At 32.1% G+C, this 70596-nt stretch overlaps 9 protein-coding genes across 11 annotated transcripts; 3 read left to right on the top strand and 6 right to left on the bottom strand.

The window, feature by feature from the left end:
- The first annotated feature begins 1290 nt into the window (after positions 1 to 1290).
- On the top strand, positions 1291 to 5268 carry LOC112493221 (zinc finger BED domain-containing protein DAYSLEEPER-like). The gene is made up of 3 exons (XM_025078516.3): positions 1291 to 1422; positions 3066 to 3378; positions 5198 to 5268. The coding sequence occupies exons 1-3, from the start codon at positions 1291 to 1293 to the stop codon at positions 5266 to 5268; spliced, it is 516 nt and encodes a 171-aa protein (XP_024934284.3).
- Positions 5269 to 9547: 4279 nt separating this feature from the next.
- LOC107428394 (stemmadenine O-acetyltransferase) lies at positions 9548 to 10900 on the bottom strand. The gene has a single exon (XM_016038928.4). It carries the CDS (start codon positions 10898 to 10900, stop codon positions 9548 to 9550), a length of 1353 nt encoding a protein of 450 aa, XP_015894414.3.
- Positions 10901 to 18262: 7362 nt separating this feature from the next.
- Positions 18263 to 21024, bottom strand: LOC107428393 (acyltransferase Pun1). The gene has a single exon (XM_016038926.3). The coding sequence runs from the start codon at positions 19815 to 19817 to the stop codon at positions 18471 to 18473; it is 1347 nt and encodes a 448-aa protein (XP_015894412.3). The 5' UTR covers positions 19818 to 21024; the 3' UTR covers positions 18263 to 18470.
- A 629-nt stretch (positions 21025 to 21653) lies between these two features.
- On the bottom strand, positions 21654 to 25950 carry LOC107428402 (serine/threonine protein phosphatase 2A 57 kDa regulatory subunit B' theta isoform). 2 transcript variants are annotated; one of them, XM_016038935.4, is made up of 3 exons: positions 25679 to 25950; positions 23718 to 25487; positions 21711 to 22524 (listed from the first exon to the last, which is right to left on the bottom strand). In XM_016038935.4, exons 2-3 carry the CDS (start codon positions 24927 to 24929, stop codon positions 22165 to 22167), a joined length of 1572 nt encoding a protein of 523 aa, XP_015894421.1. In that variant the 5' UTR covers positions 24930 to 25487; positions 25679 to 25950; the 3' UTR covers positions 21711 to 22164. The 2 variants fall into 2 exon arrangements, with proteins under 2 accessions (XP_048318392.1, XP_015894421.1); XM_048462435.2 differs by lacking the exon at positions 25679 to 25950 and having other exon boundaries at positions 21654 to 22524; positions 23718 to 25645.
- Positions 25951 to 28663: 2713 nt separating this feature from the next.
- Positions 28664 to 32736, bottom strand: LOC107428404 (serine/threonine protein phosphatase 2A 57 kDa regulatory subunit B' theta isoform). Its single transcript, XM_048462548.2, has 3 exons — positions 32563 to 32736; positions 30542 to 32220; positions 28664 to 29175 (listed from the first exon to the last, which is right to left on the bottom strand). Exons 2-3 carry the CDS (start codon positions 31754 to 31756, stop codon positions 28816 to 28818), a joined length of 1575 nt encoding a protein of 524 aa, XP_048318505.1. The 5' UTR covers positions 31757 to 32220; positions 32563 to 32736; the 3' UTR covers positions 28664 to 28815.
- A 2676-nt stretch (positions 32737 to 35412) lies between these two features.
- Positions 35413 to 43107, bottom strand: LOC107428397 (probable thimet oligopeptidase). Its single transcript, XM_016038931.4, has 20 exons — positions 42860 to 43107; positions 42600 to 42721; positions 41747 to 41910; positions 41316 to 41406; positions 40897 to 41076; positions 40221 to 40301; positions 39808 to 39888; positions 39560 to 39652; positions 38856 to 38936; positions 38618 to 38780; positions 38355 to 38475; positions 38199 to 38271; positions 37996 to 38103; positions 37527 to 37624; positions 37402 to 37447; positions 37058 to 37154; positions 36749 to 36822; positions 36546 to 36650; positions 36197 to 36277; positions 35413 to 35956 (listed from the first exon to the last, which is right to left on the bottom strand). Exons 1-20 carry the CDS (start codon positions 43014 to 43016, stop codon positions 35846 to 35848), a joined length of 2127 nt encoding a protein of 708 aa, XP_015894417.2. The 5' UTR covers positions 43017 to 43107; the 3' UTR covers positions 35413 to 35845.
- A 308-nt stretch (positions 43108 to 43415) lies between these two features.
- On the top strand, positions 43416 to 47446 carry LOC107428395 (uncharacterized). The gene is made up of 6 exons (XM_016038929.4): positions 43416 to 43596; positions 43709 to 43845; positions 44680 to 45032; positions 45498 to 45594; positions 45792 to 46073; positions 46203 to 47446. The coding sequence occupies exons 1-6, from the start codon at positions 43461 to 43463 to the stop codon at positions 47211 to 47213; spliced, it is 2016 nt and encodes a 671-aa protein (XP_015894415.3). The 5' UTR covers positions 43416 to 43460; the 3' UTR covers positions 47214 to 47446.
- Positions 47447 to 49241: 1795 nt separating this feature from the next.
- On the top strand, positions 49242 to 53608 carry LOC107428403 (F-box protein SKIP14). Of its 2 annotated transcripts, XM_016038937.4 has the most exons (3): positions 49242 to 49519; positions 49658 to 51035; positions 51834 to 53608. In XM_016038937.4, exons 2-3 carry the CDS (start codon positions 50103 to 50105, stop codon positions 52386 to 52388), a joined length of 1488 nt encoding a protein of 495 aa, XP_015894423.2. In that variant the 5' UTR covers positions 49242 to 49519; positions 49658 to 50102; the 3' UTR covers positions 52389 to 53608. The 2 variants fall into 2 exon arrangements, with proteins under 2 accessions (XP_015894423.2, XP_048318291.2); XM_048462334.2 differs by having other exon boundaries at positions 49242 to 51035.
- A 1244-nt stretch (positions 53609 to 54852) lies between these two features.
- Positions 54853 to 55464, bottom strand: LOC107428400 (uncharacterized). Its single transcript, XM_016038934.4, has one exon. The coding sequence runs from the start codon at positions 55371 to 55373 to the stop codon at positions 55194 to 55196; it is 180 nt and encodes a 59-aa protein (XP_015894420.1). The 5' UTR covers positions 55374 to 55464; the 3' UTR covers positions 54853 to 55193.
- Between the last annotated feature and the right edge of the window lie 15132 nt (positions 55465 to 70596).

Here is a 70596-nt window from a genome sequence, read left to right as displayed (position 1 = left end):
GATCTTTGTAATATTTGAATGTTAGTTGAATGTATGTTTCACACTATCTACCGATCTTACATTGCAACCCCCACTTTTTGTGACTATTCCAAATTTATAGAAGAAAGATGACTATCCAATTCATGTTAAAATAAAGGTGATTCAATTATTATGCCATCCAACGATTTAAAAAAAAAAAATCAATACATGCTGAATTTTTTATTAGCAAAAAAAAATGAAAAAATGAAAAAAAAAAGAAAACGTAGTTTATGTTTTCTTTAAGAACATTAGCCAAATATCAAATATGCATGTTTGAATTCATTTTCTGGATAGAAGTAGTTGATGTTTTTGGCCCAACTAGTAAATTTTCTGTGGGATTATAAAGCCAATAGTATATTGATACTCATTTTACATCAATAGATGTTTGCAAAATTCTCATTCCTTTCTTGGGTACTAATTGGAGTCTATGATTTTGTCAAAAAGTTTATTAAGTATGTATTTTTTTATTTGATTAAGTTTATTAAGTTTATAATCGATATTTATTGGTTAAACCAAATAGGGAATATACTTTCAAATTAAAGGTTCAAATTTTGACCCAAATAAAATTTCCCTTTATAAATATTAACCATGAAAAAATGAGCTAAATCTACTCTTTGGTTCTCTGCAACTGAAAAAAAGATTTTAATCCATGCTGGCATCTATTCTTTGGTTCTCTGCAACTGAAAAAAAGATTTTAATCCATGCTGGCATAGTAGTAGTTGTTGTCATTTTCATAGTCATTATTATGGTGATAGATATAATCTGAAAGTTTTCTTGTTATACTTGAAAGATGAACATTAATAATCACTTTATAACCAATTAACCACAAAACATTTATTATTATTATTATTTTTGGTTGCATTATCTATTTAGTATTTGATAATAGAGTTAGATTTTTTTTCTAGAAGAAAAAAACAAATTCCTTCTCAACACAAGTAGTGTTTGCAAAAATTGATTAGTGGAATAAATCCAGTGGGTGCATGCAACAACATCTCAATAAATGAAAGTACAAAAATATTTGACATTTCAACTAATTTGGGAGATATTTTGCTGCGAGATTTTTCAACTACTTTGGAAGATTGCATAGATATTTAGCCATCTTATACCTCTTATAGCTTGGGAAATAAAAAAATTATATATGTGCATATGTGTGAATATATTTTGCTTTGTGATTTGGAAACAAAAAATTATATACATGTTTATTATAAGGTTGTTACAATATTTTATTTTAATATATAATTTTTTTTTTTTTTTGAAAACATGTAGATAAACATGAATGGACTTCAAATACATCTTGAATCAAGTAGCTTTGAAATGCCTATTAATTTAGAAGATGTTGCAAGTCCTATGGAGGGAGTCACAAGTGGGCATAAAGTGAAACGCAAAATAAAACTCACTTCAAAGGTTTGGTCTTACTTTGATGTGCTTCCTTTGGATGTTGTTGGTAAGCAAAAATGTAAATGTAAAGATTGTGGTACCATTTATCTTTGTGATAGTAAATATGGAACGGGAAATTTGATGCGTCATTTGAAAAATTGTGTGAAAAGAGACACTCGTGATATTGGTCAATTATTGACATCTCAAGATAGAGGGACTATCTCTCATTGAATGCATCTAAATTTGACTTTGAGCATTTTCGAGAATTGGTAACTTCGGCCATAATCATGCATGATTTGCCTTTCCAACTTGTTGAGTATGAGGGAATTAGAACCATATTTCAATATTTGCATCCTGATATACAACTTGTTTCTAGAAATACTGCTAAGTCGAATGTTCTTAAAATGCATTTGAAGGAAAAATGTAGGATAAAATGCATGTTGGATGCAACTCCTGGTAGAATTTGTTTGACTTCTGATTTATGGACTTCTGCAACTACTGATGGATATATATGTCTTACTTGCCATTTCATTGACAAAGAGTGGATCTTGCAAAAAAGAGTGTTAAATTTCTGTTATATGCCACCTCCACATACCGGTATAGCATTGGTAAAAAAACTATACTCTTTGTTGTGTGAATGGGGAATTGAGACAAAGTTATTTTCTTTAACTTTGGATAATGCTTCTGCCAATGATGTCTCTGTTGATATGTTAGTTACTCAATTGCAATTAAAAGGGGGCTGTAGTTTGTGATGGTGATTTTTTTCATCTTAGATGTTGTGCTCATATCATTAATTTGGTAGTACAAGATGGGTTGAAAGATATTGATAATGTTGTTCATAAGATTCGGGAAAGTATTAAATATGTAAGAGGGTCACAAGTAAGAAAACAGAAGTTTTTAGAATGTGTTAAATTGTTGTCAATGGACTCTAAGAGAGGTTTGAGGCAAGATGTGCCTACTAGATGGAACTCTACATATTTAAGGCTTGAAAGTGCATTGTACTATCGACGTGCCTTTTGTCATTTGGAACTAAGTGATTCAAATTATAAGAGTTGTCCTTCTAGTCATGAGTGGGAAAAGATTGAAAAGATAAGTAGATTCTTGGGTTTGTTTTATGATATCACTTGCATATTTTCGAGCACTAAATATCCTACTTCAAATTTGTACTTTTCCTCGATTTTCTTTTATTATGTTACATTGAAGGAAAATATTGAAAGTGAGGATGATTACTTGAGAACCATTGCTAATCAAATGCTTAAAAAATTTGAGAAGTATTGGTCAGAATTTAGTTTGATATTAGCCATTGCAGTGGTGGTGGATCCTCGATATAAGCTTCAATTTGTAGATTGGTGTTATAGAAAAATTTATGGAGCAAGTGGTTTTAGTGAGTTTTACGTGTGAAGAGCAAATTATTTTCAATATTTAAGGAGTATGCTCAAAAAATATCTTTGACATCTTCTACACATTCTTTGGAGAAAGAAAAGAGTAACACATCTTGTGGTGTTGGAGAAGATGTCATTTCTTTTAGACAGACAGCAAGTTCCATTTTGAAGGTAAATAACTCTTAAATTTTTTATTAATTTTAATTGTTTGTATTTGTGTTAATTAGTGATTATTTATAATTTTTTGAAAAATAATCTTATTGAAATTTTTATTTTCTAACAATGTAGGAATTTAATATTTGTGAAATTGAAGAGTTAGGTGCCAATACACAAAAATCACAATTGGAGCTTTATTTAGAGGAGCCAAGGATGGCTACTGAAATTGAATTGAATGTGCTTGATTATTGGAAAGCAAATCAGTTTCGTTATCCTGAAGTTGCTTCAATGGCTCGTGATCTATTGAGTATCCCTATATCCACCGTTGCTTCTGAATCTGCTTTTAGCATTGGTGGACGAGTATTAGATCAATTTCGTAGTTCATTAAAGCCTTGCACTGTTGAAGCAATAGTTTGTACAAGAGATTGGTTATTTTGGGAAAGAGGTAATTATTTTTATTAATGTTTTCTTTATTTCATTTGCATATATTAATAATTTTTTTGTTTCACTAATTTATTTTATTAATAATTTTTTTGTTTCACTAATTTATGGAATGCAAGAAAAATTTCAAGCATAACTTGAGGATCTTACTGAAGATGTTTTGAGCTGTGATATCAATAAAGAAGAATTTTCAAGTCAATGCCCTAATTATGCCAATACTCAAGCATAAAGTAATATCAATGTTAAAATTTATTTAATTTATTTTACTCTATTTTAACATTTTAACTTTTGTATTATATTTAATTGATTTTTTTTATTTACTTTGATATTATGACCCCAGGCTGGATTGTTGAGCACCAAAAATTGACATATTTGGTTTGGAATTTGGACATCGATAAATAAATTTGGAGCATAATGATAGTTATGTCTTTTTTCCTTTGGTTTTATATGTATTATGGTAACAATTTGATACCATTTATTTTATTTTGTATTGGTGTTTTACTATTATTAGGACATTAAATTTTATGTTGATGTATTGAATTTGTCTTTTTAGCACATATTAAGACTTATGTATTGTGAATTATAATTTTTGGCATTTTAAACAAGTTATTTCAATAAATAGGTTAATTTTCGGGTTAATAGGTTAATTTTCGGGTTAATGAGTTAATAGGTTAGTTTTCAGGGTAATAGGTCAATTTCAGGTTAACGGGTTAATAGGTCAACACGACCCGTTAAAATAATCGTGTTAAATGGATCGTGTCGTGTTGACCTGTTTATAAACAGGTCGGGTTAGTGTTTTGGATACCTGACACGATTAATAAATGGGTCATATTCGGGTTAGGCATTTTTAACATGATTATTAAACGGGTTGACATGAACACGACCCACGAACACGAATTACCAGGTCTATTTTGAGGTGGCGCACACTGGAGAGTAACAATATCCTCTGCAGTGCGCACCGGACAGTACAAGGCATGCTAACCGTTATGGGTAAAAAGTAATTTTTTCAAAAGTTTCACATCTATTTCAATTTAGAGATTGAACTTCTTTGCTATTAACAGTCGAAGTGCTTTCATTGTCCACTCAAAACCGAATGCCCGATGGAAAGCCAAAATATAAGGTGAGAATGTATCGAGAAAATAATAATAATAATAATAATAATAATTTTATTATACATTCAGCATGGAAATAGCTATCTAACACAACTTCGTAACTTCGTAATAAATTTAAAATATATATATATTATATATGTTTTTGGAAAATCAGTTATTTATTTATTTATTTATTTATTATTATTATTATGGGTTAGTTGCAAAAGAAATGGATATGGGCCTTAGCCTAACCCAAACCTAATAATATTTTTTATCTTGAGCTTGAAAAAATAAATTGGGCCAATCCATATTAAAAAACGAGGATTTATTATTATTATTTTTTTTTTTTTTTTTTGGGTGGTGATTCCAAGTGAATCATGTACAATTTCATTCTTTATTTCCTGCCAATAGAACATACAGAATTTCAATCTTTATCAACTACCAATAGACCAATAAAAGACATGTATTTTTTTTTTTTATCCCTTTCTTTTATATAAAAATAGGGATAAATTGCCCATACTTCATATTAGGACAAACTCTTTTTTTACTCTTTCATTAATGAATCTAACATAACTCACCGGCATGAATTTGGAGATAAATCTACTCATGTAATCTAGTCTAATCATCGAATTGACATGTTTTCCAGTGATCTTGTGGTCATGAATTTCAGAACAACTAATACCGTCTTATCTTCATCTGTTCTCCTATGTTCTCACGACTAATGGCTGTCAGAATGCAGTTTGACTCTGGGGTATAAGAATGCTCGAAAATTGAAAGCAAAGGGAAGTGGGGAAAAGTGGTAATTTGCATAAGTTCAAAGGAAATACAAATAACATGTAAGTACTAGACGCAACCAGATAATTCAGTAATTTCAAATAATATATAGATAATTTTAATATAATAAAAATGAAATTTTATAGCAAAGACAAGCCTAATAATATATGTTAGTTGCCATATAGAAAAAATAAATTATCAATTCAATTTTTTTAGAAAAAGTCTAAATAATCTTTTATAAAAAATTTTAATAATTCTCACACAAATTATTAATTTTTCCTTGGTGTTTTATTAAATAATAAAATATATTTAAACTAAATTGTATTATTTAGAATCTTAGATAATGTTTTATGCTTTTGAGTGATTCATACTTTTCCATATATAGAGATTTTTATGATCTATAAATACATTTGAGATGTTTACTATAAAATAGATATGCAAGTCCATCATAGCAAAATTATATATATATATATATATATATAGGGATTTATATTAATAAATAAATGAAACTCGTCAAAGCATATTAAAATAGTGTGAGCAATTGATTAAAGAAAAAAAAACAAGCACAGGTAATAGAAGATTTCTGATTTTCTCAAATTACATCCTTCTTCCCCAATAAAGGTCTTCACCCTTACTTGTTCGACTCCGAGGTGGACGAAAGAGATTGGTATAGCGAAGAATTCTTTCCGGTGGCAAGAAAGAAGCATCGGCTAATTAAGTCATAAACAAAATGATCACCATAAGATGCAAAGCACATCCCCAAAAATAAGCAGCAAACACTGAGAAACTGATATAATCCCAACCTAAAAACAATATCCTCCCATCCAAATTTTTCACCACAACCTATTTCTTCTCTTTTTTGCATACAGCTTGAAAACCTTTACACGTTTCACGTGGACAAATATATCTACTAAAAAGAAGCTCTCCGTTGTACAAATCTACTAAATGTCTGTCTTGATGATCATGGTTGATATTTTCACAAGTATCACAATCTTGCGTTGGTAATGCATATGCAATCATCATCAGCATCTTCTCCTTCTCCAACCAGATCAACTGTTACAGAACTCCCGTTCTTGTAGAGTTCTCACAATTTTCCTCCATACCAAATAATTTCAGCATTATAATGAAGGAATCAGTCACCATTAGAATTGCGAGTCCAGTACTTTACCACATTTAGTGTGCATAAAGAGAAAGGTCCATCATAACTGTTCATTAGCAATAACGAATTACATATATATCGAATCCCCATGAGCTATACATTTTAAAATATGAATAATTGACTAGAAAACCTACGTATAATTTATACAAAATTAAGAGAAAAATGCCTGTGAACAAAAATATATAAATAAAAAAAATAATATTAATAACAATAACTAGTTTCTCAGCCCAATTGAGTAGACTCTAGCCCAAAGTAATTTGCCGGCCCATATTATTAAAAGCGGGGAAACTAACTATTATTTTTTTAATTTTGAATTTATATTTTAAAATTAATTGTATTTTATTATTCAAAATTTTGACCATATTTGCATAATGGATCTCAAAATTTAAAATGTTCTATATTAAGTTCCCAATTTACAATTTCTTTTACACTGATCTAATGTCCATATTTATTAATAAAAAGTTTAAAAATTAAGAATTGATTTTTTTTTTCAATTTACAAATAAAATGAGAAAAAATATTGATTAATTAGAAAATTAGTTAATTTTTTCAATCTTAAAATTTTTTGTCAATTAATTTGAGAATAAAACTAGAGATGAAACAAATCTGAAAAAAATTGTAACTTGAAATCCTATATAAAATATTTTAAAATAGAAAGTTCAATTTGCAATTCGACAAAAATATAAATATTAAAATGTAATTAACCATACATTTTATGCGTTGACTCTTTCTTGATTTGAACTAGTTCCAAAAAGTTAAAGCATTAAGCTAAATAAGAAATAACACAAATTCTAACAATCATATAAATAATTAACTTATATATTACAGGATCACGTAAAAACAATCAAATCCTTTTATAATAAAGGATATTGGACTAATTGCATTTTAAATCTTTTAATTTAAAAAAATTTTAATCGTTTATTTTCAAATTTAAAATATTTCAATTTAAACCATCAAATTTCAACTTAAGGCATTCTAATCCATTTGAAATTTTAACAAATGATGGTTATTAATAGTTTAAAAGTATTAAAATGTTTTTTTTTGGTAAATAAAAGAACTAAATTGCAATAAATTAAAATTAAAAAATTTAAAATGCAACAAATTATATTTTTAATAATGATTAAATATGATTGAATCATAATTACTGTTAGCCAAAAAGCAAAATTGAAATTTAAAGACTAAAATTAAAAGTGAAAAATGCTTTATCATTCCATCATCAGTCTTTCAGCTGTAGCTTACTAGATCATAAAACTTAACTAGCCCACCTACCGTTTATCAATTTAAATTTCAGCATTTAAAAAAAATTTAAAGACTAATAGTTTCCCTAGCAAATATATTTTGAACATTCGAAAACACCTATTTCTGACATCTAGTACTCACATTTGGACTCTTACTTAGAGGACAAAATTCCACACATATTCTTTTTTTGATAGAAAGAGTTCCACACATATTCCTATTTCAAATATTCAGTATCGATCATATATATATATACATGGTGATCTAATATTTTTTGGGTAACGCACAGTAATCTAATGTCTACTGATCGTGGTCAACGAACTTATCGCATCATTAGTCTTTTCACTCTTGGCTTATTTCCACAATACGTGCCAACCTGGTTTGTTATTTTCTTCCGATATGTGGCTTAGTGGCATTGGTTATCCAATTAATAGATGCATGTTGGATAAGTTTGTTTGCCCCCAAAAAAAATAATAATAATAATAAATATATAATCACCTACTTTAACTTTAAAAAATATAATGGCGAAAACAAGTGGATTTGGGCTGAGGTAATTTAGTGCATTATACACATAATAAATTATTTAGGTACATGTCAATAATATGTCAACCTTCTAAGTCAGATCAGCAATTAATACTGTTTCTCCTTCTCATTCACATTCACTGTTAATCTTATTATTATTATTATTATTATTATTATTATGATCATCATTTTCAAGTTTTGTCCTTCGTCTTTTTTTTTTTTTAAATAAAAAAACCTTTATCCTTTTTTAATGTTTTCTTTTTTGGTGATTTTATCAAATTCCCATTCAAGAACAAATAATCTAACATTCTAAATTGAAATAAATATTGGGATTTTAGCTTTAGATTCCTCAATCATTTTCTCTTTCTAGCATCGTATACTCTCCTTAAACCTTGAAAACCTTGCAGGCATTAGATTTTCTTTTTTTTTTTTTTATGTATGGGTTTCATAAAATAAAACTATTTTGGATTTTGAAATGGTATCTCTTTATTTCTTCTCTCTCCCTTTTATTCTAAAAATTAATTTGCTTTTTTGCTGAAATACTCAATTATTTGAAATTATGAATATTTAATGGCAAAAATAAGAAGAATTATTTTCAGAAGGTTAAAAATGTTACCTTTTGCTTTTTATTTTTGGATTGTTGTAGAATACATCAATTGATTGTCTTATTTGGGTTTGTAATTTTTTTCGCTGTTGATGAATAATTACTTTTTTAAAGGAGATAGAGAGATATGGGCAAGCATAAGAGGAATAAAAGTACCTTTTCAATAAAAGAGAATTAATAATAAAAGAAGAATAAAAGGAAAGGATAAAAACGGTGTTAGTTGGTGATTTGGCACCGTAAGATGATGTGTTGTTAATGATACAGTTGGCTTCGTTTTATTTGTTATGAGTACCAGATCACATGCCAGTTGGTACACATTGAGTACCAAATAATTTCTGATTACTTAACTTTGTCAATAAGTAAAGCTTTTACAAAAGAAAAAAAAAACAAAAAAATTTGTTTTCTTTTTTTTTTTTTGGCCAATAAGTAAAGCTTTTACAAAAAAAAAAAATGTTTTTCTTTTTTTATTTTTTGTTTTTTGATGAGAGGGATTCGAACTCTATTTTCCATTATTTAACTAGTTAATAACAACATCAGAAAAAGTCAATATATATAAACAAAATTTAAAATAAAACAAAACAAAAACTAGTTGAAGTGCAACAATTTAACTAGTCCCCAAGTACTTTTCGGAGCATCAAGAAAAGAAAAGTTATATAAATTCACCACATATAAAAAGTAAATAACATTATTGATATAGGTAGATTAGCCACACCGAAAATGACACATGAACAAAAAAAAATTCTAAATAAATAAAACGTATTTTTGTAGACATACATGGACAATGAAATCTAAAGGGCAGCCGTCCATTTTGGTGGCTCATCAGGCAGTAACAGACTCGGATTTGGGGAAGCAAATTCAAGAAGCTCGGGATCACGTTCAAATAATGCCATGTCTTCCTGAGTCAAACACAACCACATGTCTACTCCACCACCATCTCTCGTGTCTATAATCATGGCCAAGTTCTTAGATGAAGGAGTTGGAGTTGTCACCCAAATGGGCTTGCCCCACCCAAAGTCCGTCCCATACAATCCAAAGTTGCATAAACTGGTGCAGGTCAAGCGGTTCATATCATATTTTCCCATCATCTCTGCTAGTTCTTTCATAAACTCTAACATCGTCTCGAACGTACTCTCTCCTCCTAGTCTGTTCGCTTGCGTTTCAGTGAATTTCTTTTTTCCTTTCCTCATTTCAGCGACTAAACCTTTAATATCCCTTTGATTCTCCACCTGATTGTCTGTTCGTGCAGCCAAGAACGTGATAAGATTTCCGATAGTGCTTTCCGGTAAAGGCGGCTGCACCCATTTTCGTATGTTTACCGCATGCGTTAACGCAGAGTGCTTTGCTATCCCTTTGTTTGATGATCTCCACGCTGCCATTGCTGATCTCCACAAGAGAGCGGTAGCAGCTTCAACGCGAGTAGGGTTTGGCACGCTTGCACTGGAAACCTTAGCCTTGAGAGCTTCCATCTTTGATGCATGAAATACAAATCTCTTCGTGACATTCTTGATCTTGTCCACAGGTAACATGGAAGGCCGTTGGAACGGAAAATGATCTCTGGGAGGGAATCTCGACGCCGTGCCGAAGTGTGGAACAACTTCATGGCCATGGCCACGAGCTATGGCAGACCAGCTCTTCAAGAATGCACGCAGGGTGGTTGCATCACCTATCTTGTGCGCAAAGCACGTGCCAACTGCCAATCCACCGCAGTCGAAGAAACTTGCTTGAACAAGAAAAACAGGCCCGTTTCCTGCTTTCGTCGATTCGATCTCGATGGGAAGGAATCGGTGTAGTAGTTCAGAATCGGGATTATGGAGGAAGTTTGCGAGAAGACCATGGACTCGAGCTTCAATGAAATGAGCTCCGTCGTCGATGCATTGAATGGAATTGTTATCACTAAGGACTGTTCCGGCAAGAGGGTAGAAAAGAGTTAAGGCTTCCGATAATGATTTCTTTAGATGTTGGGATCTTTGGTGGGTGGTGATGGCCTTGTTGTTGGGATAGAAAAGAACAAGAGGGCCATAAGCTACTGGACCAAGCTGATCCAGAAGACACAGCTTATAGCTTTGAAGGTGGTGAGGAGTTGGAGTTGATGGTTTTATGGTTTCTCTTCTGATTATCTCAATCTCCATCTCTCCAGCCATCTTATAATTTGGTGTTTGGAACTCTGCTACTTAGCTTTATATATACAATTTTAGGTGAATCAAATTAATAAAATGATATAAGTGATTTTTTTTTTTTTTTTAAAGTATAATTTAAAAAAAAAAAAATTAAATTCTCCTTGATAAGTATTAGACTTTATTTATTATGAGTCCAAGTAGTTGACAATTTCTATGCTCATATTATATACGAATTTAAAAGGTGTTTTATTAGGTGAAGAAATAAAAGATAGAGAAGAGGCGTTCCTACCTACTACCAAACGAGAGAGGCTTTGTCTTATACAAAATAAAACTTCTTCATTTGGTAGTAAGAAACAAGTCAGTCTCTCCTCTATCTCTTATTATTCATATTGATGTAATAGATTTTCCTTTTCAAATAAAAAAAGAAAATCACTATGTTAGATTGTTTGACCAACACGGTATCGACCTATCTTTTCAAATTTTAATACAATTGCTTGACATATAATTAATTGACTACAATTGCTTGCCATATAATTAATTGAGTAAATTGCATTTGGGTACCTCAAATTTTAGGATGATGCCATTTCAATCTTAAACTTTTGATTTATGCGAATAAGGTTTTAAAATTTCAAAATCATTGCTAAATTGTTCCAATTCTTAATAGTGGGGTTAAAATTGATGGTGATGACATTATAATTATTTTTCAAAAATAAAAAAATACTTTTAAAATTTTTTTGAAAGAAATACATTTGTTATTTTTCATTTTATACTTATGGTTTTTTTATTTGAAAAATTGTATTTTACCCACAATTATAATTAAATAATTTGGACCTCAAATTAAATGAAAAATAAAAATAAAAATAAAATTGAAAATTTTAATAAAAATAAATTTATTGGAGAGAGATAATAAATATGTTTTATGCCCAAACCAAACAAAAAGAGTTAGAACAAAATACCAAACTTAAAATTAGAACAACAGCTAAAAAATAAAAATAATTTTTAAAAAAAATAAAGTTTTTGCAAAAAAGTTTTGAAAAAAATACATTAGTTATTTTTTCATTTTATATTCATGATTTTTTATTTGAAAAATTATATCCATTCCTTTTTTATTTAAATTAAGGAACCCACAATCATAATTAAATATTTTTAAATCTAAAACTAGATCAAAAAAATGAAAATTAAAATTAAATTAAAATTTTTGATCTAATAAAATTAATTTTATTAGATCAAAAATTAAAAATAATTAGATCAAAATCCCAAAATAAGAATTAGACAAAAATTAAAAAATAAAAATATATATTTTTAAAAATAAAATTAAAAATTAGACCACTTTATAAATCAAAATGGAGGCCAAAAATGAAAAAATGAAAATATTGATTAGAATAGACAAAAATCGAACAATGGAAAAAATTTTCAAAAATGAAAAAATGGCCTCCATTTTATTTTTTTGGTATAACTTTTGGTCTAATTTTTATTTTCCATTTTGAATGGCTTGTTTTTTGGTCAAATGGAAAAAATTTTCAAAAATGGAAAAATATTCCACAATTCATTTACATATTGGTCCTACCAACTTAATTTAGTGTATAATCCCCAAAAAAAAAGGATCTATAATAATTTAGTGTATATCCCCAGAAACAAAGGATCTCTAATACTCTTAATCTTTAAAAAAACAAAAACAAAAAAATTGACAGTTTATCTTAAAATATATCGTAGTAGGTATGGATTGGACTTTTTGGGGTTAAGTTCAGATCAATTAGAGAATCATAAACAAATATTAGAATATTTGAATGAGAAAGCGTGGACACGAGAATACACACCGGAAGTAATAAAGGAAAAATAAGTATTCTAGGATTGAATAGCTTTTCAAAGACCAATAAAAACGAGGCAGCTATTTATTTATATATGAAGAGCTCAGTACACAGAAAACACTCATTATTAGTTAATATAGCAAAGGTACTATAAGGGTTATACTTTGTCAGTTCAAGAAGAAATAACTTTGCTAATTCGATATTACTTGCAGTTTGAGGAAAATTCTTGTCTATAAATCAATGGCTATCAAAACATCGAACAGAATGTAAACTGGATCCTGCCACTAAAACATTGCTTTAAGCAAACAATATATATAAATATGTTCAATAATTATGGCATGGAATTAGAGAACCTTCAAATCAGACTCCGAATATTATATATATATATATATATATATGTTATCATGAGTTTTACGCCCTCTAGTTTATTGTTGAACATCTATACTCGGTTGCATATTGATTCATAGAATATTATTTTTAATTATGCATGATTAGGCATCAAACACAATATATATGTGTAATAAATTGAAGAGACAATTAGGGAGGTGTATACAATACGTAAAATTATCCATGCATATTTTAATCCCACTTGATATATACATAGTGAATCTACGCCAGCTATAGTCTTTGGAATAAAATTGTTTTGAACTCTTCCAACTTCTCCTTACATAATGGCCCAGCACAATTAACTTTAATTTGTAGTGTAGACATGTTGTATTTAGGATCAAGAGATAAGTTGACCTTTGAGAGTGGGGTAAATTTTGACCCTGTTAGCGCCCAATTGGAAATTAAGCAGTGCCAGCTAGAATCCATTCTTTTTTTTTTTTTTTTTTTTTTTGGTGATAATCGCTGCCAATTACTCTAGGCTTGGGCTAAAATCACTTGGACCAATAAACTTATCTTATTACTTAGCCCACTACTTGGACTGTCAGTTTTGATAGCTAACCGTGATTGGGATCTGCTATCTTCTAAGAGTTTTCTGAGTTAAAAGTTCTTTCAGACGTATGAAACACTTTCACAAATAAACCGTGCAAATATTCCTAGAAACAACTTTGTATTATGTCGAACAAGAGCAAAACCCAACAAGTTTTGGGGAGAAAATATAGATTAAACGGATGTTTTGAAAGATTGAAGTGAACAACAGGTATGGAAATCGGCTTGTATTCAATCTGAAATTTAAAAAAAAAAAAAAAAAAAAATTGGATTTTCGTTTTTTAAATGAATAATTTTTTTAGAGTTCATAGATTTAAAGTTTATAGAATTATGAAATTTTTTATAAACTTTGGTTTTAGAAGACTTTAATAGGCAATGATTGATTTTCATTGACTTTAACATAATATAGACTTCCTAATTACAAAATCATATTTCATCAAATATTTTTTAATTAAATGAAAAGAAAATAAGTTACCTTGAGAAGGAAAAACTATTTATAAAAAATATCATGATTTCATTATTTTTCAGTATTTAAAAATATAGGAGACATTTTATTTTTTATACAAAAGCAAAAGCATGAGAAAGAGAGAGAAAGAGAGAGAGAGAGAGAGAGAGAATAGCCATTGATTGACAGACTCTTTCCCATCAAAGTCATAGCTTCATTGCACTTGTGTGTGTATATACTCAAAATATATAAATATATATATATATATATATATATATATATATATATATATTGTATTTTATAATTAAATAAAATAAAACTTATTTATTTGAAAACATAAAATAAAGAAGTGATCATGCATGAATCACCAATGCTTGTCTTTATTATCAAATCAATTGATATATATATATATATATATATATATATGGCTGAGTCAATGCTATATAATTCTTAGATGAAAAAAACTATATAATTCTTAGATTAAAAAAACTATATAATTCTTAGATTAAAAAAAAATAAAAATTAAAAGTCAATCCTATATGACACAGAAATGGAGCCAAACGTCCAAAACGAATAAAAAATAGTACAAAATATATGTTCGCAAAATCTAAAATCCACCGAATCCAATCAGATTATGCCATTCTCGCAAGTGGACATCTGAGTCCCCTGCATGACCGCTAGTTTGTAAGAGGAGTGGGGAGAAAAAATTAAATTTGAAAGTTTAAAAATAATAATAAGATAATTAAAAAAATAAAAAATTAAAAGCTGTTGGAGGAAGTTTTGATAGATGTTTACCATATATAGTGGTTAATATTTCCCTTTTGTTTTCATTAACTAAAAAATATTTCCCTTTTGTTTTCTTTTCCTTGTTTATTCTTTTGTAACTTTCTTTCTTTGGCATGAAATGTTTTTCAACAAAAATAATAATAATAATAATAATGAAGTTCAATGAGCCTTTTTTTATGAAAATTTTATTAGACCAAATACCCCAAAAAAAAAAAAAAGATCAAAAATTAAAAAATAAAAATATATTTTTTAAAAATAAAATTGAAAATTAAACCATTTTATAAACAGAAATGGAGGCCAAAAATTAAAAAAAGAGAAAAAATTGATTAGAATAGACCAAAAATGGCCTCCATTTTATTTTTTTGTATAATTTTTATTTTCCATTTTGAATGGCTTGTTTTTTTGTTCAAATGGAAAAATATTCAGCAATTCATTTACATATTGGAACTAGCAATTTAATTTAGTGTATGATCCCAAAAAAAGGATCTCTAATACCCTTATCTTAAAACATATATATATATATATATATATATATATATATATTTATATATATATATATATTTATATATATATATATATATATAAATATATATTTAACAATTTAATCTTAAAATAATATCGTAGTAGGTATGGATTTGACTGATGTTAAATTCAGATCTATTATTAGAGAATTATAAAAAATAATAGAATATTTGAATAAGAAAGGGTGGTCAGAAGAATACACACCCGAAGAAATAAAGGAAATATTCTTGGATCCAATAGCTTTTCGTTAGACAAATAAAAAACGAGGCAGCTATTTATTTATATATGGGCAGCTCAGTACAGGTAAAACACTCATTGTTAGTTACATAACTGGTATTAAATTTTTTTATTAAAATTTTGATAACTAATTATATAGTTTTTTTTTAATGATATTAAATTAATATTGTCATATATATACATAAAAAGATAAATTATTTAAAAAATATTAAATCATAAATATCAAAATTTTAATAAAATTTTTTTATCATTCTGGATTTATCCATATAGCAAAGGCACTAAAGGTTATACTTTGTCAGTTAAGAAGGAATGACTTTGCTAATTCAATATTAGGAGGAGTTTAAGAAAAAATTCTTGACTCTACATCAGTAGCTACCAAAACATCGAACAGAAAGTAAACTGGTTCCTGCCACTAAAACATGGCTTTAAGCAAACAACGATATATAATTATGTTCATTAATTGTTCCAAATCAGACTCCGAATATTTTATATATATATATGTATTGTATCATAAGTTTTACGCCCTCTAGTATATTGTTGAACACTTGTACTCGATTACATATTAATTCATCGAATTAGGCATCTAACACTATTAGGCATCTAACACTATGTATGTATGTATATATATATATATATATATATACATATAACAAATTGAAGAGACAATTCGCCAGGTGTATATAATGCATAGAATAAAATCATTTTGAACTCTTCCAACTTCTCCTTATGTAATGATTCAGAACGACTAACTTTAATTTGTAATTTAGAAAGCAAAATTATGGTACGGATAGTCTGCATACAATAAATAAATATTGACGACAGCTTTTGAAAAAATTATTCTCAATATTCATATAAAAAAATATTAACAATTATTTTTTTAAAATTATTATAAATACTCACGGTTCGAATACGATCTATGGACACAATCACAGTTTAGATATTGTGTGATTAGGATCTAGAGATAAGTTGACCTTTGAGAGTGGCTCAATATTTGACCCTGTAAGCGCACAGTTGGAAATTAAGCAGTGCCAGCAAGAATACTTTCCACCCTTTTTTTTTTTTTTTTTTTCTTGATTAATAAAATCACTTGGACCAATAAACTAATCTTATTATTTGGCCCAATATTAGGCCTGTAAGTTTTGATCTAGAGGAGCATTTGGGCTAGCTAACCATGATTGGGATCTGCTCCATTATAAGAGTTTCTAAATTACTTTTTGTTAATTTTGGTTTAATTTTATTTTAGACATTCGAAACACATTTATTTTTAAATTGTGCACACATTTTCAGAAACAACTTTTGAAGTGTTACATCAAACAAGAGGCAAAACTCAACAAGTTTTGGGGAGAGAATAAAGATTAAATGGATGTTTTGAAAGATTGAAGCAAATAGCAGGTATGGAAATAGGATTCATTAATGAAATTTAACGGATGTATTCAAGTTGAAATTTAAAAAATTTTTATAGATTTTTTTTTTTTAAATGGATGATTTTTTATAGAGTTCATAGATTTAAAATTTACAGAGTTATGAAAAAAATTATATTTTATACAAATATTTTTTTAAAAAAATGAAAAAAAATAAGTTGCCTTAAGAAGGAAAAACTGTTTACGAAAAATATCATGATTTCATAATTTTTTCAGTATTTAAAAATATAGGAACATTTTGTATTAGCAAAAGCAAAAGATATATAAAAAGAAAAGGTATATATATATATATATATATGTACAGTCCGTCTATGGTGCGAACAGTCCTCATTCGGATCACAGTATTGGTGACGGTTTTTCATAGTATTGGTGATAATTTTCTAAAAAACCGTCGTTAATACTATAAAAAACCGTTACTAATACTGCGGTCCTCATGCGGACCTTCCTCACCGTAGAATTTCCGTATATATGTATATTTATATATATATATATATATATATATATATATATCTATATATATATATATATATATGTAGAGAGAGAGAGAGAGAGAGAGAGAGAGAGAGAACAGCCATTGATTGAGAGACTCTTTCCCATCAAAATATAACTTCATTGCACTTATATGTGTATATATTCAAAATATATGTGTGTATATATATATATATTGTATTTTATCATTAAATAAAAAATAAAAAAAACTTATTTATTTGAAAACATACAATAAAGAAGTGGCCCCTAGATCTGATACGCATGATTTCAAAATTTGTAAGGAAATCATAACCGAATCACCAATGCTTGTCTTCATTATCAAACCAATTGATATGGCTGAGTCAATGCTATATAATTCTTAGCCAAAAAAAAAAAAAAGTTAAAAGTCAATCCTATATAACACAGACATGGAGCCAAACGTCAAAAACAATAAAAATAGTAAAATATATATAAATTCTCAAAGTTTAAAAAACCCACCAAACCAATCAATTCTGCCATTCTCGCAAGTGGACATCAGAGTTCCATGCATGACTGCTAGTTTGTAAGAGGAGTGGGGAGAAAAAATTCAATTTGAAAGTTTAAAAATAATGATAAAATAATTAAAAAATAAATAAAAGTTGTTGGAGGAAGTTTTGATAGATGTTTACCATATATAGTGATTAATATTTCCCTTTTGTTTCTTTTCGTTGTTTATTCTTTTGTAACCTTCTTTCTTTGGAATGAAATGTTTTTCCAACAAAAATAATAATAATAATAATGATGTTGATGATGATGTTCAATACGCATTTTTTTAAATCATAAGCTCATTGATGCCTTAACATGCAAGGTTTATCCTGCACACATAAGATTTTTTATTTTTTTCTTATAAAATGGACACACAGAAGAAGTCAAGGCAGGAAATTAAAAAAAAAAAAAAAAAAAAAATCAGAATCAGAACGAAAGTGGTCACACTATTACTCCACCATTATAGCACCTGGATTCAAAGAAGCAAACTGAAGGAGCTCCAAGTCATTCTCGAACACATCCATGTCTTCCTTCTCCAGATTCACTATTGCTTCAATCCCATCTCCACCTCTTGTATCCATCATGATTATGGAGTTCTTCAGCTCACAGCTTCCAATTGTCACCCATATCGGTTTTCCCCACCCGAAATCTGCTTCGTATAAAGGAAACCTGCACCAGCTACTATACCGATATACAACCAGATTATTACCATGAAACAATTGCTTAGTATCTTTCATGCACTCCATGATGAGCTTAGACCAATCTTTTCCTATGAATCTCTCTGCATATTTCTTGCAGAAACTCGTCAAGCTTTCCTTTAATTTTCCCACCAAATCATGAAGCTTTATCTCCTTCTCTCCCATGGAGGGCACTGCATAGAACCAAGACATGTTGCCCACTGATGTTTCGGGCAGTGGCGGGTTCGTTCTAGTTCGCATATTCACTGACTGGACCAAAACGTTAGGGTTTGAAGAACCTCCAGAGCTTGACTTGGATGCAGATATGGCGGCTTTGTGTATGATTGCCGTGACAACTTCAACACGCGATGGGTTTTGCACTTTGTCAGCCACTTCGGCCTTGAGAGCATCAATCTTTGAGGCAGTGAATACGAACCTCTTGGAGTGAGAATTCCCTTTCGCGATTTTTGCTTCGGGTATCAAAGGTAGATCATCATGATGAGGAAACCTAGATGCGGCGTTGAACTCGGGAAACAAAGTTTCTTGATGATCAACGCCTGAGTTACGAGCTATGGAAGCCCAGAGGTTGATGAAGTTGATCATAGTGGCTGTGTCAGCTAGTTTGTGTGAAATACAGAAACCGATTGCTATTCCTCCACTCTCAAAAAAGCTTATCTGAATAGCCAAGAAGCTATTCGAACTCCAATCTTTCCACTGCAATCTGTCAGCAAATAACAACTCCAGAATCTCCTCCTTAGGGTTCTCAAGGACTTCTGAAAGCTTGCACTTGATTCTTGTTTCCACAAACACAACTCCATCGTCGTTGCAATCGATGGAAACTCGATCTTTGATCCTTCCAGCAAATGGGTAGTACAGGGCTAGTGCCTTGGAGAGAGATTTCTTGAGCTGATTGGATATGTTACTGCTATTGATTGAACCAATATCAGAGCTTTGGTTGGTGTAGAAGTAAACAATTGGAACATATATGCTGGGATTGAAATGGTCGAGGAAAGAGAGGTTGTAAAGTCTTTTTTCTGGTGGGGTTGGAGAGAATGGTCGAATGGTCTCTCTGGATATTGTTTCAACCAATTCCATTTTGGTTGTGACTTTGCTATTCATATATTTCAACAAGGCAATTTAAATTCTAATGCAATTTGGCATTGTGGGTTTTTTCCCATATTTATACAAGGAAGAAATCATCCAAAAACATGTACTAGTTGTCAAAGAAATTAAGGTGCTGAAAGAATTAACTGAAAATATAAGAAATGGGATCGAGATCATGTAACTATAAAATATTAAGCACCGGTACAAGTTTTATACATATACGTTTTTGTATTACATATGGATCTACAAACGCGTAGCTATTGTTTGGGATAGAAGAAAAGAATCTTTAGGACTTTTCAAGCTGGAAATCAATATGGATATTGCATAAGAGACAAAAGTATTACATTGACATGCATTGTGTACGTATGAGGACCACTAATATTTTTTTCGGTGAATATGGGGACCACTAAATTTGTTTCCATTAGATAATGTAATTTAATCAATTAATTATGTTATATGGCTTATTAATTTCTTTGATAACATCAATAATATCAGTGGTCCTCTCGGGGACACCCAATCCTTCACTTTTAAGTTTTCAATGATAGAACTGAAAAATAAAATAGTAAAATCAGTCTAACGTCGTGACTAGGTCAGCTATAGACCAGGATGAACCTCATAAAAGATACATGCTATGCCTACATATCTAAAATTCACATTTTCGTTTACTTTCACATAATCATAATAATAATAGTCTAACACTTAATTTTAATTTTTATTTTTTCTTTTTTCTCTGCTCGTTATGTCCAAATGCCGAAGGATCATATCCTTTGGCTCGTGCATGGAAGAACCTTATGTGCTAGTGTAAAATCTGTGACAGCTCGTATCTGCAAGTTTACAATGCATGAATTCCAAAAATGGAAAAGCAAACTAGGTTAAAAGTCCTTCAATAATGGTGATATTGATCCAACATGAGCTGAATCTGAAGGGGCTGAAGAGCAAATTATCCGCCATTACCAGAACAAATGAATATCTTAGGGGAAAACCCATCTGGGCATTGATGAGGAATATCACAGGAGATAGCTAAGTTTGAGCACCATCAGGATCAGCTCCTGCCTGATCTTTATGTATATTCTTTATTTATTCTTTATTATTATTATTATTATTATTATTATTATTTTCCAAGTAACATACTTAATCCGCAATAATATTTTAAGGAGATAGTTTTAAGAAATTTGGTTTACCTCCTCGCCAATGAAGATACTATGGTGCATGAATACTAATCACCATCCCAGGCCTGTTTTTGTTGATAATTATAAGGTCATGCTCATATCCACGATCTATGACACTGGTGCTCAAGTCCTTTTGAGTTTTTGAGCGCTCGGCATTGCAGATCACAAACATCACCAACTAAATACTGGACAAAAGAAACAATAAGACCAAAAACAAGATATAGAATATTAATCTCTTGCATTATTAGAAGAAATCAATGAGCAAGCTAGATATGGTACGGTGAATATGCTAATTCAGATTTGAGGCTCTGATAGTATTGTCACTTTCTTGCCACATTGGACAATGTCGAGACTGGAACATTTTAACTGTTACGAACCCAACTAACCAAAAGAGTAAAAACTAGAATCAGCTTAGACAATCACATGGGAAAATAACCGGAGGTGGGCACACTAAAGTAAGTAAGAGTATGCAAGGAATGCCAGAATAATTATGCAGCTCTAATTTCAACGCCAACCTTCTTACTTTAGACACAAAAACCATAGCTATGACTCGTGAGAAAGCTAGGTCATTACCCAGCATTTCATGGTAAATTGCTTGCAGACCAAAGGACCCGGAAGTGCTAGAAGAAGACGGGAAAAGCACCTTGCTTTTAGTGGCAGACCCAAAAATAAAAAACAGATGAAAATTCTCAATACAGTTAATGCCATGATAATTTATCAAGGTAGGTATAAACAGGCCTTCACACAAACAAAAAGATATATTCTAAGCTCAATAAATACAGGCATACAAACACATACATATGAATTTCAGTAGTTCAACAACTATTTGGAATTAATCATCTCCAAAAGTGCTTAAAAATTTACTATAATTTCTAGCTTCTTCATGTTAATCATTTTAAGCATCAATCTATAGCTATATTTCCACCTTGAATGTGAATCCATCTTCTAACTCCTGTTTGTAGTCTATATTGCATCTGAAGCTCCAGAATCAGACTTCATTGCTGCATAGGGTGTTATTGACCATAAAGGCGAGGAAGGCCCAAAATAAGGGCTTGAACAGCCAAATAGGATGGACAAAAACCCTTAAGCACCCAGCCTCTGAAAAGTGCATCCAACATCCATTGCTCCCATCCAACACCAATTAAAAAGTAAATAAATTTAACTCTCTAACTATAGGACAAATCCTTCTGTGACTAACTTGAAGATGTTTGGGAGGGTTGTGAGCCTGGATTAAGAACTGCTTCACTGTTTGCAGCTTTTGATGCAGCAAGGTCTTCTAAGTGCTTCCACATGATTTCATGTTTTGCATTTATCTCCCCCATTTTTCGCTCATGTTCCTGAAATTGGTGCAAACACTCCTCAAATAGTTCAGGATCAACATCAGAGAAAATCTTGCGGACATTATGTGTCAAGTTTTGAACCACCTGGTTCCAGTGATTACGACCATTTTTCTCTAGGGCAGGGAAGATGATGGGCAAAATGACTTTATGGTTTTGTCTAATTAAATTCTCAATATGATCATTGTTCCACAAGTACAAAGCCCTTTCTGCCACCTGGAAATGAAATTCATAGATCAGTCAGCTAAAATTTTGTGTTCAGAAAAAGGTTTTACATCATATTTAAAATCATAAACAAAATATGAGCCAGTACATATATATTCGTGTAGCAAGGGAGTCGTCAATCAATATTTCATATACAGAGCTTGAATTTGATAACATTCAACAAGGCAACTAAAAAGTATTCTTCTTCTGTATTGCAAAGGTTAACCAGGAATAAAATGAGGCATCAAACCCAACATGTAGTTCCTAGAAGAAATTCCAGAGAAATTTCATAAGTGAATAACAATGAAATGATTTTGAAACAAAGAGCTTTACTATGCAGGTTTCAAGATGCACTCAATTTGAAGTTAACCCACCCAACTTAGACATATAATCATCTGTGGGAGATGAAACCAGAGTCTCCTTTAGCATGCCTAGTCCACCTATTCACCAGACCAAAGATCATAACCAAAAAACTGTCTGAGGCAACTTGATTCTGAAGATTCTTGGTGATATACATTATGCATAATCGTAAACACATAAACATTTATACATGCAAGCAAACAATAATTTTTTTTTTTTTTTTTTCCTTCTTCCCTGATCAAGCCTATTTGGTCCCAGAGAAACTAAGGCATCCTGGATATCGCCAAACCATTGTGTTAACTTCCTATGTTTGCTTGCACCTCTGATCAAGTACAATGCCTCCAAACACTTAAAAAACCTCTTCCCAGCCAGAAATCAACCCGTTCTCAATTTCTGAACTCATAGACACAGAATGACCAATAAGTACTAAATATTACAGTGACTAGTTAGGTATTTTTCCATCGAAACATGTATTAAGGTACAAGCCAGGATATGGATCAGCAAAAATAAGATACACTACCTCTAGCACAATGACCAAACAAGAGCTAATGCCCACGATCATTTAAATATATAATGCACCCAAGTCATTAAAGAAATCAACAAACAAAAAATATTGGAAAAATACAGCAATCTTGAATGGTTTAGCAAAGTATAAGTAGAAGAAATAGAAATCATACTTCCCAGTTTAATGAGAGTTTATTATATAGGACTCCTTTTCTTTCTAAATTTACAAGAGGAACGAGCCAGACAGTCTAAAAATTTGTGAGCATGGTTAAAAATAGGATGCATCATACACAAACATAATAGAGAAAGTAAAGAAAATAACATATTTTACATGCCACTACCTGGAAGTGTGAACTGCTCAGTGAACAAGCAATCTGGCGGAACAGAGGTACCATACATCTTTGAAATTCTGCTGGCTGAGTTGCTTCTAAAATTTCCTCCAGTTCAGTAAGGAACATGACTTCCTTTGAACTATTAGTAATTGGCCAATACTTTAATAAACCTCTTATAACAGTATCTGCAAGCTTGCTGTCCTTCTCCACAAATTGTGTAATGCAATATGATAACTGCTGATGATACATTGGTAAGCATTTTGGTTTGTGGAGGGGGATCAAGGCTCGGATGAGGAATAGTTTGTGTTCTTCTTTAAGAGGCAGAGCAAACCCATTGATAATACTGCCCAAAACTTCTAAAAGTTCAGCAACTCCATTATGCTTCTCTGTTTCGAAAATGAAACTAAAGAAGATGTTATTGATTGCCTTCCTTATAAACGGGCGATGGACCATAAACTTTCCATAGATGCGATGCAAAATTGTTTTCAGATACTCCCTCTCCCTGGGATCCTCCGAATCAAAAAGATCCAATAACTTCAGAACAAACGAGTGATCAACATATCTTTTGGCCAACTTTGCATCTGTCTCAGGAGATGCAACAAACCTCAGAAAAAATTCATACACAATCTGCAAGTGTGGCCATGCAGGGTCCATCAAAGGTTCCTCCTCTTCCAAATCAAAGGCTTCCAAAACCTTATTTTCTCGGGGCTGTGGAGAGGGTGACCTAAACAAGTTCATGGATACCATCTTTATTACCTCTTGCATAACAGATTCTGTGAATTTCACATTTGCAGATGTAACATAATCTACCAGTTCGAGCAACGTCTGCCTCTTGATTTCTTTTTCCTTCAGATGCTCTGTTGGGTCAGTGAAGTCAAAAAGAACACAACATATGTTCAGCTTTTTTATGAACAGGTTCTGCTTCTCAGAGTTGGGTACATCCCTAAATGCTGGCAATGCTTCATAGGAAACAGCAGCTGAGTTTCCATTTATCTTTGAGTTTGCAACTTGGACAAGCTTACTTCCATGATTATATCCTAAACTTGAAACAGAATCGAGGCCCGGAAGAGAGGTAGTATTTGAGTTTATCGGCCGATTACTCGCTAAATCATTGCTTCTTGAACTGATAGCAGCATTTGATGGAACAGATGAACCGCCATATTCACGATCAGCTGACTTGGATGGCTTCCTTGGAAGCTTACCAAGTATCTGCTTAATCATGACTTTTTTTCTTTTTTTAAAAAAGTTTACAAATCCAATTAAACTCGGCTGTATGAGGAAGCTCCCTCAATACAGAAACCAGTCCATCAAAGAGTGAAGAACCTCAAACTTCACAATCAGAGTAGAAAACACAGATGCATAAAACCCATTTCAAACCAATGAATAAGCAGACCCACTAATATCGATTGGAAACTCAGATAAAGAAACCCATTCCCATATGAAAATTAAACATACCCCAGAAGCATTTAACGAAGCATCATAAAAGAAGCTCTTAATTTCACATATCAAAGAAGCTCTTAATTTCACATATCATTCTCTTCCGAGAATTGGAGAAATTTTCCTTTATATGGAAAATTGTAGCATGTTGGAAACGATGATTACCCTTTTAGAAACAGAAGTTGAAAAGAGACACTTTGGAAGTCAATGACACCAATAACAACTTTCCCAAACTGAAGAGCAATCTCTAACTTTCATCTTCTTGAAGAGTATATATTCCAACCAACAATCAGCAGCTTGTAAAATAAGCAGCGAAGCAGATAGACTGGATCTGGATGCGATCTAAAAACGCCAAAGACAATATTCTCAATCAAAATTAATGAAAAAAAGTGATAAAATTTAGACTTAAAAATATAAAATAAAAAATCTAATGGGGACACGAACTAAAAAGCAAAAGAACTAAAGCTGAAGCATTCCCAGATTAAGGAAAAAGGAAGAAAAAATAAAAATAAAATTGAATGCTTGATACTTACCGAAGCAGAGTCGAAGGAGTAGAGTAAGAAAGCAAAGATATTCTTTTTTTCTATTTTTCTAATTATTATTATTATTTTTTTTTTTTTTTTTTTTTGGGGGGGTGTTTCTATTTCTTTGGTTATGAAAGAGAAAGAAAGGACAAGCTGACCAAAAACAGCCCCCTCAGAACAGAACATTCAGTCACAGTCCATAAATTCAACCTCTCGGAGGAGATAAAACAAATTTTCAAAATAAAAATTAAAAAAGAAAAAGAAAAAGAAAAAGAAAAATAGAAAAGAAACTAAAGGAACTCTCTACCTGTCAGTCTAATGACTATGTTTATAAAAGCAGGATTATAGTTTTGTTTAATACAAGTTGAAGGGCTTGTGTATACTTTATAGTGAAACATATTATTTGGTGTGATATTTAATATTAATGTTATTTTATAATTATAGATAATACACACATAAATTGTTTTATTTATTTATTTATTTATTTTGGTGAATACAAATTGCTTTATTTTCATTTAATGTTAGTAAAGCTTTTTTTAATTTTTCCCACATCATCAGCCCCATATTTTGGTCCATTTTCAAAATTGCCAACTCACTGCCAACCTCATGAAATCACGGCCCTTGTTTTTTTCTCCCTTTTTTTTTTTCTCATTTTAAAGAATTTGTTTCTTATATATAATAGAAAAAAAAAAAGAATTTTATTTCTAATAAAAATATATTTTCAAATTAAGTTGAATATAGGGAATTTTTAATATTTTTTTAAAAAAATTGAAATCCCTAATAAGTAAACTAGTTTTGTTTTCCTTTAGTTTCGTTATTTTTATTTTTATTTTCAACTAAAGGTGATATGGTGATGGACTAATCTTATATCCTTCTCTCCCTCAACCAAAATAAATTAAACAATAAATAATAAATAAATAAAATCCAGAAAAAGCCATATTTGTCATCTTTACACTTTGGCTGATGCCAAAAAACAACATTGCCAATTTTAGATGAGTTGCCACCCAATCTGACATCGAAGTTTCCAAATAAAATTACCACTTTTCTGAGGATATAGCTTCTAAAAACCGCAGAGTAAATATTTGGTTTATTATAGGATTTAATTTGATGCACCCCAATTGCCTCCACTGTTATTATATATAATTATTAACTTTCTCTTCGTTTTTATATATGATTTGAGTTTATATATAATAATTAACTTATAAAATAATTTCGTGTTTATGATGCATTTTCAATTTTGCTTCTAGTTTTAAGCCTAATCATTATTTATTTTGACAATCATTATCTCCCAAACAATCTCACTACAAAAAGATGAAACACCTTTCGGCGTTTCCTCAAGTTTTGTCTAAATAACAAAAAGATCCCGAATAATAACAATATTTAAATAATGAAAATAAGGACAAAATTTTGGAAAAAAACAAAAAACTAAATTCTTTTTTGGATCAGATAAAAACAAAACGAAGCCCAATTTTCAAGTGGACTTCTTTGTAAGCTTGTTTTCATACCAATATGGGCGGAGATGAGTTGGCTAATAAGAACATTGGGCTTGATTTCCTCAACCATTTATAAACCCAGAGAGTTTAAAAATGGGAATTTTGGCCGATACCACTATTTTACGGATCATGATGAAAACTGACCATCCCATTCACGTATTTTATGTTTTACCCATTAACTTTTTAATATTTCAAAATTGTCCTTTTTAATTATCAAAGTCCGGTCACGTCCCCTATTTCACGTTTACGCCTAGGCCCTCGATTTGCCCTGGCTTATAAAATAAAAAGAAAAAATCAAGATGAAAAACTATTCTTCTTCTTCAATCACTCTTTTTAGTCGGCGTGCAAATTTACCAAAAAATAATTCTAAAACTCGTTGCCCCTTGTTCCTCTTCTTCTTCTTCTTCTCATCACTCTTCCCATTCCTTTGCTTCTCACCAACTCTCTTTAACTTTTTTCTTTTTCATTGTCAATATATTTTGTTAGAGTGAATATCACGATGGTCTCACCAACTCTCTTGAACTTTTTTCTTTTTCATTCATTATATTTTGTTAGAGTGAATATCACGATGGTCTTATAGTAGGAAAGGAATCTGCTGCACATGAGAATTTAATATTGGCTTTAAGAAATCAGTCATTACTGGATACTAATGAGGTATATTTCGATACTACCAGTGGCAGTGGGTGAGTCGATGATACCCGGATGCGAATTCTGATCAATAAATTTTTCTTATGGTGAATGATCATGTGGTAATGTCTCAAACCCATGATGAACGACAAAGTAAAACCAGCTCTAATTTTCATTATAGTCCATTTTTATACAAACCCAACTCACCAAAGAAAAAACACATAGGCCAGTTCGATTTTAAAAATCTAAAATAAAAAAATATTTTCTATATATATTTCTTTAAAAAAAAAATTTACAAATCAAAGAATAACTACGAAATCAAGAGGAAAACAGATAACCCAGAACCTTTTTAAATCAGACCCAAACACATGCAAACGTAAATCGTCCAAAATCCAATAACAGAATACCAAAAGAAACATAGAATATCTGAAATGAAATAAATAAAGTGAAGTCGACAAGTTCAAAAAATAGGTAACAAATTGCAAACGCGGAACAACCAATATAAAAGTATACATTATTTCTACAAAAAAATAAAAAAGAAAGAGGGATATTGAGTTGGAGAAAATGAAATTTAAGATCTTAGGGTTTGATGAAAAACAAAAATTGAATGGAAATGCTAGACGAAGAAAAAAATAAATAAAAAAAAAAAAAACATTCATGTTATTTTTAATTTTTATTGAGGATAGAATAGGTATAGAGGGGTAAAACAAAAAAGATTGAAAGACAGATGGTAGTTTTCATTATCCTTTTTCAAACATGGTATTGGACCACATTCCCCTTTAAAAATCCAAATGAAATTTCCAAGAAAACTACATGGAAATAAAGAGGTTTGTGCTCTTTTGGGATTTCTTAAGATGCTGACCAGAAAATGATATGGTCTTGAAAATTTGTATTAACAGGTGAATAAATTAATAAATGTAATATATTCCACCTTCTGAATCAAGATTAACCAGTCTTACCAAATACCATTTTAATCAAAAAAATTGGACTCATTTTCAGCAGGGAAGAAGTGTCCCTTGCTGTTTGCTAAATTGAAGCCTTAAGCGGAGGTGATTTGACAGAAACAAGCACAGCTTCATTGCTTGCAGCTTTGTTTGCAGCAATTTCTTCTAAGCGTTTCCACGTGGCTTCCCTTCTTGCTTTAATCTCGTCTTTCTTCGACTCATTTTCCTCGAACGCAGTTAAGCATTCTTTGAATAGCTCAGGATCGATATCACAGAACATTTTGCGTACATTTAAGGTCAAGCCATGGACAGCTTGATTCCAATGACTTCTAGCATTTTTCTCCAATGCAGGGAAGATAATGGGCAGTATGACATCGCGATTTTGTTTGATCAAGTTCTCAATGTGATCACTGTTCCATAAAAACAAAGCTCTCTCTGCCACCTGAAAAGGAACAGAAGAAACAAACAATAAGTAGCATTCAAGTGAGAACAAGATATCAACGCACTACTATTTAATTGTTGGATCTGTTAATCTTTGCAGTGCTAATATCCAATGTTTACTAGAGGTTTAACAGAGCAAAACAAAAGTCACAGACCAACACAAAACTTAATGTGATTGGTTACCATACGTCAATACTTATCAAAATTTGGTCACAGCTCTTTCCAGTAGTAGCAATGTATTTTGATGAGAACAGATGCATAACCATTGAAGATTTTTTGTCCATTTTAGGTAAAGAATTCAGTTTTAGCATGCAGGTGCTGCATATAGTGACAAAATCGTTTTAGCCATATGCAGCAAATAATAGTAAGCAAATCACATCAACATTACAGAACCAAATAGAGTTGATGGAAAATAGAGCCTGTTTGAGATAAATTGCAACTTATAAAAAGAAAGCTAGAGAGATAAATATTCATTTTATTCATGCACGTCTTAATAATATGCTGTTCAGAAGTGTATACTATCTGTCCCTGGAAACCAACAAAACAAGAGAGAGCTACAACATAATAATGATTACCATGAATGGAGCTTCAAATTTTTTATCATATTCCAAAATTCATGCTAATTTTTAAGGCCTTGAACTACAGAAAACATACTAACACATGTCTTTCCAATTTTTTCTTCACTCTTACAATAAAGTGAAACCCTCCTATCTGACCCTTGCCTTCAACCTCCACTTTCAACAACTGGAAACATATCCATGCTTTCTTGCCCATATGCATGAACATAGAACTTTCAAAAATAAGAACAAAGGAAAGGTGTAGCTACATTAAACAACAAACTCGAATTACTCAGGAGTCAGGACTTATGATTAAATTATGTTGTACATCAACAATAACAATGTAAAACAAAATAACTAAGAACTTTCTTTATTTAATGACATGATATATGTCAACATAAGGTAATATAAATATATATATTTATACATGTATATATACTAGATAATATAACTGGTGTGCACAACAAGTTGTGTTATCATATCCTGAAACTGAACAAACAAAGTCTACGAGAAGATGGCGTAGTGTTGTGGTCACCTCTCCCCCAAATGGGAGAGCAAGGATTCAAGTAAGAAACAAGAAATAAACAAAAGACCTATGCCAAATAAAAGAACAGAATCATAAATCACGAATCAACATGGTTTCAAATTAAGATAGTGATACTGGAAACTTCCAAATAAATAAAATAAATGCAGATCAAGAGTATCACACACGTTGTAGAACTGAAGAAAGTTTAAACAAAAAGGCTCATTAAACATAATCACATGAATCATCCAAAATAAGTAAGTCTCAAACATTTAAAACCATACTACCTGAAAGTGTGAACTGTTCAAGCAGCAAGCAATTCGGCGAAAGAGGGGTACCATGCAGCGCTGGAATTCAGGTGGCTGAGTTGCTTCTAAAATTTCCTCCAACTCACCTAAGAACATTACTTCCTTTGAACTATTAGTGATTGGCCAGTACTTCAATAAACCCCTTATGACTGTATCAGCAAGCTTACAATCTTTCTCCACAAATTGTGTAATGCAGTAAGATAACTGCTGATGGTACATAGCCAAGCATTTCGGTTTGTGCAAGGGTATAAGCGCTCGAACAAGAAACAATTTATGTTCTTCTTTCAAAGGCAAAGCAAACCCATTTATGATACTGCCCAAAATTTCTAAAAGTTCAGCAATCCCATTATGCTTCTCAGTCTCAAAGATGAAACGATAAAAGATATTGTTGATAGCTTTCCTGATGAATGGACGATGTACCATAAACTTCCCATATATTCTGTGCAGGATGGTTTTCAGGTATTCCCTTTCTCTAGGATCTTCAGTGTCAAAGAGATCCAACAACTTGAGAATGAACGAGTGATCAATGTATCTTTTAGCCAATTTAGCATCCGTCTCAGGTGATGCAACAAACCTTAAGAGAAACTCATAAACAATTTGCAAGTGGGACCATGCAGGATCCATTGCAGGCTCCTCCTCATCGAAATCAAATCCTTCTACAATTTTATTCTCACGTGATTGTGGAGTGAACGACCTAAACAAATTAGCCGATACCATATTTATAACCTCTTGCATAACAGTTTCTGCAAATTTACCATTTGCAGAAGTCACATAATCCACTAGCTCTAGCAATGTCTGTCGCTTGATCTCCTTTTCTTTGAGGTGCTTTGTTGGGTCATTGAAGTCAAAGACGACACAGCACATGTTCAGCTTTTTTATGAACAAATTCTGCTTCTCAGAGCTCGGTACATCCCTAAATCCGGGCAATGCTTCATAATAAGAAGAGATTGGTGTCCCATTCAGCTTTGAGTTTGCACCTCGCACATTTTTGTTACTGTGAATTAGTCCCACTTCCGAAGCGTAATTAGAGGCTGGGAAAGATGCAACTGAATTTCCAGACTTGCTATGCCCTAAACCATTGCCTCTTGAACTTGTAGAAGCATTTGAATAAGTTGTGTGGCTTCCACCATATTCTCGATTTTCAGCACTCTTGGCTGACTTCCGGGGGAGCTTGCTTAGTATCTGTTTGAACATAATTCATATAAACAAAAGAGAAGTTCCACCCTCTAAAAAGCACAATACTAATAGATATCTAACTTTTCCACATAACCCACTACAAATCCATTAAGTAGTACCAAAAGATACTTAAAAGATTAATTTGAAGCAAGCAGGAATCTTATTATGTCTTCCTGAAAATGAAAGAAAGAAAGGGGGTCAAAACAACCCCTGCTCCTCTGGGAAACTAGATGCAAAACCCACTTCTTTAACTTCAACGATCAGACCAAACCTTGTGTTTTTTCAATCTCAATCTCCACAAGAAGAAACCGTTATCCGGCTTTATAAACCTTGTGCTTTTTCAATCAAACCCAGACACAAAAATTCCAACTTTCCCCGAGTTAAATTCAAAACCCAATGATGCAAAAAAGGGCCACTCTCAGCACAGCATAATCTTTTCCAAATCAAATTTTAGGAAACCCTTTTCCTTCTCCGTTCTTCCACTTGAAGAAAAAAAAATATATATAATTAATTCAATATTTCTATCTAAAAATTCTAGCAAAATCCAAAATACTTATCAATAAAAAATATAAAAAAAATTAATCGAATACGGTAATGCCAGCGAGAAGGGGGGAAAAAAAAGGAAAAAAGAAGAGAAAAGTAGTGCAGTGTTCAAAGGGATAATAAAAAACAGATGGGAAAATAAAAAGGAAAAGAAAAAGAAAAAGAAGAGATAAGAAAAGAAAAGAAACGAGACATCCAGATAGATTGGGAAAGTTCAAAAAAAAAAAATAATAAATAAGAAAATAAGAAAATAAGAGGAGGTTTATGTAAAAATTACTTACAGAGAAAAAAGGTTCGGCCTTTGTTATCCTTTTTTTTTGGTTGTTGTTTGTTGACTGAGAAAATTTGTTCTTTATTATTTCCTGGTGCTTCAGTCATTCTTTCTTTTTCTCGGAAATTTTTAGTCAATCTCTCTCTGTGTTATTCTGTAACTCCTTTCCGGGCTTTCCTTCAAGACAAGTCAAATCAAATGCAAAAAATTTCACGCCCACAGACCCAAAAATAGAAAAATGAAAAATATTAAACGCTTCCAAGTCTTAACGGTGTCGTTTCATCCTGGACTTCAATTATATATATATATAGAGATTTTACGACCATTATGATCCTTACTAAAATGGATGCAGTCCAAAAACATAGAGAAATGCTAGTAATTGAATTTCAACTTGTCCAATAAACAATTTAGATACTTTTCTATTATACAGAAAAAATTACAACAATTTTATAATAAAATATTATTTTTTTTCCCACATCATATTATTGTTTCAAATATTTCATTATTTCAAAATTTTAAAATTTATTTTTCATCGTTTCAAAATTTTAAAATTCTCAATAAAATTTACTATCTCGAACTGTTTCGAAATTTTCATTCAAATCTACCATCTTTTATCGTTTTAAAGTTTCCAAAAAAAATACATCATCTTCAACTCTCAATCCGAAATATTTTTTACTTCTATCGTCCAAGTCTTTTCCTCGACAGTCCAAAAGTTAGTAATTGTGAGCTTTTATTTATTTATTTTTAATACGAACTAATGGCTTATTAAATTTTATATTGTTTTATTCAGAAATCACGGTTGAAGGTTAATTATGTAAGCATGTTAATTAGTATTAGTGAAGTTCAACCGGATGTGCTCAGGTGGATAGGTAATAAAATTAATTCAATGAATTGTACCCTACTTTCTAGGCCCTTGAATTTCTCAAGTAAAATTTGTGTAGTCAAATTCAATAAAATATAGCAGAAAAATGGTTCTCCAATTTTGTCCCACATAAAGGATTCAATCTCTGTGCATAATCTTATCTCTAATGGCAAAAATTTCCTCACACGGTCACGCCTGAAGAAAATCAAACTCCAATAAAGTTACTTTTCAAAATGAATAGGACAATAAAGTGTCAATATACAGCCAAGCACGTGCAATACTTTGCTCTGTTTGACTCTATTTAAAAAAAAAAAAGAAAAAATTAATTACATTTTTTGAATTACGTTTTAGTATACAGGTTAGGTTAGTTTATATATTAGGGTTTCAAATTTGAAATGTTTCATGTTTGAATCATTAATTTACACTTTATTTTACATTAATTTAATTTTTTTAAAATTAACTAATAAAAAGTTTAAAAATTTATAATATTAACTTACTTTTCTAATTAATTAATTAATGAATTAAACAATTTTTATTTTTCATATTGTTTATAAATTAAGAAAGTTAGTTGGTTGCTATTTTTTTAATATTTTTATAATTAATTTGAAAATTAAATTAATGTATAATAAATTATAAATTAAACATTTGATGTAAAAAATTATAAATTCGAAAGTCTAATATATAACATGTAGTATGGTTAAAAATATAAAATAGTAAAGTAGAACTAATCATTAAATAATAAAACAAGGTCATCGTGAATAAGGAAACCCTGCCCTTAAAGATTCCTTTTTCTTTCTTCTTCTCAATTATGAGAAACAGAAAATTGACTTCAATTTGAAATTTTGGGTTATTGAAACCTGAACTTATTACAAATTCCAAATATTTATAGTGCAATTAATACTTAAAATAATATAACAAGTTCATGAATAAGGAATCCCTGCCTTCAGATTCCTTTTTCTTTCTTTCACTCGGGTTTTGAATTATGAAGAATAGAAAATTGACTTCAATTTGAAATTTCGAGTTATTGAAACCCTGGAGTTATTTATAACTTATAACAATTTCCAAATCTTTAACAGCCCATTTATTCCACCTTTAAACATCATTATGAACTTGATAGAGAAGACCTACCCAAGAGGAATAAAAAGGAACTCATTGGTCTGATAATTCTGGTTTAACATTTTGTTGGAAACAAAGAATAAACATTAATTGTGAAAGATAATTTTGCATTGAGAGAAAAAAAGGTCCTTTTTTTCTTTTTTCTTTTTTAATTTTTATTTTTAAAATAGGGGGAGATAAAAGAATTATGAACCGAGTAAAAGGTGCAAGTTGGACACGTTTAGAAGCTCTATGGTAAAGTACATTTTTTGGTTTTTACTTGTATTTCCACATTCCAAAAAAGGCACAGCAAGTCAAAGATCATTCTTCCTACTTTCAGAACCATCATGATGCAATAAGAAAACTGTGGTTTTAATTTATAAAAAAATGAACAAAAAGTCAGTGAACCAAGCTTCCACGAAACTATTATCCTTTTTTTTTCCTCTCTTATTTTCTATTCTTGATTGATGCTGGTCTAAGAAGATATTCTCACTCGGTTTTTTTGTCTCTACATTTAGTAATGAAATCAAATGTAAAGCAATCGAAATTAAATGGGATCAAACGAAAAGAAAAGGCAAAAAAATAAAAAAAATAAAAAAAATTAACAACCAGAAGAGCATACGAAACTCATTCATCATGCAGATCAAACCAACTTAAGAAGCCTGAGTTTTTTATTTTTTTATTTTTATTTTATTTTTTATCACTACCATGGAGGAGCTCCAATTCAGTATCATTTACTAAAAAAATAAAGAATTTACCACCAATTAGTTTCCAAGAGAACACAAAGTATTTAACCATATATATAAAGAACTCGGTAAATTGACTTACCCAAAATGCCTAGTTATATCTCGATACCAACTCTTCCACTAAAAATGCAAATAAATTCCCCTTGGATATCTAACCGATGAAACGAATATTAATAATATAATAATAAATTTACATGAATATGCCAAGTGATTGATTCCATGCTTGAAGACCAGATATATCATATAAATACCAAAAAAAATAAAAAAATGTGGGCTACCAAAAATGTGATGTCCCCATTAAGGCAGCCTAATTTTCGAAGCTACCCTAACTAATTAAGAATTCATTGCTATTCCCAAAAAAAAAAAAAAAAAAAAAGAAGAAAACCTAAGAATACAACACTGATATCAACAAATAAAAACACAGCACAACCATAAGTGCATGGAAACCCTAACCTTTTTTTCATGCACTTATGGTACAAAAGTGAAATACGCCCACCGGCAACGAAAATTTGTAAACGCTGAGCAAGAAAGTAATCTTGCAGAGTAAAGGATAGTTGTGAAGAAAGAAGTTTAGACAAGTTACTTCCTTGCTACAAACTATGCTTGGCTTTGCTGTCAACAAATGCTTGGATTGATGGTTCTCTGCCAAGAAAATCTGATAAAACTTCAATAGGTTCCTTTGCCCCTCCAGGAGCCAAAACCTAAAAACAGGAAAAAAGGAAGTAGGTGTGAGTTAATTTCCAATCCCCACAGATCTTTGTTGCAAACAATCGAATAAGAAACCACGGAAATTCCTAGGAACATGATAGGCAAGAAAAAACCCTAAACAAAAACCTCTTGTAGGCAATAGAAAGCCACATTCTGTTGAGAAGACAAATCAATTCAACAGACATTTTACAGACACTTAGTCAACATCTTTTAAAATTGAGCAATGTGTTCACCTTGTTCCTGAACTGCATTCCAACATACTGGTTCAAAAGGCCATCACGAAACTTTGAAGCGTAGATATCAGCAGCAAAAACCTATTAGAATCAAGGCATTAGTAAATTAGAATCGAGGCATTAGTAATGATAGTCAAAGAATCAAAGGAGATTAGGATGGTTCCTCCAAAATAAATGAAGTAGAAAATTTTCACAAGTTAATTGCGTATCATGTTGTGTTAGAGTGAAAGCTAACTAAAATGGGGGTAATAATTGAAAGAAATCATCATGCTCATGATGATGGAGTATGCGTTGCTCAAGAAACTAAGTATATGTAACCAATCCTTAAGGTCATAGTGAGATGACAAACCTCACTCCAAATACGACTGTAACAAGCAGCTTCATAACCAATAGCACTGCATGTAAAACGCGAAGCTGGATTTGTTCCTTCCAACATTGGCAAACCTAACATGACCTGATTCCCAAAAAAGGATTAAAAATAGTAACCAAACAGTCACTATTTTAACCGAAAAGATACAACTTTACCAAGGAACTGCTTTAACAGTTACATACCTTTGGATGAAGATGCTTGAACAGCTCAACAATGTCAACATTCTCATTAGAATGTATAATTTGATCAAAAAGACCTGACATTTTGGACAAATTCAAATTATACAGTCAAAGGCGTCATCAAGCAAAAGCAACAATTTATTTGAATAAAAGCAGCTACTTAAGATCTTCCAGCTGAACTATATTACTCCAATGGCATCCTCAAAACCACATGAAACCTTATTAGAGATACTTACACCAGAAATTTAGGAATAACATTCAAGAAATTTAGCAAGCTCTCCAGTTTTAGAACTTAGAATGTTGTGCACTTACAATAAAGAATTTCTTGCTTCAACTTAAGTGCAGAAAATGAATGCCGCTGTCTCTTAAGGGATTTACATATTTCATCCTTGACAGGCTTTGTTACATCCTGCAAATCATAGAAATCAGGCATGCAACTAAGTCAATATAATTATAGAGAAAATTCTTATAAATATATTTACATCATAACAAACTTAAGAAGAAAACTAATTCAATTAGATATGTTTACCAAAAATTAAAATGTTCTGTGGTAAACAATTAAACTGAATAAAGATTTAACAGAGAGAAGAAAAAAATTTCAAAGAATTTTACTTCAAAAAAAAAAAAAAAAAGGCAAAAGGAAACACATTTCTCACCTGATTGAAGCCAGATATCAACTTCAAAGAAAAACCTTCATAACACCTAAGATTATACAAAAAACGTTAAAGGCTAATTTTGGGTTTAGTATATTCAGTAAAAAGAGAAATGACCAATAGATTACCAGTTTTCTAGCACCTGTGCAGGGACCTCAACAAAATCTGGATCATAGCCAAGGCCAGAAAATCTAGCAAAAGATGCACGATTGCATATATGTTGAACCTAAAATTTTTCACGATGACAAAAACTAATGTCAACTTTAGACATCATATCGCCATGGACCTTACAGCATTCAATATGTTATAACTGCTATATAAACAAACTTCATAACCTTAGCGAGTATGTAAAAGAAATTAATAAATGGGAGCAAAGTAATCCTATTACTAGCTACTGGAGAAGAACTATAAAATTGCACATAGGTCATACATTTTCACATATAAAAATCAAAGATCTAGCTCACTGTGCCATACTGCACTTGCACCATAGTTGACAGAAATTTTGTAACCAGAATGCATAATTCAATAGCAGTTCATAGTTGCCATATAAAAATTTGCAATGCTAATAAAACATGTCAAGGATGAAAGAAAGCATACCACATGGCCAAACTCATGAAAAAGATTAATCACTTCAGAGAATCGCAACAACCCAAAATGACCTCCCTCATTTCTTTGCGTGTTAGATATCAGCAACACTATAGGTATCTAGTTACAGAAATAAAATAGTAAACAATGGCATAACATGTATTGCTATATCACAGTGTGTTAAAAGCATCACACTTATAGATTAAAAACACAACCTGACGTGCATTGTTGGATAGTAGTCCACCATTCTGAAGAGCCACCACACAGGTATGATTATATTTTCCTTCCCTGTTCAAATATGCAGCATGATTTCATTTTCTTCTAACTCAGATAAATAAAACACATGAGATGAAAACTATTCCATACTGAACCTTCTATAAATATCAAGGTAGAAATATCCAAAGACTTCACCAGAACTGGAGTCAAGAACTGAAAACACACGGACATCAGAGTTCCAAACCTCAGCATCTACAACTTCTTCAAACCTTAAACCTTAATGAAATAAAGACAGGAATTAGACTATAACTTATTTCCAAAAGTGAAATGATCAAGTTAAACTGGACATCAAGAGATAATGTAGCCTTAATAAGATAATAAAAAGGCAGTGCAAATGATATTAGAAATATATGATTACCAAAAAGGTCTTGGACTATCTTGAAGATCCCAGATAAGACCAAATTGACAGGAAAGTATTGCTTAAGTACCCCCAAGTCCAAATTGAATTGTTGCTCCTCAGCCTTCTTCATGTAGTACAGTAGATCCTCAATTCCAAATGAATGCTCTCCTTCCTCTTTCTTCTGTACCAATCAAACTTATGAAAGTATGAGAAACAATAACTTTAAGGGAAGGGAAATCACAAACCAAATTCTAACCTTTAAGTCCTTCAGCATATTAAGTTCTTTAAAAGCCAAGTCACTCAAACTGCTGGAAATGTCCTCCAAGAACTCAAATACCTGCGCATACACCTCAAAAGTATCAGCTACAGGAAATAACTGATAGGGAAAAGCATTTAGTAAAGGAAGATCCACCAAAAAGAGGCTCAATGCATAGATCTTTCTACTATCTATACAAAGCAACAAAAAACTTAAAGCTACCACTAGAGGATCGAATTCAAAATTAAGTTCATTCTATGACTATTAATGTGTCTTTTCTCTATTTTAATTCAACATTCTGTATTATCCATTGTCTTTTCTCTATTAATTTAACATTCTGTATCATCCATTCATTGTATCGTACGACCTTATCCCTTTTTCTATCACAGTATATGTGTTTATCAGACATGAATGCCATAGAAAAACTGGCTTCACTTTCTTCTTCATTAAGTTTTAAAGTTATAGAACATTCTAGTGGATTTTTGACATAGAAGATCCTAGCGACGGGAAGGAGTTCATGTACACAAATCTAAGAAAAACCATACTAAGCATCATCCAGACAACTAAAGAGAAGTCATACAAAAAGAGCAAGATTACACAATCAGTCGCTCTAGTACAAGAACAATGAAAAAAAAAAAAAAAAAAATCATAAATTACCATTTCTATATTTTTCATCAATTTAGAAATAGCAACAGTAAACAAACCTTTAATGGTGTCTTTGCCATTCTAAAATCAACAGCATAGTCAGCATAATTTGCATAACCAAGTAAACGAGCGAATTTATGACGAAGTTGTACCTAAACCAAAAGAATGTCAATATCAAATGATTCTAAAACTTTCTAACCTTGTTTTAAAATTTAAATAATATTGGAATTATGAATTTTCATTTTAGATACCATACAAATGCGCAAGTGACTTAAAATTTTCATCAGGAAAAGGTATAAAACTTTACCAAATCTTCCAAGAGAGAAAGATTCACTTCTCCACACCTCTTCCCATATGCCACAGCTACCATCCTCCTTGTTGCTCCCACCTTAACACGCTCAAAGTCAACATTTTGAACTACATTAATAGCTGCTCTCATAAGTAGTAAACAATATATCATCCAATGTGAAAAAGTAACAAAATCATGTGATTTCAATAACATAGCAACAAGAAACTACTTGAGCATTCTTAAGAATGTGGTTTTCCCCAACAACAAAACAAACTCTAAGTAATTTTTCTTTTTCCATTAAGTAGTGTAGACTTATCTGGAAAAGCTCAGCACATTAAAAGGCAATGCTATAGATATGGCAACATATAGGGCAACAAATAATTTCCAATCAGTTAATTTGGTAAAATAATAATGAATTCTCAACATAATACCTTACAAAGTTCCAGTACTGCTGCAACATGATGGCTTCTCAGGGAGATTTTGAATTTACCATTGTCAGATTTGTTTAAGGTCTGCGTGGTAACAAATTTATTCCAGCAATGTCAAAAATTGTTATTGGAAGTACATTTATTACTTCAAGACAAGATGTATAATCTTACATGGATATTAATAGATTATTATAATCAGAACGGAAAAAGGAGGAGCTTAGCCCTCTGAGATTTCTTATGCCATACCATAATCTATGATTAAGCATTAAATTGTTTCCTGAAACATCCATGTGCTTTTTTTCACCATATTTATTGCTGAAGCAATTATCATTTTTTTTTTTTTTAATTTTCAAAAAAGAAAAAGCTAGTCAAAATCTTCATGTAGCTTTTCAATCAAGAGTTATCCACTTCTCATTGTAAAATACATTTTTAGTTTTGACCATTGATTGATCATTACAAATAAAGTAATGAGTTATGTTTATCTAGAACAATCCAGAGGTTACAAATATACCACAAAACAACTAAATAAAACTGATAGCAGTCTATTGATATACTACATACCAAAAAGAAAGGAGTGAACAACGGCTACCCAGTAAATTTAAAAACAAAAAACTAAACAAAACATCGTGAGGAGGCTGGTTCAAACATAATGAACAAGGGGATAATACACATACTGCACCTTAAGGAACTCAGTTGGTAACCCAGCTAGTTCAGCCTCACGGAAGAGAAGAAAGGTATTATCATCATTCAAATTTTGAATATATTGCAAGCTTAGTCCATCGATTTGTGCTTTCAAACGCTGCAATTCATCCCTCTTGGTTAAAGTAAGGTTTAACCCATTCCATTCAAAGTCTCTCACCTGTCACTATTAGGGAAGAATCAATATCCAAATTTCCTCTTTCCAGCTTTGAATCATTAAACCATAACAGAAAATTAAATACTATAAAGCTTAATTTGTTAAAACTCAGTGACATATTGTTTGTCAATTGAAAAACCCCAATAAAAATAGGTTGTGGGCTTGTAGCTAGCATGAAGCAAATAACTTTAAATTAAAAACCCCAAAATATGACTGATAAGAATGATATAGTATGCTCTTACCAAACACTCTGTATAGTGCTTTACTTCGGCATTAATCCACTCCCCCCTAGAAGCAAAAGCTCTGACAACACGATATACATCTTCGCGCTCACTGATCAGTTTGCATGGTATGGCATGTTATTTACTTCCATATTTAGCAAAGTGAATGCAATATTTAACTTTTTTACCAAGTAATCTCCAGTCCAGAGAACTCACATTTATAAACACTTCAAGTTGAATGTAATTTCACAAAACCATATTGCAGAAAAGAAAATTATACAACCACAGAAAACTGAGATTCTCTAGAATTAAAAGGAGCTTTTATATTTCAACTTGTCCGTTCAAAAAAATCACAAGGAACCTGCTGATTTGGTAAGAAGAAGAAGAAGAAACAAAGCAGGCACAAAAAACCAATTGTAAATGCAAAACGAAAAAGAGTTAAACAATAAAACCTGCATATCTGAACATGGCCATCAAGTTTCCTTTCTGCTTCAGCACTAGCTTTGCGAACATCTTCTGAAGTGGATACCAATTTGGGGAAAACACAAGATTGGACCAGTGGAAATTGCTGGAGCTCTAGTTCTGCTAGAGGCCAAATAGCATTTGTATATGTCACCTGCAAAATGGGACAGGTATGAAAAACATTATTTTTCAAAAATAAAAAAAAATAAAATAAAAAAATAAAGAAAGAGAGAAAGAGAGAAAGGCAATGTCTAATAAGAAACAATGTGCCCTCTTCCCAAAAAAGGAAAGATAAAAGAAAAAAGAAAAAAAAAAAAAAAAAGAATATGCTGTCTAAACTCTAATACCAACAATGATTATTTTGTCAAGAGAAATAAAGATACACGTATTAGAAGCTCAAACAATAGATAAATAAATAAAAGCCATGAAACTTTCTTTTTGCTATTGACATTGGTCGGTATCCAGCATACATACTTTTAAAAATTGAGATTCATCAAAGCCCCAAATATTCTAATTGAGCACAAAATCTCTCATACCTCACTCTGAATTGTGGAGTAAACACTTACCATCCCAATGTAAAGTTCAAAGCTGCATTTCATTTGCACATTCCCAAACAAACCGCATAAACAATTAGCAAGATCACAGCCAAGCATCATTTCAACAGTAAAACAAAACCATTCCGATCCTCATTGTACAAACTCCATACTCTTCTCACAAGTAATACAAATTTTAAAAAAGCCACTGCATGATTATAGAAAATAGAGCACAGCACAATGTACTCAATCACATAACAGACGGCGATCACTATAATTTATATAAATCTTGGGTGAATTTCATCAGTACCTTATCAAGTGGAACAGAAGCAACTGCATCGTGAACCTCCTTCGACTTGTTAACGATTTGGTCCGCCAACTTAAGAATCTCAGAAGCCGACAGATTAACACGAACCTTACAGCCCTGAAGATCTGAAAAAGAACGCATACAGATAAACGCAAGGATTCAAAACCGGAAAAATAAAAAAAAATAAAAACAAAATTGAACAAGAGGATTGAGACCGTTTGGTTGACAGGAAAAAGTGAGGGAAAAAAAGAAGAAGGAAAAACCTTGCTTCTTTCGTTTTTGCTTGTGAGAGTTGAAGGCGGTGATTCCGAAGTTAACAGCGAGAGCAACGAGAGCAGCAGCTCCGGTGAAGGTCAGTAGGGTTCGGTCTCGTCGCCACTGTTTAGTCATTTTCTCTCCGTCTCCTTGACTTTCCGTCATTTTCTTTGTTTTTTTCCAGTAGAACTTTCTCTCTCCCCAAACGGCAATTTCAAAGGGAGGGAAATGCCCGACAATGAAATTATATAATTTCGTTTACTTGGAAATTGAGCTTTAAAAATAATTAATTGCGATAAAAAAACTTAAATTAAAAAAAAAAAAAGGTAAGATTTCACATGTCACAATCAATGCCCGAACAATCAGCCCCAGCTCCAAAGTTTCGAAATTTCGAATCCGGATTGGCTGAGTGGATATGAGCTCGGATACCCGGAAGGCCCAAAATGGTTTTGACGTTAATGGACTATAATGGGCCTGGACACTATTAACCATCCGGGAGTTGCACCGGGTCTGTACCCAACTTACCAAACCCGGGAAGCGCACTCTGTATTCTTCAGTCTTTAATTTTCTCACTTCTGTTTGGCAACCGAGAAAAAAGGTCTAGGAAACATGGCTCCGAAACCCAAACCCAAACCTTCAACTTCGCCGTCGCAACCTCCTCCTCCGATTGAAGATCTCTTCGCTTCTCTTGACAAGCACATCCAGCGATCCGAATTCGAGCAAGCCGTCAAAGTTGCAGATCAAGGTCTATTTTTTTTTTTTTTTTTAAATTGCTTTTTCAGCCTCCTGAACATTTTTTTTTTTTTTTGGTTACATCTTTTAAGCATTTCACTAACAAATTTGGATTCTTTTTGTAGTTCTGTCAATTGCACCGGGGGACGAAGACGCTATTCGATGCAAGGTCGTGGCTTTGATTAGGGCTGATGATATCGACAAGGCTTTGTCCGCCATTCAATCTTCGCAGAGGATTCCTGTGGATTTCAGCTTCTTCAAGGTTGGTAATTGTAAGCATTTTTGCCAGTCTAATATGTATATATCTATATAAACATTTCATCACGGCTTATTCGTTTTCATCACAGCTTAGTCGTTTTCATCACAGCTTATTCGTTTTATCATGTAGTCGTAGTTCATTGCGTTTATTTCGTGAGTTTTGTTTGTCTGTTAAATTTTGTGTCTTTTGGTTAACTTTGATTATGTAATTGGGTTACCGTTCCAGTACTATGATACAAACAGGTAGTTCTGGTTGATTGAACGATTACTTTGCGGCAATGTATTCGAGCATGTGTGTAGTGTTTATGATGTTTACTTTCCTTAACTTGGCTGATTTCTTACTATATTTACCACCTGTGATTATTAAAACCTTAAATTTTATTCACCAATAAAAAATAAAAAAAATAAAAATCTTAAATTTGAGACGAAAATTAAAAGATGAAATAACTATCAAACGTTGAGAGGTTGGGCATTTTGAATGTCTAATTTTGTTGACTTGAGTTGAGGTAAACAAGTATCCCATATCAGAAGATCAATTCACGATAATTGAGCATTTTGTTTTTTCACTCTTTTGTTTGATCTTGGTTCTTTCTTTGCCGTGGTCATATAGGTTTATCTCTTTATACCAATGGTTGTTGAATGAGCAATGTTTAGGTGATGAAACCCATCGATTTTTATGTTTGTTTTTGGTAATTAGATGAACTTGGGTGGATTTTAGTGGTGCACAAAACTTTGGTACTTTATCTTGTGCCCTCAATATTTATTTTCGACCGTATAGATACTTTGATATTTTTTTTTTTTCTACTTATCTTATTGATTATGTACTTCCTCTGAATAGGCATATTGCCTATACAGGCAAAATAAGTTAGATGAAGCTCTGAAGTCTCTGAAGAGCCAAGAAAAAAATTCTGCAACCTTGCTTTTGGAATCCCAGATCCTATATCGTTTAGGAAAATTGGATGCTTGTATTGATATCTACCAGAAGCTTCAAAAATCGAAGATTGAATCTTTGGAGATAAATTCCGTGGCTAGTTTGATCACTGCTGGAAGAGCCTCTGAAGTGCAAGGAATGATGGACGCATTCAGGGTTAAAGCAACTAGCAGCTTTGAATTGGCATACAACACTGCATGTTCTTTAATTGAAAAGAATAAGTACACAGATGCTGAACAACTCTTGCTGTCAGCGCGAAGGTAATATGTCAAAACTTGATGAAAACCAGTTACTTTCCTAGTAAGCATTCAAACGAGTCATTTTCTCAATTAAACTATTGGCCCTTCTTTCTGTTCTGCCATTTCTCTGATCTATGTATCTACATACTTGCATACAATGCTGACATAGAGAACCTAATTGCAGAATCTTACCCAAATTCCTTCTTTGTGTTGTATGAAGACACGTGCATAAATGATAATCTACTTTTGTTTTCTTTGAATTTGAAATAAAATATTTTAAATGAATTGCTCTACAAAGACATTCATGTACTCAAGTAATTGTAAACTTTTTTTCTGAATAGTTTTTATTTCTTTATAAATGTGTTTAATTATTTCATTATCATGTGGCATCTAATTGGGTTTATGAATTTTCACACTTGGGAAATTATAACTTGTCTAGAAAATTGATGATAAGCTCACAGAAATGTAATTTGCCTGTTTTGTCAGGATTGGTCAGGAAACACTACTGGAAGACAACATACCTGATGATGAAATCGAAATAGAATTGGCACCTATAGCTGTCCAGTTGGCCTATGTACAGCAGGTAATAATATAAAACTCTGTTTAAATCAACTAAGCCATTATCATGTCACATGTAGGATCAGCTAAGCCATTATCATGAAACATTTAGGATCAGCTAGTTGGTTAAATTGTCATGTTTTGATGAAATTTCTCTTTTTGTTAAATTTTTCCTATTGGGAAAATTAAATAGCCAATAATGCATTTAGAATATTTTGACAGCTCCTTGGGCACGCACAAGAGGCCACTGAAGCTTATACAGACATTATTAAACGAGATCTGGCTGATGAATCATCGCTTTCAGTGGCAGTGAACAACCTAATCGCATTAAGAGGTTCAAAAGATGTTTCTGATAGCTTAAGGAAACTTGACAAGCTTAAAGAGAAAGATGCACAAAACTTTCAGCTTTCTCATGGTCTTGACTTGAAGCTCTCACCAAAGCAAAGAGAAACAATATATGCAAATCGAGTCCTTTTACTTCTCCATGCAAATAGGATGGATCAGGTTTGATTTTCACTCTGTTGTTTTCTCTTTGGGGGTTGGTTCATTTTGAGAACATTTCTGCTTTATGTGACATAATTGTCAGTTCTCCCACTTCGCTTTCTGATTTATATTAAGAATGAAAAATTTTAGGCCCGAGAGCTTGTTGCTGCACTTCCAGAAATGTTTCGCGATAGTGTGATGCCTGTACTACTTCAGGCTGCAGTCCTGGTGAGAGAGAATAAAGCTGGGAAAGCTGAAGAAATTTTAGGGCAGTTTGCTGAGAAGTTCCCTGAGAAATCCAAGGTTGTTCTTTTAGCAAGAGCACAGGTAGCTGCTGCTGCCAGCCACCCTCATATTGCAGCTGAGTCCTTGTCTAAGATACCCGATATCCAGCACATGCCCGCCACTGTTGCTACTCTTGTATCTCTTAAAGAGCGTGCAGGGGATATCGATGGTGCTGCTGCTGTACTAGATGCTGCAATCAAATGGTGGTCAAATTCCATGACCGACAATAACAAGCTTAGCCTTATAATGCAAGAGGCTGCTTCGTACAAACTCAGGCATGGCCAAGAAGAGGATGCTGCTCGTCTATATGAGGAGCTTGTGAAAAGCCATGGAAGTGTGGAAGCATTGATTGGGCTTGTAACTACAGTTGCTCATGTGGATGTTAGTAAAGCAGAAGCTTATGAAAAGAAGCTGAAGCCATTACCAGGTCTGAAGGGTGTTGATGTGGATAGTTTGGAGAAGACTTCTGGTGCTAAACATGTTGAGGGTGGTCCTCATGTTGGGGTGACTGAAACATATGATGAGGGGAAGAATAAAGCAAAAGCAAAGAAAAAGAGAAAGAGAAAGCCAAGGTATCCTAAAGGGTTTGACCCTGCAAACCCAGGACCTCCACCAGATCCGGAAAGGTGGCTTCCAAAGAGAGAGAGATCAAGTTACAGGCCCAAGAGAAAGGATAAGAGAGCAGCGCAGGTGAGAGGTTCTCAGGGTGCAGTAGTTAGAGAAAAACATGAACCCGGTGCTGCTGCTGCCAGTTCCAGTAGTACAAACTCAAAATCAAACCAAGCAACAACCTCCAAAGGAGCTTTGCAGAATTCAGTCGTGGACCAAACAACCAAGTCTTCATCGAAGTCATCAAGAAAGAAGTCGAGAAACTAACCAGAAGAGGGTTTTTGGTTGAACGTTTTGGATACTTAAGTCACTTTTTTACTAGTTTTCATTAATTTTTTGTTTAGACTGAGCTGAGATTTTGTAGTTCATCTTCGGCATCATGCTGTTTAAATTGATTTAGGACAATCAATCCCAGGTGATTTCTTAGTCGATTAGTTTCAGATCATGAAAAGCACGCTTTGTGGAGTTTCCCATAAAAAGTATTGTTGGTTATGATTATATTTCTCTGGTATTCAGTTATGAGTTATGCCCAGGAAATCAATAAGGCTGAGGTTTATGGTTCACACCATTTACATCTATGTTGTGCAAAACTGCTCATTTCTCATACGTTTCCCTTTTTTTTTCTTTTTTTTTTTAAATAAATTTATTTTTATTTTTAATTTTACTATTTTATTTTTAAATGTGGAAATGCATTTTGAGTGAGACGAACTGGCAATATCTTCTAGGTGTGTGTGACACATCATCTCAGAAATACATTATATGCTATTTGCTGATTTTCCCATGACCTTCAAGTTGGTGTTGGATGGGCTTATTGCATCCAAGTTAACATCACCTTGCACTGATGGAATTTCCTGGCACTATTAAAATCACTTTTAGAAGTTACTTGGTTTCTCCAACAATGACATGTAAAAATTTGTCCAAACCAAGAACATGATTATGTTGCTGTCCTAGCAAGAGAGCCGTAATATCTCTCTGATGGAAAGTAGATGAAAGTTAATGGTGATTGTTCTGTTCCTTGCAATTGGGAGCCCTTTTTGAGTGCTTCAGAGGACATCTTTGCCTTTTCTTCAAGGGTTTACCTTCACATGCTTTGAGGAAGTCCAAGTTCTGAAGGATTCCAAGGATATGATCACCATTCACTGTATGGAAGGGAAAAGAATTTGTTCTCAAAGTTAAATGCATAGTGAGCCTCTTAGTATATATTCTTAGCCAGATGATGATTTTTCTTAACCTGACTTTACTTGCAAATAACTTTTCAATCTTAAAAATAAAACCAACAAAAAATGACCCATTTATGTGTTAAAAGCCACTCTTTCTTTGAACCCCACTCTTAATCCAATTTTGGATTCAAATCAGATTATATTATATACTTTTTAAAAATCTTACCAAAATAAAAAAACGTCTATTTCAGTTTTATGTTATTTTTGTTTAGATGGAGGAAGGTAGGACATTCTGTGCAACAAATCCTATTAGTATTAACTATCATTCAATATGGTTTTGTTAGATTTGGTGGGTAGGTACAATTGTGCTTCAACTTTCATTTTCTGAACCCTACAAATACACAAATCACATATCCCATAAAGGTTCCCCCAAAAAAAAAAAAAAGAAAAAAGAAACAAAAATTTTAAAAACTAAAAAATCCTAATAGGCATTTGGATTTGGTCCATTTGGATTTTCAGATTGTTCTAGCCACCCAAACACCAATCAGATGTGCCACGGGGATTGAAAGTGGGGTCCCAGGGTCAGAGTTCACCACCTTCTTAGTCTCTCCCTGATCCTTTTGGCCTTTTGTCACCGATTCACATCTTAAAAAGGCACTCACACCCTTCCCACCCTACAAGTCACCTAACAACCGTCCGATGCAAACATAGTACAATAAACCCAAAACCCACAGATGAGAATTTAACGGACGTGATGAGAAGCAAAAGAGAATAATAAAAAAAAAAAAATGTACAATAATACATAAATATAAAAACGTGGAAATTAGAAGGGCTAACAGCGAGGGTTTAGGGGAAGAAGGAGGCTTTGGAATCACATTTCACAGCACAATAGAGATTCCGTCTCCCGCCACATCTTAATGCGAAGAAAAAGTAATTCTTCTTAAAATTCCGACACGTGTTCTTTTCTCCTCACCTCTCTCTCCTAAATTGGACAATTCACCGTTAACATTCACCCTCTCTCTTTGTTTTTTTTTTTTTTTTTTTTAAAATAATTTATTATTATTATTTTTTTAATATTAATATTAATTTTCTTCCTCCTTTCTCTCTCTCTCTCTCTCTCTCTTTTCTCTGAACTCGATCGACAGGCTCTCTCACCTCTCCTCGGATCGAATTTCCACCGGAGAAAAAGAAAAAATCCCCCCCCCCCCAAAAAAAAAAAAAAAAAAGGTTAAAGACCCATATAAACTATCCTTTCGAATTATCCAAATCCACCAAAAAGTTTCTCTTTTTTTTTTTTTTGGTTGTTTTTATTTCTTTTATTTTTCTTTCTTCGTTTTCTTTCTTCTGCGAGGATTCGATACCAAGAGGCTTCGCTGTCGATTGCGTTCGTCTGACCAAAATTAGGGCTTTGTGGTAATCAATTTCCATTCTTTTCGATTTGGTTATCTCTGATTCTTCTATCGAATTTTTCATATATTTTTTTTTTTTTGTTTTGGGTTCTTCGTATACTGCTTCTTGATCCTTTTTTTTTTTTTTTTTTGCAAACCCTAGTTTTGATTTAGATTAGGCCAAAGGGGGAAAAAAATTTAAAGAGAAAAGAGGAAAATTTAATTCTTTGATTCTTATCTTGTTGATAGATTGGGTTAGGTTTTCGTGTCTTTCTTTCGCGTTCACATTCTAGCTATAACTTTAGGGTTGGGTTGGTTACAAGAAACTCAGTGAAATTTTTGGTGCGTTGTTTTAGTTTGCCATCTGAAATTGAGGGTTTTCTTGTTTGATCTTCATCTTCTACAAATTTGTTATCTTTTATCCCCGATTGTCTTTCTTTCTTTCTTTCTTTGATTGTTTTTTCCCTCCGTTTTTTTTTCCTTTTTCTCCTCCCCCTGTCTTTTAGGGGAAAAAAAAAAAAAAAAGAAAAAGAAAGAAGAGGGTTAAGAAACCTAGGATATTAGATTTTTGCTGAGGAAGATTTGGGTTGGAGTGTACATAAAAAAAGATGGCCTTGAATTTTTCGCATCGACCAATATTTCCAGCGCATATCTCCGAGGACAATTTGGTCTCACCGATTAGGATGGCTAATGGGTACCTGGTGGAGGGTATTCCAGAGAAGAATGGGGACGGGTTTGGTAAGCCATGGCACTCCAACAGGGATGTTGAGGATCATTTTGCTTATGGAAGGGATAGGTGTGAGAGGGGTGGTTCACAGGAATCTGTCTCAAACGACATTCTTGATCTTCTGCCTTCGGATCCGTTTGGAATGGATATAAGCACCACTTTCACTGCAATCACGAGTTGGCTTGGGGATTTGGAACTGGATTATCGTGGGTATGGAAAGGATGAGGTTGGGGCGAGTGATGAGAGTTATCAGCTTTTTGCAGAATGGAATTTTTTTTTGAATAACGCCATGAGGTTCCAGGCGTTCCCTGTGAATACCCGTGTTGATCATAAGTCTAATATGGCATGTGGATTTCGTGGGTGTTATGAGGAGAAGGCTGGGGGTGATGCATCTGGCCATGGTGGGTTTGGATCGACTTGTGGTTTAAATGACATTCTGACCTTTGGCAATGAAAGTATGGGCAAAACAATCCAGCATGGTGAAGAGTTGGGGGATGGTAATGGAGTTTGTTCTGATGGAGATGGAGCTCCTAATGGTGCTTTGCTTTTTGCACTTGGTTATCTGGGTGTTCGGGATCTTCTTCTTGTTGAAAGGGTTTGCAAATCTCTACGTTCTACAGTTCGAAGTGACCCCCTCTTGTGGAGGAGTATTCACATAGATCAACCGTTGAATGAAAAGATTACTGATGACGTTCTTTTGCAATTAGCTAATAGGGCTCAAGGTAATCTGCAATGCTTGAGCCTGGTGGAGTGCCCTAGGATAACTGATGATGGTGTGAAACGTGTGCTTGAAAGTAATCCTAGGCTAACCAAGGTCTGTATCCCTTATTTCATCGATTTTAGCTCTCAACTTGGTTAATTCCTCTCTTTTATGCTCTTGCATCTTTAGATTTCTTGAATGTTTGAGTTGGTTGTCTGCTTTTTTTTTTTTTTAATTGGTTTGTGTTCTTGTTTCTCGTCTTTTCTTTCTTTATTTCCCTTGTAGGCTACTTTTCTCCTTTAATAATTTGAAGTTATTGCCATTTGACATCTTAACCCAAACTTTTCACACAACATACTTTTATTTACCATGTAAGGCTTCATTACTGGTGTTATTTTTGGATGTCTTTTGTAAATATCTTCCTCAGTAGTTGAGTTTATTATGTGTGTCTTTTTTAACCAAGTTGAAGTATAAAATATAATTATAAATGGATGTCTCTGCAAATGTTTGTCTACAAGCATGTAAGCTTCACATACTGCTTAGTTTTGGTTCATGTTATTATATCTGTAACCAAACGTGTGACTCAGAATAAGTTTTGATCCTAATTGAATGGCTGAACTAAGATAAGGTTGTTTAAGATATTGTGTGGAATTTGAAGGTCTAACCCACTACTAAGCTTTTCTATGTTTGTTTACCTTTTCCAATGCACTACATTTGTTTCAAGTAGATATTATTTGTGCGACCTGCTTACTTGTATGTCAAATGGTTAATATTGTAAACTGTAAAAAAAACATAACAAAAACCTAGTATATTGGCAAAAAAGAAAACAAGATCATATTGAAAAACTAGTGTATTTGCTCCTTTTCTATCGTTGTTCAATTGATAAGCTGCTTCATATCTTTATTTATGCAGTTAAGTGTGCCTGGATGTACAAGGCTCAGTATTGAGGGCATTGTGAGTAGTTTAAAGGCTTTCAAGTCTACGGGAGTACAAGGTGTGAAGCAGTTACGAATTGGTGGGCTTTATGGCGTGACAGAGAAGCATTTTGAAGAGCTGAAGTTTTTGCTGGGGACTGATAGTCAGACGCAGCAGAATGACCGCAAGCCACATATTTATCACAGAGGAAACTTCTATCTATCCTGTGATGATAATCGTGACATTGATATTGAAGTGTGCCCGAGATGCCAGAACCTGAGGCTTGTTTATGATTGTCCTGCAGAGGCTTGTCAAGGGAAAAACCATGCAACTCAAGTATGCAGGGCATGCACACTGTGCATAGCACGGTGTGTTCAGTGTGGTAGGTGTATTAATGACAGTGAATATGAGGAGACATTTTGTTTGGAATTGCTTTGTTCGGATTGTTGTAAGCAGCTACAGAAGTGCCAAGAGAAGCAGGATAGGAAGGTTGAACCTGCCAAGTTTGCTGTTCACCATGAACAGAACTACAGTACCTGTCTTCATGGCTAGAGACTGATATTTGTGTAGGGCTTTCAGTCTCATGTATGGAAGGTAAATAGTATAATTGGTTATCCAGTCATCTGTCAAGAGAAGCAAGGCGTACTGTAGGATGATGATTATTTTATCTCATTTCTAGCTTCCTAGTCAGCTGTGTTGGGTTCAGCATGCTGGTGGAATTTAACTTCTGTGCGCAGCATTCAATACTGTCGCCTTGTGGTGAAGGAGTGACAAAGAAAAAGCAAAAAAAAAAAAAAAAAAGAAAAAAAAAAGAAAAAAGAAAAAAGAAAAAAGAAAAAAGAAAAAAGAGCGGAAAAAAAGGAAAAAAAGAAGGGTAGATGGTAAAGGAACTTACTTCCAGGTGAATCTTGTGGTGAAGGAGTGCGAAAGGAGAAAAAAAAAAAAAAAAGACAAAAAAAAAAAAAAAAACCCAAAAACAAAAAACAAAAAACAAAAGAACAAAAAAAGTAGATGGTAGAGGATCTTACTTGCAGGTGGATCTTTCCGTTTGTTCTGACACGAGTAGAAGTTTCAAGTTGTTTTCAGTTAGCCATTGGTAGCACTTGATTGGATTGTAGTTTTTTGAGGAGCAAATTGGAAAAGGTTACTTGTCTGTTGTACTACTGCTATTTCGTGGTGTTCTTGTATGCTTCCTCGTCAAAGAAGGCGCTCATTTATTTGCTTCCTGCAGAGTGGGCTATATATCTTGATCTTCCAAATCACCTGATGATTTATTGTGATTGTTCTTCATGCTGCAGCTGTTTATGTGTTGGGGACTACTCTTGGAGCACCATCTGCGATACACTACTTATGTGGACTGCAGAATTTTACATCCATATAAGTACAGTCCAATTATTATACCTTTTTGAGTAATGGTTTCATTTTCCATCTTCAAGTAAAATATTAACTTTGGCCTTCCACGGTGATTAATGCCATTCATTGTCACACTATGGCCTCTGTAAGCTGTTCTTATGTTCGAGGTGGACTTCTGTTGGCCCCCAGTCAGGGCGGTCAAATTGTATGCATTAGCCTTTAAAGGAACAAAACTCTGCGTAGCTTTTTAGTTTTAGCTTTTAAGGGAACAAGACTCTGCTTAACTGTTTAGTTTTATGGGTGCGTTGGGTGGTTGTACTGCTGTGCTATGTGCATCCCCTGATATATAAGTGTACGTTATATAAAATTTACTGGTTTTGTCCATTATGCTTTGGGCAAAGCTAGCGTTAAGTTTCTTCTTTGTTTTTTTGGATAATTTGTGATTAGTTTCTGGATCATGATAAGACAAGTGAAGTTCTTCAAAATTTGCTTGTTATTTCTGCTATGCTTGTTTATGTCATGCTATTCTACAAAGTTGTTTGGTATTCTGTTGTGAAGTCTTTGGTGTGTTAGCTTTCCTTTCTTCTAAACATATAATCATATGTCCCAGATTTCTTAGGTTCGAAACTTTTTCTTCGTCCCATAACATCCTAGTTGCAATGCCACTATTCTATCAATGGTCCAAAGTTCTAATCTCTCCAACCTCAATATCAAAAAATAATAATAATAATATTATTATTAATAATAAATAAATAAAAAGGGAACCAGAGTCTTCTTCTAAACTTTTACATAGATGTACTAGGGGTGTTGTCGTGATGTACTTCAAATCTTAGGCCTTTTTTCTTGCTCCAAGCCTCTCTATATTTACATCTATCAGAGAATTCTTAGACTGAACGGTATTTTGTAATGGCTGTCAAGGATTTCTAGTCTGTTATGTTTCAGTATTTCAAGGTACGAGGACATAACTAACCTTAAAAATGAAATTTACAGAACAACTTTGTTCTGCGTGGTCGTGTAAGATACAGGAAGCTGTGTTGTTCAAGGATTTAAGATGCTTGCCATGAGATCAGTATTAGAAGGTAGTTATATAGAGCTCTCCAACAAGGGTTATATTCTTCATGAACGTGATTTGACAAAAGAAAAACAATTTATCATTAGTATTCCAGTGCTATTTTTGAAAAAGGGTCTTTTTCCTTTTTAAATTTATGATTCGATTCTTTGGTATACTGGTTATGTTACCAAAATAAACATCATCAATCCGTATAGATTTCAGTCTGTTTTCTTCTCAAGATTTTTGCCCCTCAAACTATTGAGGTCATTAGATTTTTTTTTTTTTTTTAAGGAAAAAAAAAAAAAAAAACAAAAAGTAGCCGCCTTTTCTGTCCTCTAGAAATAGTTTTTTTTTTTTTTTTTTTTTTTTTTTTTTTTTTTTTTTAAATAGCTGAGACTGTCCTCTAGAAGATTAATTTAATTTGCATTTTCAAACAATGCATAACCTTCACTTCTCAGAGAGAGCTATAAAAAAAAAACAATGAACAAAAAGATACTATATAATTAATTATTCAAAGCTATAATTAATTAATTAGAATTAGAATATTAACTATCAGAGAAAGCTATAATTGATTATAATTATAACTAATTATAATTAATTAAGATGAGACAGATGATAAATGGGATGCCATGAAACGATTATAATGAATTCATTATTCAAATCTTTAATATTTATCTACAACATTTGAATTGAAGAATGAATCTTACTTTCTATAATTTGCTTCTTGTTTTTCTGGTCCAATAAAGCAGAACAAAAGACAAGAAAAAAAGAATGTAAAGAAAGTTTATACAAATACAATTGATTAACATTTTTTTTTTTTTTTGGTGGCAAATGAATAAAAAAAAAGAAAAAAGAAAATATAACTTTATTAAAAAATTTAATTGATTGTGAGAGGATTCTGAGGAGCTGAAAGAGGCTTTTCTGGGATGTGTTTATGTTTGAGGGACGATTGATTATTTTTGAGATTTCTTGCGAAGTTCTTTCACCCATTTGAAGCTTAACATTGAAATCCCAAACTTGCTTCTGTCATCAGACCCATCTTTGCTCTTCTTCTTGCCATTATTTGATGATGAAGACAGAGGAGGGTCAGGGGTTGTATCCCATTGATCAGCCCAAGACAACCCAGAATCCATCTCCTTATCTCTCTCTTTCCTTTTTTCTTTCTTTCACTTGCTCTGTCTTCTCTCTGTTTTCTTTATTTTTATATTTTTGGGTTTCCATGGCTTTTATTGCTGAGCTTGGTACTGATGTAACCGTAATTTACTAATTATAACTGATGAATTTGCTTTTGGTTATTTGCTTTTTTTATTATTGGATTGGATGAATAGTTTTTAACCGAATATTCTTTGACCAATTTGGTTTTTTGTTTTTGGCCTTTTACTTTCTGGTTTTGTTTGGTTAAAAGGGAATGTTATTTCCTAGAAAAGCTAGTTACTTTTTTTACGTGTATGTCATATATATATATATATATATATACACTAGGTATGGTCACGTGCGATGCATGTGGCTTGGATTAAAATTTGAATGTTTAATAGTTTTTAAGTAACATTGAAAACTTTGAATTAAAAAAATTGTTAAATTAATTTTTTTAATTAATATGTTTAGAAGGATTTAATCTTAAATTATTAACAAACATAAAGAAATTAATTATTTTATCCCAAATTTTTCATAAATTTAATATCCAAATTGCATCATATAATTTTGAAGTAAGAACACTTCCAACTGAAGTAAGAACACTTTCAAATATATAAAAAATGACCAGAAAATTTAAAATAAATAAATAAATAAAAATAACATCAATAATATAAGTAACATACATTGAGCTTACCTATTTGAAGAATTTACTACACTCAACAATTCATGAAATACAACATTTTTGGTCAATGTATAATCTAATTCATCTATTGAAGGCATAATATTCAAAATTTTTATACATTGTCCCATCTTTGCTCTAGACAAAGCCACATATAACTGACCATGAGAAAAAACTGGTTCCGGTAAATATACACCAACATAATCTAATGTTTGTCCTTGAGCTTTATTAATTGTCATTGCAAAACATAATCGTATTGGAAATTGTTTATGTTTAAAATGTAAGACATCTTTTACATTCTCTATTGGCATAAATGGAATTCTAGGTAAGAAAACTCTTTTTCCTCGATATTCTCCAACACTAATTTCAGCATCTATCACATTTTGATCAAATCTACGACAAATTAATCTTGTTCCATTGCATAGCCCTTCAGAAGGATTAATATTCCTTAATAGTATAACTGGACAATTTACTTTTAATCTTAATTCATGTGGAGGAAATCCATTAGGCATTAACATATTCAAGAAATCTTTATGAATATCTTGTTGACTTTTATCTAAACATTCATCATAACTATAATATGTTATTGTATCACCTACAAATCTATTTATTAAGACATTATTAATTTGATCCACATAATCATTTTTAGGTGTTAAAATAGCTCTATTTATCATAAAATCTAAGTTTTCAGCATACTTTTCAATTTCAAGAAATACATGTTTAATTAAGTTATCCAATGCATCTTCTTTATCAACATTTGGAACAATCATTTGACATGGCAATTTAATATAATCATCATGAATATATTCTTCAACTCCATCACCAATGCGTAACAAATATTGACTAAATAAAGGATCAAATTGAGCTCGCATATTTTGACTTAATTTTATTTTATGTAATTTTGGCCATAAATATGAATTAACTAAAGATGAATTTATAACTTCTTCTCTAGTACCTTTTGGAACTACAGGAAGAACTTGTCTAAAATCCCCACAAAAAACAACTACTTTACCACCAAATAACAAATCACATTCATTTATATCTTGTAACATCTTATCTAATGATTCAATTGCTTCCTTTTTTACCATCGGAGCTTCGTCCCATACTATTAAACTTGCATCTTTCATAAGTTTCGCTAATCCTGATTGTTTACTAACATGACATGTATTATGTTCTTCCATCACTAAAGGAATTTTAAACCTGGAATGAGCTGTTCTTCCACCAGGTAAAATGGAAGCTGCAACTCCTGAAGATGTTGTAGCAAGGGCAATTAAACCTTTTGATCTAACAGCAGCAAGAATTGTTTTATATAAGAAAGTTTTTCCACTTCCACCAGGGCCATCAATGAAAAACAAACCAGGTACTTTAGAGAACACTTTATCTAATATTTGATCGTATGCATATTTTTGTTCAATATTTAAAGATTGTGCACATGCAATATCATCATCATTTATAACAATCGATAATTCCTCACTAATTTCTCTATTATCATCATGAATATCATTGTCATCAATGTCAAATTCCAAAAGATCATAATCAGCTAAAGTTTTTCCCATTGATTCCAGGATAATGTTAATATGTCCTAAAACTTTTGATCTTTTAACTCTATCATTATAATTTAAATATTTAAAATCATCAGATAATGCTTTCTCATATTTAATCCATAAATCTCTCGGATTACTTGGACTACAATATACTAATAAAGTAGCAAACAACCTTCGTAAACTATAAGGCATTTGGAACAAAGATGCTTCCTCTAAGCATAACTCAAAACTATTATCAGATTCTAATAGACCATGCAACAAAGCTGCATCACGATATGATAAGCATTGAACACCATTTACACATTTAAGATCATCAAAAGATGTGGCTCCCCTAACATGATTTAATAATAATCTTAGATAATACCTCTCATGATCAAATGGATTCGCATTTACAATTCTACCAACAACATCACATCGTTTGCGTATATTCCAAGTTTTAAATTGGGAGGACCAAACATAATGTACAGGAAACTCCCTATATAATAATTGTCTACTGTTTACATTTACACAATTCATAACAAAATATTCAGTAAGCATAGTTTTTGCAAAGAAATCATTATTCACAACAGATTGTAAATTAACAGAATTCTTGAAACTCATCATTTGCTTATTTTCCAAATGAATTTGTAATGTCATTACATGTGGATGCATTTCATTTAAAGAAAAGCCATAAATTCTCCACATCGCTTCAAGCGGTGATATCCATCTAGCAGACTGAAAACTATGTATTTCATCAATATCTTCATCATTTTTAAATGACTTTATATTCATTGCAACTTTATCATGTCCTTTGTATATATATTTATATAAATATTTAACAGCCTTTATTGTAGAACATATTTCAACATTTATGTGGCAGTCAAACTTTGCAAGAAGATAAGGATTGTAAGGAACCACCCATCGATTATCTAGAACAGATCCTCTAACCTTAACTTTACAACCATCATCACGTCTTCTATACAATGGAAAAGAATTTTTCCCTAAAACAGTTTTTGATGTAAATGACATAGGAAATTTATTTTTACAAGTACCATCTTTTTTCATACATATGTTTTTAGGATTAAATTTTCCACAAGGTCCATGCATCATGTGTTTTTTTACAGCAGAAAATAAATGTAAATTATCATTCTTATTTGGTATTTCAACACATACAATCTTATCAAATATATCGGGACATAGTAACTTTGATTAGATTTTAAAATGATTAATATATGAGCATGTGGTAAACCTCTTTTTTGAAATTCAATTACATGTACATGTGCAGCTACTGGACTAAAAATTTCATCTTTAAAAAGATCTTTCTTCAACTCTTCTAATTTAGCTCTAAACACACGTGAAACTAAATCTGGTCTATTTTGTGCTTCCTCATTTTTTATCAATTCTTGTTTAATTTCTATCCAATTTGGATTGCATGTCATAGTAAGGAAAATATCTGGCTTTCCAAATATTTGAACTAAAGTCATTGCATCCATGTACCTTCTACGCATATCTCTAGGACCACCGATAAAAGTAGAAGGCAATATAATTCTTCGACCAACTTTTATGCCCCTAGTTTCTCCAACATCAACACTATCCATAATTCCTTGATACAATTCAGCACGAATTTCAGTTTGATTTTTTCTAAAATAATTAAGCCTAGAAGTTTCTAATTTTACATACATATCTACAACAAATTGTTGCAAAAGACGTCCTATATGCAAAATCATCGAATCATTTAGTGATCTAATTTGCAACTTATAAGAATAATACTCACGACATGAAACGCTATTTCTTTTCTTCTTCATTCCCATCACTGTAGAAAAATTGCAAAAAAGATAAGTTAGTAGGACTGTTGAAAATATATATACATACATAAATTCTGTTGTTTAAAAAAAAAAAAAAATACACCTTCTGTTTCCTTATTAAGCATGTCTACAACAGAATCCATTTCAGTCACATTGGTAAAAAATTGACCTTCACAATATGATTGTCTTTTTTTTTTGTTAATTTTTTTTATTCCTTGATGCCAACCAGCATCTCCAAAAGGAAATATCAAAGGATATTGTAAGGCATCATAACAACCAAAATAGTATTCTATTTTATGACTATATCCAGCTTGATTATACATAACAATTTCACGATTTCTATTTTCAGAATTCATATCTTCTATCCATATAGCAGCTACTTGAGATGCAGTGGGAAGATTATACACTCTCTGATCTAATCCTACATCAGATTTGATATGAATAGAATAATTTTGTAAATTTTCAATATCTTTCAAGCTTCGAAAAAACTTTACATAAGGATTCACAGAAAGAATATTGGTTATTTTTTGTAGCAACATTAAATTCATTGAATTAGAACAATGAAGACGATTTTCTAACTCATGTTCAGTGTCGTAAAAATATAATTGTAGATATGATGGTTGCTTATCCATAGGTAACAATTCATTTATGTAATGATAGACCTGTCCTTGTACACGAAAAGTGTAAATACCTTTATTTCTCATACAAAGTTGTTTATCATATTTGACACCAAAAGAAGTGAAAGCAAATGTATTATTGTAGGTTCTAACATATTTTCTAAATTCTTTTGCTTCTTCAGCATCTAAAGTAAATAATTCATACAACTCAATAGGCATTTTATTATGAACCAATAAAACTTCTCCATTTGAACAACAAAATCCCTTGGGTTCATATTGTAATATTTTAGCATTGCAATGATTACAAATTGTAGGATTTGATAGAACATGCACACTACTAACTATTTCTTTCAAAATGTTTTTTCGTTGCTTTCTTTTCTTACAAACACTTGTTCCTTTATTAGATATTAATGACTCATTTTCAATTTGATTTTTCAAATGTGCATTAACTATGCCACTCTTAGTTACATATCCAATGGGTAAATTTTCTGCATCATTAATACCAACCTGATTTGATGAAGATCCTAAATATATAATTTTTAACACTTCATTATGTGCATTTCCTTCTTTGGTTTGTTGCTTATTAATTAGTTTTTTTTTCCCTTTCGATTTTTTTGCATATCTTTCTCTTCTTTTTCTTAATTGTTCTTCATTCTTATTAACTATTACTAAATTATCATTATCTTTTATATGCATACCATTTGTCTTGCTCTTTTTAGAATAGGTGTTTTCTATTCCTAAATTATCTTCTTTTCTTCTTCCTTCATCAACACCTATCATTGCTTCAAATGTATTTCCAATGTTATTACTGTGACATTCAACAAATGAAGTTTTCAAAAATAAACGGTCTCGTCTAACATTTATGTTTAGTGATTCATTACGTAATAGCCTTTTCTCTCTTCGTTTTTTATTTTTTTCCTCTCTTTTAGCATTTGACATACTATCATATTTTTGTTGATCTTGTTTTTGTTTTTCCATACTCTCACCTATCAATGATAAATTAGAACTGAAAATATATACAAGCTTACCAAACTCTCTAATAAACAAAAGTGAGGCCAAATTTAAGCTATAGCAACAACGAACACCTAAAAAACAAAATGTTTACAGAGACATCAGCAAAGAAAAAAAAACTTCTATTTTTTATTTAAAGAAAACCACACTTGCTAATTTTTTATTTAAAAAAAAAACACCTAAAAAGTGAGGCCAAATGTATAAATACCTGAATAACACAATCCTCAGGTTCTTTGTCGTCACTGATAAAGAGAGTAGGGGGAGAGAAAAGCTGAAAAAAAAAAAATAGAAAAGAAAAAAAGCCAATGGAATTTAAATACTGAAAACCAAGGAAATAGGCTTTAAAATATTATAAATCAAAATCTTTACTTACATGGTAAGTCAAAGTCTTTTCTGAAGTACAATAATGAAGTCCAGAATTTTGTATAAAGTACACCAATTCTATCCTTACCATACTGTAAGTCATCATAACCATAATACATGTCATACCACAACCCCTGACACCTGTATGGAAAAATAAAAAAAGAAGCATAAAATGTGGATCTCACCAGTATGGCGACTGTTGAAGATCAAATATGTGATGGAACATTCAAGGATTTTAATTAACGTAATAGATAAAAGATAAAAGGCTAATGCAAAGCAATAGTTGGAGTAAGTCCAATCCATTATTTATTAACAAAAAAGTCCAGTCCATTTAACAGAAATTTATTTAATATTTAAAGTGAAAAAATTTACTACATCTCACATATGATAAAATATTCAACAAAAATATTTATTTTTTTTAATTTACTTTGAAAATCATATATATATATATATTGTATGCACATATTTATATACACATCAAAACATAAATAAACTGATAAATAAACTTGGTCCAAATTGAAAGGTAGAAAAAAACCCAATTTATACATGAACATATAGGAAGAGAATATAGATTTTGGTGGAAAATGGAAAGCCCGTTAGAGAGAGAGAGACCACGGAGGATTGTTGAGGAGGAAGGAAGAATAAATAAGGAAAGAAAGAAAAAATAAAATATAATATACACTCACCAGATGACCCAAGCGACCTTGAAGCACATCCTAGAGTTATTTTTCTTTTCTTCTCTTCTTCTTTTTTTTTTTTTTTTTTTTTGGGCAAATCTGAGCTTCAATGGAAGGAGGAATGAAGAATGCATAGGAGAAGAAAGATTTAACTTCCCGTACAAAATCAATTGCAAATTAGGTAACGAGTTGACTTTGATATTTAGGCGGAATTATTTCTTCAACCGAGCTAACTTATGTCTGCCTGATGTCCGAGCTAACTTATGGCATATCCGAGCTAACTGATGTCTGTCTGAGATAACTTGTAGGCCGAGCTAATTGATGTCTGTCCGAACTAAGTTGTGTCTGGCCAAGCTAACTTGTGTTTGTCCGAGCTAAGTTGTGTCTGGCCGAACTAACTGATGTCTGTCCGAGCTAAGTTGTGTCTGGCCGAACTAACTGATGTCTGTTCGAGCTAAGTTGTGTCTGGCCGAGCTAAGTTGTGTCTGGCCAAGATAACTGATGTCTGTCCGAGCTAAGTTGTGTCTGGCCGAGCTAACTGATGTCTGTCCGAGCTAACTTGTGTCTGGCCGAGCTAACTGATGTCTGTCCGAGCTAAGTTGTGTCTGGCCGACCTAACTGATGTCTGTCCGAGCTAAGTTGTGTCTGTCCGAGCTAAGTTGTGTCTGGCCGAGCTAACTTATGTCTGGCCGAGCTAACTGATGTCTGTCCGAGCTAAGTTGTGTCTAGCCGACCTAACTGATGTCTGTCCGAGCTAAGTTGTGTCTGTCCGAGCTAAGTTGTGTCTGGCCGAGCTAACTGATGTATGGCCTAGCTAACTGATGTCTGTCCGAGCTAAGTTGTGTCTGGCCGAGCTAAGTTGTGTCTGGCCGAGCTAACTGATGTCTGGCCGAGCTAAGTTGTGTCTGGCCGAACTAACTGATGTCTGTCCGAGCTAAGTTGTGTCTGGCCGAGCTAAGTTGTGTTTGGCCGAGCTAAGTGATGTCTGGCCGAGCTAAGTTGTGTCTGGCCGACCTAACTGATGTCTGTCCGAGCTAAGTTGTGTTTGGTCGAGCTAAGTTGTGTCTGGCCGAGCTAACTGATGTTTGGCCGAGCTAACTGATGTCTGTCCGAGCTAAGTTGTGTCTGGCCGACCTAACTGATGTCTGTCCGAGCTAAGTTGTGTCTGGCAGAGCTAAGTTGTGTCTGGCCGAGCTAACTGATATCTGTCCGAGCTAAGTTGTGTCTGGCCGACCTAAGTTGTGTCTGGCCGAGCTAAGTTGTGTCTGGCCGAGCTAAGTTGTGTCTGGCCGAGCTAACTGATGTCTGTCCGAGCTAAGTTGTGTCTGGCCGAGCTAAGTTGTGTCTGACCGAGCTAACTGATGTCTGTCCGAGCTAAGTTGTGTCTGGCCGAGCTAACTGATGTTTGTCCGAGCTAAGTTGTGTCTGGCCGAGCTAACTGATGTCTGTCCGAGCTAAGTTGTGTCTGGCCGAGCTAACTGATGTCTGTCCGAGCTAAGTTGTGTCTGGCCGAACTAACTGATGTCTGTCCGAGCTAAGTTGTGTTTGGCCGAGCTAAGTTACATCCGATGTCCGAGGCAAGACTCGTCCGAGATCAGATGTTCGAGACAAGGCTCCGATATCTGAAGTCCAAGATCAGATGTCAGAGACATGGGTGTCCGATATAAAATATCCGATGTATGGGTGTCCGATGTATCAGCCTCCACCATTTGAATACTTAAAACATGTCTTTTATCTTCAGGTATGGACATGTCCTTTTGAGAATGAATTACTTTCTAGATAAAGGCAGCAAGGTTGTCCTTAAACCTCTTAGCTTGAGCCCTAGTGATCGGTCCAGTCTTCATCTGTATCGGATCAGTACCCCAACGAGTTGTCGATGGTGCGAGCTTGGGCGGGTTTGCATCACCAACTCTTAGATGAACAGAAAATCTAGAAAAGTAGAAAATCTGAAAAAGCAAAAACCATTATTGTTCGTAATTAGATTCTAGCTTCATCCTTTCAATTTTATTTGTTTTTTATACACCAATCAATATTGAGATGTTTTAGATATTTAGTGAGAATAAATTAATTTTAAAACTAATGAAAACATAAACAATTTATTTTGATTCTAGTCCATTATCATGAAATTTAATTTATTCATGGATTTATATATTAACTAAAAGAAACACAAAAAATAAAAAATGATCATAGGAAATATAAGTACAATCATAAAAACTCATAATTACTATTTTACTTTCGTTAAACAAAAAGTTGTCATAAAATACTTGTGTCATAGATGAATCTATCTTAGCATCATTGCTATCTTCCTAAAATAAATTGCAAGATTTAATAGAAATGTATTAGGTTATACCTAAATCAATTTCTATTACATCTTGCAATGTACAAAATAATAATATTAGTGTAACTATCATAGTATAGTTTAAATATGCTATAAATTCACAAAAGACTGATAATAATATACTTATGAACTGATAGTAATCTATCATGTCCACATTAACAAAAAGATGGTTCCCATGATAACAAATTAAGCATTGTCTTTAAGCTCGGCAAACTGCTTCCTACTCCCTTCACCAAATTGTAAATGAGAACTTTCAAGATTCAGCGCTATTGGATCTGCCTCACCTGCACTTTTGGAAATCATCAGCTTTAGTTTCTTTGTTGCATTGTTTCTTGCAGTAGGCTTTGGAACCAAATCAGCTAGGACTTTATCTTCATTGCTCATTTGCTCTATCTTCGCATTGTCAACACTTCCAGATATATCTAATTTTGAAAGTTGTAATATATATGCATTAGAACATTAAATAAAAGCTCATGTAATTTCACTTAGGATATAATGTATCAAACATGTTCATACCTCTCAATTCAGTTATGCCTAATGATTTTCCACTTTGCTCTTCAACAATTTCTAAAACTTGACTAACTTCAGCATCATTCAAAGTATCTGTTTGTGTTAATGTGTTGATTTCTTTTGAAATAGTATCACAAACAGAAAGGATTGTGTATTTCCATCTTGTAATATCAAGATATTCATGTTTAGATGCTTTAACTTGAATTAGAAGCTTATGACTACTGGATAATGTGGCAATTTTTTCAATATCTTTAACAAAATCCTAAAAAAAAGAAAGATTCACAGTTAGTACTCACATAAGCATTTACATCATTTATATATGTTTTTTCAAAGAACAAGTTAAAACTAACCAGTCATTTCCACAAACACATATGAAAAGAATTATATTACCCCATTAGATTTATTCATCAACTCATATGCAGTGCAACCAAGAAATTTTTCAGCTTGATTTCGGAACAATGTAGCATTCAATGATGAAGACTCATCTATCAAATCAACAATGACTCGGCATCTGAATAAAAGAAGAATTACCAGTTAGAGGTTATAATTAATCATAAAATAAATAATATGAAATGTCTTATACAATAACTGAAAAAAGTATTTCACATTATACAAAATTGAAGTGGCACTGGGTGGAGAGAGCAGAGGCAAAGGTTGAGGCATTAACCTAATGGATTACAACAAAAGGTGATGAAGTAATAATGTAGATGAAGTAATAATCTATATGACAAAGATAAGCTAAGTATTTAGAGAATAAAAATTTATGGAGTTCTATATTTTGCTTACTAAACTATAAATAAAAATTCCTAATGAACATGCTTAACATAAAAGATGGCTCATTTTGTTATTTTTCTTTGTTTTGTGTTGCAATCCTTAAACACGATCTCTGTTTAAGTTTGATTTTTGAGTTTCAAATAATGATGATTAATTTCAATTATTAATTTTTGTGGATCTCAATTATTATGGCAACTAAATATCCGAAAATACTCAAAAGACAGTGGAGTTTTTCTTGCAATAAATCTCGTTATTTTGGCTAGCAAGCACGATCCTCAATCATAATGTAGCCCGTTTTTGCTTTTAAATGCAGCATATTGACAAATGAGTAAAAGTTGTAGAATGGGGTGATTGCTATGGGGCTCAACAAATGTACAAATCGATCAGTGCAAGGTATAATCATATCAATGAAAGGATTTTCTGCTTTATGTAAGTTACAATCATATAATGATGATTGCATAATTGGACGATAATAACAATAATAATAATAATAATAACAACAAATATTTGTATGCATACCTTGGTATAGCTTTAACTTGATCATGTCTGCAATACAAGCAGTTAAACCTCTGTTCAAATTCATATCCAGTTGCTTTTGTGCATTTTTCACAGCTTAAGTACCAAAAAGGTTGAATCAAATTTGTCACTTTGATGTGACCATTGATCCAAAAACTTCTCCTCTGTTTACATAATGAAAAGTACAAACATATCTTAATATTATAGTTGTTAATAATTATAAACAAAATAATAGTCAAGAAATTTACCGTATTAAGTTGATTATCTATCATCTTAATGGTAATGATGTCCTCAGCAGAAGGAAGTGTAGACAGTGACTTTGTCTCAAGACCAATCCTTCCACATATTATGTCCATGACTTTTTAAGCATTAGCATTATACCTGTAATTGCTCAAATTAATTATTGCTATTTTTATTTTTTATACAAGAAAAATTGTTCTAAATTTAAACTCCAATATTAGTTTACCAAATTGATAAAGCAGCTGCTTGTGGTATCTCCGGTTCAATAACAAATGAACTGGAGGATTTGGTTGAAAGCGAGATACCTGTATGATGATATAAATAATACAAATATGCATGTAAAAAATTGAATTAATAAAAACTAATTTAGAAAATTGCTGACTATTTTAATTACATAAAAATTGTTCAAAAATAACATCAATTGTAGTGTAGTCATTAAGGAAACATACCATTATATGAGCTAACTTTAAGTCGACATCCAATAATGATTGGTTTTCTATTCATAATATTCAAAATTTGAGTACATTCATTGTTCACAAATTGGTTCCACATGGTAAGCATCACAGTATCCATACTGTCCATAAAATTAAAATCAAAATTCAGAAAAATGTTTATTAACTTATTTAATAATTAATAATTATTTTTAATTTTTTGGAGTACTTACTTATCATTCATCAAAGTCATCTCTTGGACAATCTCTAAACCATCATTCGTGATTATCTCCTTTTTTGGCTTGATTTCAGTCGATATTCCAATCACATCTGATGATAAACAAATTCAAAAGTTAATTAAAATGTTATAGATCATTAGAAATTTGTCCACATGGTGAATTAAATATAAATGAAAAGTTATAAAAATATAGCTGAACAAATTGACTATATAGACAAACATACCGACGTGGGATAGAGAATCAATATAAGTGTATAATCGTGAGAACGGAACAAAGCTGTAAACAGCAGGCACAATTATCTCTGAATCTCCAGTCACTTCTTCCACAATGGTTCGACCATATATAGTCCATTGCAAATTATTTTGAACAATCTGATATTGTGCACCGATTTCTTTAACCCAAGCATTAGAAATATAATAATTTTTCCCAATTATGAGTGTGTCTCGGAAGATGTGGATGTCTCCACCATATATTGTGGCCTGGATCTTATTACCCTGTATAAGAAAAACAAGAGACTTAAAATTGAGTTATATATGAAACAAATTATACAAAATAAATATATTATCAAAACAAACTTACTTCTTCATCAGCTAAGATTAACCTTTGATATTTGTTTGGACTTGATTTAGAAACTCGTGGCATTGCTTTCTCAATAACCACCACTTTTACTGTCTAACCTCTTTGTTGAGCTTGAATATCCTTGATTAGCTTTACTTCTCTAACCATTTTGCTATATTATATTTTAGAAAAACATAAAATGAAATCACTATGAATCAAATAAACCAAATTATAGATGACATAGTCATTGACTATGAGGAACACGGATGCTCTGGCAGTTGTTAGAGCTCTCAAAAAATGGATGTTTGAGATAATCTAAGCAGACAAGCTAGTCCTTTTGTTAGCATAAATACATGTTGGTTTTTCATATATCAATATGTGATATTGGGTGAAGAATTGAAATATAAATCATATGCATGTGCACACAAAAGCAATGAAAAATGCAAAGATCCATGCACAATGAAATTCATGAACTCACAAAAGAATTGAAATGCACGAGGAAATTAAGTAATAAGACAAAGGAATGGAAAAAATTAAAGTTACCAATTTTGTAGTGAATAACACAATCCTCAGGTTCTTTATCGTCACTGATAAAGAGAGTAGGGGGAGAGAAAAGCTGAAAAAAAAAAAAATAGAAAAGAAAAAAAGCCAATGGCATTTAAATACTAAAAACCAAGGAAATAGGCTTTAAAATATTATAAATCAAAATCTTTACTTACATGGTAAGGCAAAATCTTTTCTGAAGTACAATAATGAAGTCCAGAATTTTGTATAAAGTACACCAACTCTATCCTTACCATACTGTAAGTCATCATAACCATAATGCATGCCATACCACAACCCCTGACACCTGTATGGCAAAATAAAAAAATAAGCATAAAATGTGGATCTCACCAGTATGGCATTGTTGAACAGTAAAAAAAACAAGGAAAAGAAAAGCCAAAACGCACGAAAAGTAGTCATTTTGGAACCATTTTGAACAGTAAAACATGACCAAAACTTGGGAGCCCTTCTCACTTATAGTATAGACTAAAGGATATATATATATATATATATATGTTATTCACTAATAATAATAAAAAAAACTATAAAGGAGATCAAATAAATAAATAAATGAAGTCCTCTTTTTGGCTTAGGAGATACATAAAGTCCTTTTTTTATTGAATTAGTCTTTACCTTTGGGTTATTTTTTGGCTACTTTTCTGCCATCCATTCATCGTTATAGAGTCTGAGTTCTCTTTTGATTCTTCTGAACATTTACTTGATCTCCTCTCCAGGTGGTTCATTGCATAATCTTCTGTGACTGATTTAGCTTTTCATATGTATCTCCATCAATTTGGTTTTCTGTTTGTTTTATTTATTTATTTTGAAAAACTTCAACATTTGTCAACTTATAATCTAATTAGTTAAATTCTTATTGCCTAAGTAACCGCCCACTCCTTTGGCAAAACAATTCCAACTCAAACCTAGCAAATGGTCAATCTTCCTTCATCATTGAAGTTGCCAACTTTCACCAAAATTATCTTTTACTTTTTTTTTTTTTTTTAACAAATATATATTATGTGGCCCAAAAAAAAAAATGTACATCTATATGTTTATTTATTATTCTGATGCGGTCCAAATATATATGCTACTGAAAAACAAATAAATAATACAAGTCAATGTTCATCAAGGTAATCAGTTTGGTTTTCTGTTTGTTTTATTTATTTATTTATTTGTTTTTTGGGGAAAAACTTCTACATTTGTCAACTTATAATCAAATTAATTAAATTCTTATTGCCTAAGTAACCGCCCACTCCTTTTGCAAAACAATTCCAACTCAAACCTAGCAAATGGTCAATCTTCCTTCATCATTGAGTTGCCAACTTTCACCAAAATTATCTTTTACTTTTTATTTTTTTAACAAATATATATTATGTGGCCCAAAAAAAAAAAATGTATATATATTTATATGTTTATTTATTATGCGGATGCGATCCAAATATATATGCCACTGAAAAACAAATAAGTAGTACAGGTTAATGTACATCAAAGTAGTACTGATGCTCCACCGAACCCATAATTCAGTTGGCTAAGGAAATAGATTAGAAAATAGAGATAAACTGTGAAACCCATATGCATGTGTGCACTGCTGCTAAATAACAGCTTTCCCATATCAAATCGAAAATTCAAATCACAGCCCTCTGGGAGGATCCCTTACGTGAATACGTTAACAAATAGCAAGAGTTATTTTGCAATATAAAAACTCCAAAATTGCTAATGCTATATTATTTCACCATCAATGCTATATACACCCCATATATATTTAGTGAGAAAAAGGTTTATGGCCATATTATTATATAATTATATATATTAGTGAAAAAAATACAAAAAACCCAAGACACAAGTGTAATGATGTAGACAAGTGAAGAAATAATACAGGCCTCCACATGGAGTGAGAGTAATCCAGAGAATTGAGAAGTATGCTCTAATAATTATAAACCTAGCTCTTTATTACAGAATATTTAATTATAGTACTGGTTGAATTTGCTTGCTCTTTTCACAAAATGAGCCTTGAACTAGCCAGTTAATTTCATACACTTATACTGTTAAAAGTTTGATACTAATTATATATTATCACTTAGTTTCATTGCGATATATACATTGTAACTTAAGACGGGGAAGAACATAATTGTGCGCACATGGTAGCTAGAAACTTTCAACACTATCATTTCATAGGATTCATTGATTTCTTTTTTCGTTTGGTGAAGAAAGGTTGCATTTAAGCACAAAAAAGCCTCATAAAGGAGGAAAATTAGAAACCATAAGCTCTTCCTGAAATATCAGCATGAACAGCTACAAGCAGGTCCTCAGGATGATATAATCAGGGTTGAATATGATTAAGGCCCTTTTACACAACCAACTTGCTACAAACCCTCCATTTTTGGGTGTTTTATTATTA

Source organism: Ziziphus jujuba, chromosome 12 (assembly GCF_031755915.1).
Source record: "Ziziphus jujuba cultivar Dongzao chromosome 12, ASM3175591v1".
NCBI classification, from domain to species: Eukaryota; Viridiplantae; Streptophyta; class Magnoliopsida; order Rosales; family Rhamnaceae; genus Ziziphus; species Ziziphus jujuba.
This window is presented reverse-complemented; position numbering and strand designations above follow the sequence as displayed.

What these genes read in the sequence shown, in the direction of transcription:
- LOC107428393 (XM_016038926.3), bottom strand. Translation starts at nt 19,817, where the DNA reads ATGAATAGCAAAGTCACAACCAAAATGGAATTGGTTGAAACAATATCC.
- LOC107428404 (XM_048462548.2), bottom strand. Translation starts at nt 31,756, where the DNA reads ATGTTCAAACAGATACTAAGCAAGCTCCCCCGGAAGTCAGCCAAGAGT. An exon ending in TGAACAGTTCACACTTTCAG is followed by an intron (nt 29,176 to 30,541) that starts GTAGTATGGTTT and finishes GTTCCTTTTCAG; the next exon opens with GTGGCAGAGAGAGCTTTGTT.
- LOC107428402 (XM_016038935.4), bottom strand. Translation starts at nt 24,929, where the DNA reads ATGATTAAGCAGATACTTGGTAAGCTTCCAAGGAAGCCATCCAAGTCA. An exon ending in TGAGCAGTTCACACTTCCAG is followed by an intron (nt 22,525 to 23,717) that starts GTAGTGGCATGT and finishes TTTCATTTCCAG; the next exon opens with GTGGCAGAAAGGGCTTTGTA.
- LOC107428395 (XM_016038929.4), top strand. Translation starts at nt 43,461, where the DNA reads ATGGCTCCGAAACCCAAACCCAAACCTTCAACTTCGCCGTCGCAACCT. An exon ending in AGTTGGCCTATGTACAGCAG is followed by an intron (nt 45,595 to 45,791) that starts GTAATAATATAA and finishes ATATTTTGACAG; the next exon opens with CTCCTTGGGCACGCACAAGA. An exon ending in ATGCAAATAGGATGGATCAG is followed by an intron (nt 46,074 to 46,202) that starts GTTTGATTTTCA and finishes GAAAAATTTTAG; the next exon opens with GCCCGAGAGCTTGTTGCTGC.
- LOC107428397 (XM_016038931.4), bottom strand. Translation starts at nt 43,016, where the DNA reads ATGACGGAAAGTCAAGGAGACGGAGAGAAAATGACTAAACAGTGGCGA. An exon ending in TTTCTCTCTTGGAAGATTTG is followed by an intron (nt 39,653 to 39,807) that starts GTAAAGTTTTAT and finishes CTTTTGGTTTAG; the next exon opens with GTACAACTTCGTCATAAATT. An exon ending in TACCTTGATATTTATAGAAG is followed by an intron (nt 38,272 to 38,354) that starts GTTCAGTATGGA and finishes ATATTTGAACAG; the next exon opens with GGAAGGAAAATATAATCATA.
- LOC107428403 (XM_016038937.4), top strand. Translation starts at nt 50,103, where the DNA reads ATGGCCTTGAATTTTTCGCATCGACCAATATTTCCAGCGCATATCTCC. An exon ending in GTAATCCTAGGCTAACCAAG is followed by an intron (nt 51,036 to 51,833) that starts GTCTGTATCCCT and finishes TTATTTATGCAG; the next exon opens with TTAAGTGTGCCTGGATGTAC.
- LOC112493221 (XM_025078516.3), top strand. Translation starts at nt 1,291, where the DNA reads ATGAATGGACTTCAAATACATCTTGAATCAAGTAGCTTTGAAATGCCT. An exon ending in AAATAAAACTCACTTCAAAG is followed by an intron (nt 1,423 to 3,065) that starts GTTTGGTCTTAC and finishes CTAACAATGTAG; the next exon opens with GAATTTAATATTTGTGAAAT. An exon ending in TTGGTTATTTTGGGAAAGAG is followed by an intron (nt 3,379 to 5,197) that starts GTAATTATTTTT and finishes AATGGCTGTCAG; the next exon opens with AATGCAGTTTGACTCTGGGG.
- LOC107428400 (XM_016038934.4), bottom strand. Translation starts at nt 55,373, where the DNA reads ATGGATTCTGGGTTGTCTTGGGCTGATCAATGGGATACAACCCCTGAC.
- LOC107428394 (XM_016038928.4), bottom strand. Translation starts at nt 10,900, where the DNA reads ATGGCTGGAGAGATGGAGATTGAGATAATCAGAAGAGAAACCATAAAA.